Source organism: Theropithecus gelada, chromosome 9, assembly GCF_003255815.1.
Source record: "Theropithecus gelada isolate Dixy chromosome 9, Tgel_1.0, whole genome shotgun sequence".
Taxonomy (NCBI): Eukaryota; Metazoa; Chordata; class Mammalia; order Primates; family Cercopithecidae; genus Theropithecus; species Theropithecus gelada.
Window position 1 is genome coordinate 110304674 of NC_037677.1, and position 72089 is coordinate 110376762.

The window sequence follows — 72089 nt, forward strand, 5'->3', positions numbered from 1 at the left end:
GAACTGGAATGCGTAAGTGTGTGTGTATGTGTTTTGTGGGGTCAGGGTGAACTGGAATCCGTGCGTGTGTGTGTGTGTGTGTATGTGTGTGCTGTGGGGTTGGGGTGAACTAGAATCCGGGGGTGAACTAGAATCCGTGGAAGTGCTCGGTCTCTCCCGTGTTTGACTGACTCCCGGCCGCACACCCAGTCCCTGACACATGGGGGCGCACAACAAACATTTCCCGAAAGATTCGGGAGCAGCATCTCCACCAGCTAGCTGGGCTGCCAGGTGGGTACTTCCTTCAAAGCTGGGAGAGCGTCCTACGCCCACGCGCCCAGGAGGGCGTCCCTGCAAAGCAACGTCTAGGAGACCACAGCGGATGCCACAGCTGGCCCGAAGCGGATCAGCCTTGGGGGGTACGCATGCAGAAGCAGGCGCGGAGTCCCCCGGGGGGACGCGAGCAGTTCCAGCTGGGATCCAAGTTTCGCTAGGGAAGAGCCTCTGGCTATGGGAAAGCGGTCTCCGAGTTCATGCGAAGGCCCAGGTCGAGGTCTACACTGGGGGCAGGGAAGTGGAGGTGACCACATGAGCGCCCCATCATTGAGCGCCGCCGCGAAGTCTGCGCTCTTTGGGTCACTTGGAGCGCGGCCAGTTTGGCAGATTTGTTTTTTTCCCGGAACAGCCCGCGGTGGCTGGGCTGTTCCGGAAAACTGCAAACTTTGCTGTGCGCGCTCTCCCGTGCGCAGGCTCAACTTTGCAGAGCGAGTGGCCAACTTTGCAGAGCGCGCGCCAGCTTTGCAGAGGGCGCCCTCCAGGGATTATGCGTGCGGCCGCGCTTGTCGCTTTGGGCTCTTCTACCCCTGCCGAGCGCTGTGTCCCGAGGAAGGGGCGGCGCTAGCCCCGCCAGGCCCTACCCGGGGCGGCCCCTCCCTCCGCGGCGCCGGGGCTTTTAGTTTCGCTTTCGCTAAAGGTGCCTCAGACCCTTGCTGCGGAGCGACAGAGAGAGACTGTGCCAGTCCCAGCCGCCCTACCGCCGTGGGAACGGTAACTAGAGCCCCCGCCTCGGCCGGCGCCTCCCCAGCCCGCCGGCCGTGCGCGTCTTGCCTCCCTCCTTCCTGTCGGCTTCCTAGTCCCCACTCTGCCCCCAGCGTGGTCTAGGGGAGCCTGGTTGAGTGAGAGTGGCCCCGACGGCCTGCGCTGAAACTTTGGAAAGAGAGCCGTTTCTGCCCTCTCCATCGCTTGCCTTGTTCAGCTTGTCCTCCCTTCCCTCTCGAGATTTAGGAGAGGAGGGTTCGTGATCTGGCACAGCGACTAACAGCCAGGGCTCCTTTGCCTGGGTTCCGGTCCCCGCCCCTTGCCTGCCGGCGGCGGGACCTTAACCATCTCTCTGTTAAATGGGAACCACGGTGATCGCCGCTGACTGTTGCGGGGATGGACAGAGTTGATTATGGTACGCGGTTCGCAGCAGTGGCTCCGTCAAGACTGAGTACGCGGGGCCGGGCGCGGTGGCTCAAGCCTGTAATCCCAGCACTTTGGGAGGCCGAGATGGGCGGATCACGAGGTCAGGAGATCGAGACCATCCTGGCTAACACGGTGAAACCCCGTCTCTACTAAGAAATACAAAAAATAGCCGGGCGAGGTGGCGGGCGCCTGTAGTCCCAGCTACTCGGGAGGCTGAGGCCGGAGAATGGCGTGAACCCGGGAGGCGGAGCTTGCAGTGAGCTGAGATCCGGCCACTGCACTCTAGCCTGGGCTACAGAGCGAGACTCCGTCTCAAAAAAAAAAAAAAAAAAAAAGACTGAGTACGCTGGAGCTGAGCGTCCTTGCTGCGGGGCCCTTAGCGGGACCTTGAGGAGGTGGAAACAGGGCAGGAGACATTTAGACGTGTGGAGTGTTAGGCTCCAGGAGACAGCTTTGCGGTTTATGGAGCAGTAAAATTACTTGTGGGTGATTGTGGGTGTATCATTTCCAGATCTTTAACTTTTGAACTTCTGGGCCCTCGGGCTAGTTGACGTGGCCCTCCCTGTTGTCTCAATTTACAGGCTATTTCCTCCTTTTGGGTCTCGCCAGCCTGACCTTCACCCTTGGTATGGCCATTGCCTAGATTCACAGTCCACCTTCCCCCACCTGTAAACTGTGTGGCTTTGGGCAGGTTACTTAACATCTCTGAAGAAGCTGAAGTTTCTGCAATACTAAAGTAAAGGCCCTGGTCTAGCAATGCCGTGAGCTTCGGGTGACACAGCGGAGCGCTTGAGTGCCCAGTAGATCCTCCCTTTCCCCCTCCCAGCTGCTAGAGGCAAGAGAGAGGGGGAAGTTTTCAGGTCTTCTCTGTGTGCCCTTTAGGAAGATTGTTTTTATTTGGGCAGGAAGTGAGGCACAAATGTACGATGTCACTTTTCAAGGGAAGCAGCTGCAGTCCATTTCCCTCTTCATGAAAGTAAAAAGTTCAGACAATAGCTGGACAGTGACTTCCTGGCCAGCTGTGTACCAACATGTGGGCCCCTGGTCAACATATTTGGAAACAATCACTACAGGAATTTTTTTTCAGTCTCTACAAAATATTTTTAAAATATGGATGTGGTTTTGAAATAAAGGCGAAGGTTGACAGTTGTAAATCGTCTTAGTCTCGTGGACATTGGTGATAATGGAAATATTTCTTGACGATTTAGAATGTGCCACCCAGTGCCTAGCATTTTACGTGCATTGTTTCATTCATCCTCCCAACCACTTGTGACATAAGTACCATTGTTTTCCCATTTTGCAGATGAGGAAACTGAGACTTAGAGAGGTTGAGCACTTTTCCTGAGGTCCCATGGCTAATATGTGGAAGAACTGATTCAGCCCCAGATCTCAGGGTTCTCAACCACCCTCTTGGGTCTCCTTGGTTCTGTTGTTTGGACAGTAGTTTATTCAAGGGGCTGAAGGATTCGAAAATACATTTAAGTTAGGTTTATAAAGAAAAATGGATTTGGTGCCTGTCATGTACCTGACACTTTTCTGTGATCCAAAAAAAAAAAAAAAAAAAAAAGATTAAGATGAGGTCTCAGTCTGCAAACAGCGACAGTCTTGGTGACGAATAGTAAGAATAAGAGTTACAGTGACTAACCGAGATTTACTGTGTGCCTGGCATTGTTAGTGCTTTGAGTGTCTCATGTATTAATTCATTTAAAGAGAAGTTAGACATATTTCATTTAAAGAGAAGTTAGACATATTTAACAGTGGGATAAGCAGTCTCCCTCAAATAGCTGCTCTTTGCAGTCTGGACCCTAAAAAGGGGACAGATATGAGAAAATAATGCCAGGCGTACCCTCTCCGGGCAGCTTGGCAGAACTGAGATAGGTCTGGATTTTCTTGGTGCACTGTGATGATGAAAGGAGGAAATAAGGGGTCAAAACCAGGTCTTGGTTTGACTGAAATGAAGTGTCTGAGATCAGGCACCCCCACCTGGTTACCACCCTGGGCTATGATTGCCCTTTGGAGGTTCCAAAAATCAAGCCCAGTCTCATAGGAATAAGCAAGTAACTGTTTAGCTTTACAGATTTGAAAGAGCCAAGTCCCACCACTGCTGACTTGAATTGTTAGAAGAGAGCCTTTCTGTCACTGTAGACAGTGTTTAGCATCAACCTAGAAGGATGCTGTAGGTTTCAGACAGAAGACCTAATGGCCTACTGTTTGGAGGGTAAGTTCCAGAAAGTGTCCCATCATTGAGCCACAGAAATCAGCCTGAATTTTACATCTCAGTAGCTAAGTCCAAAGCCCTCTCTTAGTGTCTGAGAAGGATGAGGAGTTTATACCCATCCTTTGATGGAACATTTCAAATGTTTAATGAGTGCACGGTTCTCTCTGCCTGCATGGCTCCCACCTACCCTCCCTGCTTCCCGAACCTTTTCAGTTCTCAAGTGAGACATTTCCTCCCCTGAGAACTTTCCCTAATTTCTGTGAGGCTCTTGAGTTTGCCTGGTATGGTTACAGATTGTTCACCCTCAAGGCACACAACACAGTTGCATTTCAACCTAGACGCCATCCTTTTTTTCATGTCTGTTTATCAACATGGCAGGACAAGCTCAATTTGCTCACAAGTATGTCCCTAATTCCTCACTTCTAGTAAATATCCGTTGAATGAATGAAGAAGAGTCTCCAAAAGTCTCCAAAAATTCAGGTTCTTTGCCCATTTTTAAAATTGGGTTATTTGCTTTTTTGCTGTTCTGTTGTGAGTTCCTTGTGTATTTTGGACATTAACCCCTTTTCAGATATATGGTTTGTAAATATTTTCTCCCATTCCATAGGTTGCTTAGGGCTATCAAAACAAAGGCTTGGCTTTCTTAGGAGCCATTTTGCTTAGGGCCTTCCCCTTTTTCAAAACCACTTTATTAAGGTATAGTTGAAATATAAAAAGCTAGGCATATTTAATGCATGCATACATAACAAATTTGGGGATAAGCAGAGATACACCCATGAAATCATCACCACCTCAACAAAGCCACCACCTCCTAAAGTTTCCTCCCACACCCTTTAATACTATTATTATTTTATTTTTTTTATTATTATTATTTTCCGAGATGGAGTCTCGCTCTGTCACCAGGCTGGAGTGTAGTGGTGCAATCTTGGCTAACTGCAACCTCCGCCTCCTGGGCTCAAGCGATTCCCCTGCCTCAGCCTCCCAAATAGCTGGGACTACAGGTGTGCGCCACCATGCCCAGCTAATTTTTGTATTTTTAATAGAGACGGGGTTTCACCATGTTGGCCAGGATGGTCTCGATCTCTTGACCTCGTGATCCGCCTGCCTTGGCCTCCCAAAGTGCTGGGATTACAGGCGTGAGCCACTGCGCCTGGCCAATACTAGTATTTTTTGTGTGGTAAGAACAATCACCGTAAGATCTACCCTTTTAGCAAATTGTAAGTATACCATATAGTATTGTTAGCTATAGGCACTATGCTGTATAGTAGATCTCTAGAATTTATTCATCTTGCACAACTGAAACTTTGTACCCTTTAACTATCACTTCCCCATTTCCTCCTCGCTGCCCCCACCCCCGACTTCTGGCAACCTCCATTCTGTTCTCCATTTGAATGAGTTTGACTCTGTTAGATTCCACATAGATGTGAGATCATACAGTAATTGTCTTTTTGTGTCTGGCTTATCTCACTTAGCATAATGCTCTTCAAGTCCATCCATCTTGTCACAGATGGAGGATTTCCTTCCTTTTTGTGGCAGAATAATATTCCATTGTGTGTGTATACCACATATTCTTTTATCTGTTCATTCATTGATGGACATTTAGATTGTTTCCATAATGCTACAGTGAATGTGGGAGTGCAGGTATCTTTTTGAGATCCTGATTTCAGTTTCTCTGGATATATAGCCAGAAGTGAGATTATTGGATCATATGCAATTTCTAGTTTTAATTTTTTGAGAAATCTCTAGACTGTTTTCCATGATGGCTGTACCAATTTATATTCCCACCAACAGTATAGAAGAGTTCCCTTTTTTCACATCCTTGCTAACACTTACCTTTATACACGCACACATATATACATACACATACACATTATATATGCATATGTGTATGTGTATACCATACACATATTGTGTATTGTATACCATATATATATTTAAATATATATATACATATTTAAAACAGCTATCCTAACAGTTGTGAGATGATATCTTATTGTGGTTTTGCTTTGCATTTCCCTGATGATTAGGGACACTGAGCACCTTTTCATATACCTGTTGCCTATTTGTATGTCTTTAGAGAAATGTCTATTCAGGTTCTTTGCCCATTTTTAAAATTGGGTTGTCTTCTTTTTTTTTTTTTTTTGCTATTGTGTTATGTGAGTTCCTTGTGTGTTTTGGATATTAACCCCTTTTCAGATATATGGTTTGTAAATATTTTCTCCCATTCCATAGTTTGCTTTTTCATTTTTTTTTTGTTGTTGTTGTTGTTATTTCCTTGCTGTACAGAGCTTTTTAGTTTGGTGTAATCCCACTTGTTTATTTTTGCCTTTGTTGCCTGTGCATTAGCATCATATGCAAAAACTCATTGTCAAGACCAATGTCAAAGACCTTTCTCCCTGTTTTCTTCTAGGAGTTTTAAGGTCTTAGGTCTTATGTTTAATCCATTTTGAGTTGATTTTTTTTGTATGGTGTAAGATAAGAGTCTAGTTTTATTCTTTTGCATGGTGATATCCTGTTTTCCCAACACCGTTTATTGAAGAGACTATCCTTTCCATATTGAATATTTTTGGCACCCTTGTCAAAAAATTAGTTGACTGTAATGTGTGGGTTTATTTCCAGACTATTCTGTTCCATTGGTCCATGTATCTGCTTTATGCCAGTGTCATACGGTTTTGATTACTATAGCTTTGTAATGTCATTTGAAGTGAGGAAATGTGATGCCTCTAGCTTTCTTTTTGCTCAAGTTTGCTTTGGCTATTTGGGGTCTTTTGTAGCTACATATGAATTTTAGAATTTTTTTATATGTCTGTGAAAATGCCATTGGAATTTAGATAGGGATGGCACTGAATCTGTTCAGTGATCAATTTGAGCAGCATGGACATTTTAACGTATTAATTCTTCCAATCCATGAACATGGAATATCTTTCCATTTATTTATGTCTAATTCCTTTCATCAGTGTTTTCTAGTTTTGTTGTTCTGGCTCAAAGAAGACCCGTGTGTTGCCTAATTTGCACATATTTGTGAATTCTCTAATTTCTCTCCTGTTACTGATTTCTACTTTCATACCATTGTGGTCAGAAAAGATACATGATATGACTTTAATCCTCCTAAAATAATTAAGACTTGTTTTGTAGCCTAGCATATGATCCATCTTGGAGAATGTTGTGTACACTTGAGAAGAATGTCTATTTTGCTGCTGTTGGATGATATGCTGTATATATGTCTGTTAGGTCCATTTGGAGTAGTGTTGTTCAGGTCCACTGTTTCCTGATTGATTTTCTGTCTGGATGTTGCAAGTGAACTTTTGAAGTCCCTTACTATTATTTATTGCTATTTCTTTCTGTAGTTCTATTAATACTTGTTTCATATATTTAGGTGTGCTAATGTTGGTTCATATATATTTACAGTTTTTGTATCTTTGATAAATTGGTATCTATAATATAATGACTTTCTTTATCTCGACAGTCTTTTACTTATAGTCTATTTTGTTTGATGTAAGTATAGCCTCGCCTGCTCTCTTTTGGTTACCATTCATATGGAATATCTTTTTCTATCCCTTCACATTTAGCCTATGTGTGTCCTTAAATCTAAAGTGAGTCTTTTGTAAATATCATGTAGTTGGATCTTATTTTTTTACTCTATTTAGGCACTGTATGTATTTTGATTGGATAATTTAATCCATTTATATTTAAAGAAATTATTGATAAGGGCTCACTGTTGCCATTTTGTGATTGTTTTCTGTTTTATAGCTCATCTGTTTCTCTCTTCCTCTCTTGCTTCTCTCCTTTGTGATTTGATCATTTTTTGTAGTGATATGCTTTGTTTCTTTTCTGTATATATTTTGTATATCTACTACAGGTTTTTGCTTTGTTTTCACCATGAGGCTTACACAAAACATCTTATAACGGTATATTCTAAGTTGATAACAACTTAGTCCATTTGGGATTCTATTACAATATACCCTAAACTGGGTTGCTTATAAACAACAGAAATATATTTCTCGTAGTTCTAGAGTCTGGAATGTTCAAGATCAAAGTACTAACAGCATTAGTGTATAGCAAAGTTTCATTTCCTTGTTCATTTATTATATCTTATCACATGGTAGATAGGGCAAGGTAGAGCTCTTTTTATAAAGGTACTAATCCCATTTATGGAGCTTTACCCTTTGGACCTAATCATACCTCAAATGTCCCCCTCCTAATACTATGACATTGGTGAATAGATTTCAGTGTATAAATTTTGGAGGGGTACGTAAACATTCAGACCATAGCAACAACTTAACTTCATGCACATTCAGAAACTCTACAGTTTTATTCTCTCCTTCCACGTTTTATGTTATTGGTCACAGTTTACATCTCTTTATATTGTATATCCATTAACAACTATATATCTATAGTTATTGAAGCTAGAGTTGTTTTTAATACTTTAGTCTTTTAACTTTAGTAGAGTTCAAAGTGATTTATGCACAATTAATACAAGTGCTCCCCAACCTATCATGGATTTACATCCCTATAAACCCAATGTAAGTTGAAAATATCATAAGCCAAAAATGCATTTAATACAACTCATCTATTGAATTGCAGAGCTTAGCCTAGCCTGTCTTAAACATGCTCATATCACGTTAGCCTACAGCTGGGCATGAGAATCTAATACAAAGCTTATTTCATAATAAAGTGTTGGATATCTCATATAATTTATCAATACTGTACTAAAAGTAAAAACAGAATGGGTGTATGGTTACTTGAAGTATGGTTTCTACATGATGTGTTTTGCTTTTGCAGCATTGGAAAGACAAAAGATCTTAAGTAAAACCATTTTAAGTCAAAGACCACTTGTAAATTATTTGCATATTCTGGATTTGACTATACACTTACCTTTACCAGTGAGTTTAAAGAGTGTCCTTTCATTTCAACCTGAAGTATTCCTTTTAGCATTTCTTGTAAGGCAGGTCTAGTAGTGATGAACACCCTCATTTTCATGTGTCTCAGAAAAGTATTTATCTTTTCTTCTGAAGGACAGCTTTGCTGGATATAATATTGGTGGTTGGCAGTTTCTTTCTTTTAGCACTTTGATTATATTATCCCACTCTTTTCAGGCCTGCAAGGTTTCTGGTGAGAAATCCGCAGATGGTCTTACGGATATTTCTTTGTATGTAATGAATTGCTTTTCCGTGTGTGTGTGTGCGTGCGCATGTGTGTGTATACATATATATATGTACATATCAATAGCTTTTGGAGTACAAGTAGATTTTGGTTACATGGATTAATTGTGTAGTGGTGAAGTCTGAGATTTTAGTGGACCTGTAACCCAAGTAATGTACATTGCAACCAATATGTAGTTTTTTAAAATCCCACATCGTCCTCCCACTCTCCCCTCTTCTGAGTCTCCAGTATCCATTATACCAATCCGAATGCCTTTGCATGCTCACAGCTTAGCTTCCACTTATAAGTGAAAATATAGGTATTTGGTTTTCCATTCCTGACTTACTTCACTTAGAATAATGGCCTCCAGCTCCATCTAGGTTACTACAAAGACATTATTGTAATGTCTCCATCTTCCTTCTTTCCTTCCTTCCTTCCTTCCTTCCTTCCTTCCTTCCTTCCTTCCTTCCTTCCTTCCTTCCTTCCTTTCCTTCCTTTCCTTCTTTCCTTTTTTCCTTCTTTTCTTTTCACAGCTTAGCCTAGCCTTTTCACAGACTCTCACTCTGTCACCCAGGCTAGAGTGCAGTGGCACAATCACAGCTCACTACAACCTCCACCTCCTGGGTGGAGCAATTCTCCTGCCTCAGCTTCCCGAGTAGCTGGGACTACAGCCGCATGCTACTATACCTAGCTAATTTTTCTATTTTTAGTAGGGACGGGGTTTCACCATGTTGTCCAGGATGGTCTCAGTCTTGACCTATGATCCACCCACCTTGGCCTCCCAAAGTGCTGGGATTACGGGTGTAAGCCACTGTGCCTGACCCTACATCTTCAGTTCTGATTTAGCTTATTTGAATCTTCTCTCTTTTATTGGTAAATCTAGCTAATGGTCCCCTGAGTTTATCTTTTCAAAGAAGCAACTTTTTGTTTCATTGATCTTTTGTATTTTTTTGTTTCAATTTCATGTATTCTGCCTTGATCTTTGTTATTTTCTTCTGCTAGCTTTGGGTTTGGTTTGTTCTTGCTTCTGGAGTTCCAGGAGGTGTGACTTTAGGTTGTGAATTTGTGATCTTTCAGACTTTCTGATGTAGATATTTAGCACTACAACCTTTCCTCTTAGCACTGCTTCTGTTGTATCACAAAGGTTTTTGATAACTTGTGTCACTATTATTCGTTTTGAAGACTTTTCAAATTTCCATCTTGATTTTATTGTTAACCCCAAAATCATTCAGGAGCAGACTGTTTAATTTCCTTGTTTTTATATAGTTTTAAGGGTTTCTTTTGGAGTTGATTTCTAGTTTGATTCTGGTGTGGTCTGAGAAGATACTTGATATAATTTTCATTTTTAAAAATTAATTGAGACTTATTTTGTGGCCTATCACATGGTCTATCTTAGAGAATGTTCCATGTGCTGATGGGAAGAATGTGTATTCTGCAGTTCTTGGGTAGAATGTTCTGTGAATATCTGTTAGGTCCATTTGTTCTGGAGTGTAGTTTAAATGCAGTGTTTCTGTGTTGACTTTCTGCCTCAATGATCTGTCTAGCGCTGTCAGTGGAGTATTGAAGTTCTCCAATATGATTATGTTGCTGTCTATCTCTTTTCTTAGGTCTAGTGGTAATTGTTTTATGAATCTAGGAGCTTCAGAGTTATGTGCATATATATTTAGGGTTGTAATATCTTCCTGTTGGGTCAATCCTTTTATAATACTTTCTTTGTCTTTTTTTTTTTTTTAACTGTTTTGCTTTAAAATTTGTTTTATCTGATATAAGAATAGCAACTTCTGCTTGCCTTTGGTTTCCATTTCTGTGGAGTATCTTTTTCCACCCCTTTACCTTGATTCTATAAGAATAATTTGTATTAGCTGAGCTTCTTGAAGAGGGCAGACATTTGGTTTGTGATTTTTTAAATCCATTCTGCCAATCTTTATCTTTTCAGTGGAGCATCAGGCCATGTGCATTCAACATTAATATTGAGATGTGACCGATTCATCATGTTGTTACCTGGATACTTTATTTTCTTCATTATGTTATTGGTTTATAAGCCCTGTGAGTTTTATGTTTTTGAGAGGTTCTATTCTGTTGCATACTGACCTTTTGTTTCAGGGTTTAGAATTCCTTTTAGCATTTCTTGTCGGGCTGATCTGGTAGTGGCAAATTCCTTCAGCATGTGATTGTCTGAGAAAGACTATATCTCCTTCATTTATGAAACTGAGTTTTGCTGTATGCAACATTTTTGGCTCAGAGTTACTCTGTTTAAGGAGGCGAAAAATAGGGCCCCAGTCCTTTCTGGCTTATAAGGTTTCTGCTGAGAAGTCTACTGTTAGTCTGATAGCTTTTCCTTTGTAGGTTGTCTGATGCTTTTGTCTTACTGCTCTTAGAATTCTTTCCTTCATGTTTAGTAGTAGCCTGATGACTGTATGCCTTGGAGATGTCCATTTTGCCATGAATCTCCCAGAAGGGCTTTGACCTTCTTATATTTGGATGTCTAAATATCTGGCAAGGCCAGGGAAGTCTTCCTCAATTATTTCCTCAAATAATTTTTTCAGAATTTTTACTTTTTCTTCTCCCTCAGGAACACCAATGATTATTATCTTTGGCCATTTTACATAATCTCATATTTCTTAGAGACTTTGTTCATTTCTTTTAGTTATTTTTTCTTTATTTTTGTCTGACTGAGTTTATTCAAAAGCCTTGTCTTGAGCTCTAAAGTTCTTACTTCTACTTGGTCTAGTCTGTTGTTAAAACTTTCCACTGTGCTTTGTAAGTCCCTAAATGTGTCTTTCTTTCTAGAAATTCTGATTGTTTTTTGTTGTTTTTTTTTTCTCTAAAGTATCTATCTCTTTAGAAAAATTTTCATTCGTATCCTGAATTTTTAAAAAACTTTCTTTATGTTGGTTTTCACCTTTTTCTTGTATCTCCTTGGGTAACTTAATAATCAACCATTTGTATTCTTTATTTGGTATTTCCAAGATTTCATCTTAGTTTGGATCCTTTGCTGGAGAGCTAATATGATCTTTTGGGGGTGTTATAGAACCCTATTTTGTCATATTGCCAGAATTATTTTTCTGGTTCCTTCTCATTTGGATAGACCATTTCTTCTAATTATTTTTTAATTTATTTTTGATTCAACTGTTGCTTTTTAATTTCCTTTCTTCTGCCTTATGGATGTGACTTCAATGATTATAGCTTGTTGTAACCTAATTTGGCTCTGGGTGCTTTTGGGGGTGAAGACTGTGTATGAGTTCCTTGGTTATAGAGAGTCTTTGTGTGATGGTTTTCTCAGATGTAGTAGCAATGTGCTTGGTGTGTGAGCAGGTTTACTGTCTCTTATGGGGTTAGGATGGCAAAAGTCTCTTGAAGGTTAGCTCATCCCCAGTGGTGTACACTTATTCATTCATTGATTCATTCATTGATTCATTCATTCATTCATTCATTCCTCCAGTATTTTATTTACTGAGTTGAACAGTTCAGGCTTCAGGTCAGCATGGCAGTTGTCCATGGGTAAAAACTAGGTGTAGCTAAAACAGGTAGATAAATACAACACCTAATGTGGGCAGAGGTCCCAGCCTTGACATAGGCAGCTGGAGAAGCTGGAGTGAAAAGCACTGAGGTCTTTTCAGAGGGAAGGAAGGGGCTACCTCAGCTCCCCTGCCAGGCCAGCAGGAGAAAAATCTGCTTCCCATTCACACTCCTGACCCAGTGTTCCGTCTGTTCAAACCAGACAGACACCACTTTCCATCTGCAGAAATGCTGATATTCCATGTAGAGAGGGATTATGACTACCCCTCATGCAGGCCTGAACCCTGAGGGCACTTGTCCTATGGGGATGCAGTCACCCTGAAGTGTTCCAGAAAGGCTTTCTACAGATGCACCCATGCCACGCTCCTGTAGGAGAAGCCCAAGCTGTAGCTGCAGTGGTGGGTGAGGAGGAGAAGTCTCCTTCTCCAAGACCTGTCACAAGCACCAGGGCTGCTTGACTGTTGTAGTAATGCCACAGACTTTCCCTGCTGAGTTCAGCATTGCACCTGTGCCTCTGCTGAAAGAAACTTCCCGCAAGCAGAAAGCTATGGGACTCGAGCTTTGCCATCTGGATTCTTTTGTCCCGTGGGTTACTCCCTTGATTTGGTACACTACCCCTTCCCCTAGGAGTAGGAACCCTGAGGGCCAGACTGTTGTGAATGCTGCTGCTCCTCTGGGTCTAGCCACCCAGTGGGGCTGCCACACTCCAGGAAAGTGCTGGGGAATGTCTGCAAGGGGTCCAGTGATGCGACCTGCCCTCAGATTTCCAGCAGTGGGTACCAGCACCTGTTCTGATGGGGGTGGCAGGGGAGTGACGTAGACTCTGAGATTCCTTATACATAGCCTTAGTGTGTTGGCTTTCTCAAACACTAGCTATAGTAGGAATGAACTGATCATGTGGACAGACTCACAACCTCCTGATTAGCTGGGGGTATTGCAGGCAGTGGTGACAGATGGGGTCATGCACAAGTTTTCTCCTTCCTGGGTGCTATGCTATATTCTGCCAGCGGATGCTGTAATGGACTGTGTTTGTTGGCCTCCAGGCAGGAGGTGGCACTTGGAAAAGAACACCAGCTGCGGTGGTAGCCGTGGGATTTGTGCTTCTTATGTTACCCAGGTGAGGTACTCTGGTGTCTCAGACAATGGGCGAGGCCATAGAGCTTCCCAAAGTTTCTGTTCTTTGTGTTAAGCTATGGAGTAGGGGGTAAAGAGGCAAAGCCAGGTGGGGGCTGGGTCACGCAAGTGCGTGCTGTGGCTCTCCACGTAGGGGCTCAAGCAGAGGCCCCAGTGGGGATAAAAGGGCAGTCCTCCTGCCGCAGGGGTAATGTTCCAGGGAGGAGCGCAGCTGCCTGTGCTGCACAGAAAGTCCACATGGGGAGTGCGGAGTAGCAGGTGACAGTAAGCCCTGCCCAGTTCCCATGCACTTGGCAAGATAGGTCTCACACCCGTAGTGTTCCACTAGTAGCAGCTAGCTAGGTTCCAGGCATTCGCTCTCGGAACTCAAAACTGCCCCAGGCCATAAGCCTTCCCAGTTGAGACATACCATGGCTTTCAGGCCACACCTCTTCTGGTCTGCCTAAGAAGCAAAGGTACCCAGCTCTTGTGCTTGTGAGTATAACCCACTGCCCACTCACCCCTCGGTCTGGCCAAGGGGGTTCATCGTCACACGAGATTATATCACAAATGTCAATTAGGAACCTCTCTCAACCTGTGACAGACTACTGAGTTAGCTGGAAGACATCCACAAGGTCACCTGTGAGGTAGGACCTGGAATGACTTCCCTCTATCCCTGCTGGGGACCGAGAGCACACGCAACGTACATCCCAATGCTATTCCTTCTCGTGTGTTCCCCAGTGCTCACTAAGTCAGCTTCAGTGCTGGGTGGGGTTAAGACCTTTCCCTATGGCCTGGATTGCCAAGTTCTCCAGTGGGAGTGTATGTCCCAGAGACAATTTATCCCCCTCACACTCCAGGGACTTAGAATTTTCCACCTGGTATAGGCTGCAGCCCACCACTTCTTTCAAAGGCTCTGTGGTTTCTTTCAGCTTTCCTATTAAGTTCCTGTGTTGCTTCTAGGAAAAAAGTACACAGCATGAATCTCTACACACTATTTTGTTTTCCCAAGTGAGAGAGGCATGCTAACAATGCCTCCAATCTGCCATCTTGGGGAAAAAATCAGTTGCTTTTCTTTTGCTGCTTTGAAAATTTTCTCCTTATCTTTTTTGACTCTTACCAGTGTTTGTAATGTGTCTCAGTGTAGACCTGTTTATGCTCGATCTGTTTGGGGTTCTTTGGGCTTCATGAATCTAGATGTTCACTTGCCTCTCCAGATTTTCTGTCATAATTTCTTTAAATAAACTTTCTACCCTTCTCTCCTTGCTCCTTCTGAGATACCCATACTGCATATATTCGTTCATTTGATGGTCCCATAAGATCCGTAGGCTTTCTTCACTCTTTTTCATTCCTTTTCTTTTTGTTCCTCTGACTGGTTAATTTCAAATGATCTGTTTTCAAGTTCACCTGACTCTTTCTTCTGCTTGATCAAGTCTGCTGTTGAAGCTCTCAATTGAATTTTTTATTTCAGACCTTGTATTCTTCAGCTCCATAATTTCTGTTTCATTCGTCTGTATGGTTTTTATCTCTTTGTTGAACTTCTCATTTTGTTTATCTGTTGTTTTTCTGATTTCATTTAATTGTCTCTCTGCTCTCTTGTTCCTCACTGGGCTTTTTTAAGATGATTATTTTGGATTCTTTGTCAGGTAATTCATTTTTGGGGGGTCAGCTACTGGAGCTTTATTTTGTTCCTTTGGTGGTGTCATATTTCCTTGATTATTTGTGTTCTTTGAAGCCTTGCATTGTGTGTTCACACTTGAAGAAGCAGTCACCTCTTCCCATCTTTATTGACTGGCTTTAGGAGAGAAAGACCTTTGCCGGTGAGCTCAGCTAGAGATTCTGGGGATCTCTCACACCTTTTCTAGGGATATACCTGCTCCACACCTCTTGATCCCTCTTTGGGATTATATGCATTTTCTCAATCCTGCAAAGACAGACCTCATGCTAAAAGCCTCCTGTTTATTCCTTAGGGTAGTACCCTGAAATGTTCAAAGTTGCATGTCTTCTCTCAATCCATCAAAGTTGAGTTGGCTGCTAGTATCCATACCTGCTGTTGAGATCCATGCATCATCTGTGGTTGTATGCAGACTGTTGTGCACTGAGGTACACATCAGCTGGCTGAAGGGGTCCATAGGCCAGTCGTCCAGCAGGGTTTATGGGAGGGTCTTAGGGTAGAATCCATGAGCTGGGTAGCAGAATCTACAGCTGACTGTTGATAACCGTACACTCTTTGCACTCCTGCTTCTTCTCCTTGCTCCTACCTGCCCCAGATGATTCAGCCATGCTATTCCCCTCAGTGTTCTGAGTGGGATGAGACAGAAGTGGGTCTCCTAGACAACATCCTGTTAGGCTGGGAAAGGTGGGTGCGCACTTCACTTTCACCTCCCCCATGGGAGAATTGTGAGCTGGAGGGACCTCTCCTGGCACTGAGCTCTGCCACCTTAGGGGAGAAGTGATGTGGGTAAAGTGAACTGCTCTTATTATACTCTTTGATGCATCCAATCTTAGATTTTTTGCTTCACCAGTGTGCTGAAACCTCTCAGTGGACTCCTGTGGCCTCACAAAAGTATTCTTGTCCAAAGGTGTAGTTGCCAAAATCAGTATTTCTATAGAAGAATGAAAACTGGAACCTCCTATTCTGCTATCACACTGACGTTTCTTCTTTCTTTTAAAAATAGTGGTTATATTGTTTTGTCATCATATACCCGAAACTCAGCCTTTAAGATTAACTTTTGGAAAAGGGCCAACTTGGTTAACACCACATGTCAAAGTTAGTATCTTTGTCTGGTGGATTTTTTAAAAAAACTTTGACTTATTAGTTTTGAAAGTATGTGTTGTGTGTATTGTGTTAATAACAATCTATGTTGAAAAGTAAGCCTACATAAAGGAGACAAAAGAAGCTATCCAGTGTTTTCTGCATGTGTGGCCTTACGATTATCTCCTCTGTGGGTTATCTCCATTTTGAGAAACTTTGGGTTCTAATCTGGAAAATCTGCCTCCCAACCAGATACACATTGGTGGTGATGAAGGGAGGCTCACGATGTGTTGAGAAACAAGGTGACCATCTGACTTCTCCTGGTCATTGTAGAGACCTGGCAGTAGGACTTTCCCTTCTTCTTAGCTCCCTCCCTTCTTCCCAGTTCACCCTCAGATAAGCTGGAAGGTGAAACCGTAATGCCATTCAGAGTGCAAGGCCACTAGGTCGTCACTTTGCCTCCTTGGACACCTCCTTCTGAACTGCATTCCTTCTTCTCTCCACCTCCAAAAGTCATTACTTGTTGTGCTTAGTGGCACAAAATATTCTGTAAAATAGATGCCTTTTTTCCAACTTAATGATAGCATCCCTCGGTGAGCCCTAACTGGAATACAGAACTGCACCTGACAGCCGTGGCCTGCTCAGTGAAGTTGCTTAGCGATTGTATCAGAGGCATTTGAACCAGAGCAACTCCATATGGAATAGGGGCTGGGTAAAATAAGACTGAGATCTACTGGGCTGCATTCCCAGGAGGTTAAGGCATTCTTAGTCACAGGATGAGGTAGGAGGTTAGCACAAGATAGAGGTCATAAAGACCTTGTTGATAAAACAGGCTTTGCAGTAAAGAAGCCAGCCAAAACCCAGCAAAACTAAGATGGTGACAAGAGTGACCCCTGGTCACCCTCACTGCTCATTATACACTAATTATAATGCATTAGTATGCTAAAAGACACTCCCCCCAGCACCATGACAGTTTACAAATGCCATAGCAACGTCTGGAAGTTACCCTATATGGTCTAAAAAGGGGAACTTTCTCAGTTCCTGGAATTTTGCACCCCTTCCTTGGAAAACTTGTGAACAGTCCACCCATTGTTTAGCATATAATCAAGAAATAACTATGAGTATCCCTAGTCCAGCAGCCCAAGCTGCTGCTCTGCCTATGGAGTAGCCATGCTTTTATTCTTTTACTTTAATTAATTAATAAGCTTGCTTTCACTTTACTCTATCGACTTGCCCTTAATTCTTTCTTGCACGAGGTCCAGACCCTCTCTTGGGGTCTGGATCAGGACCCTTTTCCAGTAACAGTTGGGACCAGGTAGAAATTGGAGTCTGGAGAAGTTTCCCTTTATTCCTGAAAGTTGATCTGTGATCCTTTCATGTGGAAGGAAACGGGACTTGATTTAGAAGAAATGATTCTAATACTGGCCAGGCGTGGTGGCTCACACCTGTAATCCCAGCACTTTGGGAGGCCAGAGTTTGAGACCAGCCTGGCCAACAGCCTGGCCCTATCTCTACTACAAATACAAAAAAAATTAGCCAGACGTGGTGGTGGGCGCCTATAATCCCAGCCACTCAGGAGGCTGAGGCAGGATAATCACTTGAACGGCGGGGGGCGGAGGCTGTAGTGAGCAGAGATCACGCCATTGCTCTCCAGCCTGGGCAACAAGAGTGAAACTCCATCTCAAAGACAAAAAAAAAAAAATGATTCTAATACTGGCTCTGCCTTGGGCCAGCCACATCACTTTTAGCTAATTATTTTCCCTTGGGGTGTGTGTTTCATCCAGCCTTCTGTTCAGTTAAATATTTTAGTAAGCACCTTCTGTGTTCCAGCTACCTCTGCCATGATGAACTTATATTGTCTTATGGGAGCCAAACAGCAGAGTGCAAATAGCAAGCCACATACAAAGGCTCTGTAGTAAATGAAGGCAGAGGGTGGGGGTGGGAAAGGGCCAGGTGGTAAATATTTTTGGCTTTGTGGCCATCACTCAACTCTGTTGTGGAGAGGAAACAGCCACAGGCAATACATAAATGAATGGACATGGCTGTTTTCCAGTACAACTTTATTTACTGAAACAAGTGTTGGGCCATAGTGTGCTGACTCCCAGACTAGATCAGAAAGGTCCTTAAAATCCAAGGACGTGGCTTTAGATTTGAACTTGTAGTTAATGGGGATCTCTTGAAGATTCTCAAGCTGGAATGTAATTTGATGGAAATCTATTTTGTGTAGAACCATGTAAAAGCATGTGACGGAAAGAGAGCCTAATGCCCCAGGTTGTCGCTGCTTTTGAACTGTGTAGGAGCACTTCGTGACCTGCTAGGAATTTAGGGGGAAATTGTCATTGTTGTAAACGTTGACAGACCTTCCACTGTTTCTTGTATGCAGTGAACATAAAACAAAATTGTGGATGCTGGATTAGAAGCTCCCTGAGGGCAAGGACTTTGTTTTCTTTGTTGCCATATGTAGTCTCTGGGATGTAAGCATACTCACATATTTGAATGCATTAATGGGGCAGTAACCCTGAATCTTAAATATGCAAAACTGCTCACCCCTAGGCATAATGGAAAAGCATGTCACCTAATGAGTGTCATTTAAAAATATCACAGTATCAGTGATGCCACTGACCTCATGGCTTGTTTTTTTTTCTTTCCAGATGGCAGATGATCAGGGCTGTGTTGAAGAGCAGGGGGTTGGGAATTCAGCAAATGAAGATTCAGTGGATGCTAAGCCAGACCGGTCCTCATTTGTACCATTCCTCTTGAGGTAGGTTTGCTTAATCGGGGACCCTGGACCACATCAGCCTGCCGTGCCTCTGCCATCTCCACCCACCTATGGGGAGGGGGACATTCAGGGAAGGAGGTTCATGCTGAGCATGGGAGGTTTGCACAGGTTCTTGCTAGCCACATACAAAGGCTATGCAGCTGTATGCAGCAACACTAGGGTCCTTCATGCGGCTGTATGCAGCAACACTAGGGTCCTCATGTGCACCCTCTTGTCTGTGGGCCAAGCCCAGGAATGGATAAAACCAAGCATTGGGAGTCTCCTTCTCAGCGGCCGAGTGTCTGGTAGCAGTTCCCAGGAATCAAGGGCTGTTCTCATTAGAGGCGATTTGCAGGCACCTTCAGAACAGAGCTTGGGCTGCTGCTGCCAATGGGACCAAATTTGACAAAAAACACAGAATCCAGGGGCTGAGGGACAGGTTTTAGGGTGACTCACACCTACCCTGTGCCTCCTGCTGCATTCCACTGATGGAAGGGGGATTGCATCCTGTTCATTAGTTCCCGCCTTCCCCTTTCTTGAGTTCACTTTTAAAATTCTAAATTTTGTGTTTAATAATATAATAGCTTCATTGATTAAACTCTTGTATGCCTGCTTTGTATTATTGCATTTAGTCTACATAATTGCACATTTAGTTTTATTGTTATCACCATTTATCAGGTAGGGAAACTGAGGTGCTGTGAGGTTTAATAGCTTGCCTTTTTGCTGACAGTAAATGATAAAGCTGAGAAACTAAACAATGCCAGCACCACTCACTTAAAGGTTCTGCTGCTTGCTTCCCTTTTAAAAGTAGGGCTAGCTTGGCGCAGTGGCTTACACCTGTAATCTCAGCACTGTGGGAGGCCAAGGAGAGAGGATTGCTTGAGCCCAGGAGTTTGAGACTAGACTGGACAACATAGTGAGAGCCCCATCTCTACAAAAAAAGATAAGAAAATTAGCTGGGTGTGGTGGCACATGCTGGTAGTCTGGCTATTCGGGAAGCTGAGGCAGGAGAATCACTTGAGCCCAGGAGATCAAGGCTGCATGGGACCATGACTGCACCACTGTACTCCAGCCTGGGCAACAGAGTGAGACTGTCTCAAAAAACAAGTTTTTTTTTTTTTTTTAATAAAAAATAAAAGTAGGACTGCAAGGACTTGGAGGAACCCCAGACCCTCCCTTAACCTTGATCGTGGATGGACAGTGAGTGGAGCTTCCTGAGAGACAGAAGGCAGCATGAGTCAGGCGCATCACACTTCTTTGGATTCCCTAAGCGACTTCTTACCGGGAAAGATAGCGAGGGGGATAAAGGCCGAGGTGAGGGAGTGCTCCCAGGCAGTGCTCAGGAGGGGAAGAGCTGGTGGGGGGTGGGCAGCCAGGCTCCCAACACCTCAGAGCAGACCTTGGGTCATATCATCCAACCTAGGACTTGGAAAAGTGGGAGAACCCCAACACTGTGGACCCAGATTCTGTTGTTTGCCAAATAGAGTCAAGAATATCCAATGAAATGACCAGAAAATACAGTTCTGACTCCTGGAACTTTCCAAAACCCTGAGAAATTGGTACAGGCCAACTTACTCCCCAGGGAAAGCCCCTTAAAGCCATGGGACTTTGCTTATATGTGCTCAAAATAATGTAAAGCTGTGTGTTCCCTTGTGTATTTTAAGGTAACATACACATTTTTGTCAAGATAGTTGCAAAAGATGTAATAATATTTCACTCTTCCCCACCCTTTTTGAGTATTTGACTTCAGCAAGTTGTCTACAAGTGAAAGAGAAACAGGAATCATTTAATAATCATTTTGTAAGTCTTAGTAAAGCCTTTTGATGTACTTCCCAGAAATTATTAAAATAAATGGTGCGTCATAAATACTGACATTTCAAAGTCATTTGTTTAAATGTATCCAGCGGAATCTACGTCCATAGTGACTTTATAACCACCTTTATCCATTAAAAAAAATACATGAACAGCTCTCCTGTAACAGCTAGAACTTTTATATTTCTTTTTTCCCCTCAAACTTGGTTTTTTCATTCTCTTTTCCTCCACATTTTCTTCTGATGTAATAGATTTAATTGCTTAAAAGTCTTGTTGATCACAGCACATCATATAGCTATGTAACATATACACGTATGCATATGTGTATCCATATACATTTTAAGACAGTTTTCCAGATATCATGAGTATTAAAAGAAAGTTCTTCTAGACTAAGTTACTGTTTCAGCTTTAATGAATTCACAGTTGATCTAAAAAATAAATGTTAATATATCATTAATATATTGTCATTCATCAAAATAATTAAATAGAAATTACATGGAAGTTTCAACTTATAATGGAATGAAGGGGCTTTTAATAAGTTAGTTTCTAAAGAAATGGACAAATAATACTTATTGCTGGAATAAGAAAGAAATTGATATTACCTTTTTCCTATTTTTCGTTTTTAGTGATAAGAAGCACTGAGAAATCATGAATAAATACATGAGATGGTAGGAGGTTTGTTATAGTCATGTCACTTAATTCTTTGAATTCTCTGAATTCCTTCTGAGTTCTGGACCAAAAAATGACAACTTGATTAGGTCTGTCCTTAATTATGTTGGAAGTAAAGAATTGGCAATTACCTAACTTACAAAAGAAATTGTTATTCAGCCTTAAAGGTATTTAATTTTTTTAGTTTCTGGGAAGTACACCAAAAAACTTGTACCTAAACTTTTCAAACAGTTGTAAATTAAATTTGCTCCTCTTTTATTTAGAGGCAGTCTGTTTAACTCAAAATGTTCCAGAAAAGATAATTAAGCATTAATAAACATTTGTCAGTATCCTTTTTTTGATAAAATGCTTTTAAACCATATGCTATTTAAAATATATTTTTGTCAAGACGTTGGAGCTGCTGATGTAGCTCATTCATGTATGAAAATTGTCTGCTCTATAATCTAGTTGACAAAGCCAGTCCCTGTCAAACCAGTTAGCCGTACCACACTTGTTTGCTGTCATTAAATGTCTGATACCATTTTTCAGTTCAATAAATATGTTTTTTTTTTTGGTTTTTTTTTTTTAGTAGAGACGGGGTTTCACCGTGTTAGCCAGGATGGTCTCGATCTCCTGACCTCGTGATCCGCCCGTCTTGGCCTCCCAAAGTGCTGGGATTACAGGCTTGAGCCACCGCGCCCGGCCTCAATAAATATGTTATTAGGCATCCTTGTGACAGTCATCTCGTTTCTGAATTCTAAATTCTTTTTTTTTTTTTTTTTTGAGACAGAGTCTTGCTCTGTCGCCCAGGCTGGAATGCAGTGGCCAATCTCAGCTCACTGCAAGCTCCGCCTCCCGGGTTCACGCCATTCTCCTGCCTCAGCCTCCCGAGTAGCTGGGACTACAGGCGCCTGCCACCACGCCCGGCTAATTTTTTGTATTTTTAGTAGAGACGGGGTTTCACCCTCTTAGCCAGGATGGTCTTGATCTCCTGACCTCATGATCCACCTGCCTCGGCCTCCCAAAGTGCTGGGATTACAGGTGTGAGCCACTGCGCCCGGTCCTGAATTCTGAATTCTTATTCTTGGATAGGTGAATGGATGGATGGAGGGAAGGGAAGAAGGATGCAAGGAAGAATGAAAGGGTACCAAGCCCAGCCCCATGTTGACCTCCTGGAATCAGTGTTTGTTTTGTTGTCATAGGACTGATAGGGTTTGGCTCTGTGTCCCCACCTAAATCTCATCTCAAATTGTAATCACCGTAATCCCTGTGTGTTGAGGGAGAGACCTGGTAGGAGGTGACTGGATTATGGGGGTGGTTTCCCCTGTGCTGTTCTGGTGATGGTGAGTTCTCACGAGATCTGATGGTTTTACAAGTGTTTGACGGTTCCTCCTACACACACTCTGTCTCTCCTGCTGCCATGTAAGACGTGTCTGCTTCCCCTGCCACCATGCTTCGCCTTCCACCATGATTCCCCAGCCATGTGGAACTGTGAGTCAATTAAACCTCTTTTCTTTATAAATTACCTAGTCTCGGGTAGCATCTTCATAGCAGTTTGAGAACAGACTAATACATAGGAGTCCAGCTCAACAATAAAAAATCTTTGGAAATACTAAGGGGATGAAAAAGGCAAAGGCATTAAACAAGAACCATCATCACTTCCATTTCATTCTATTATATATTTTTTAATACAATTTTCAGTGTATACAAGCATACTTTGTTTTATTGTGCTTTGCAGATACTGTTTTTTTTGTTTGTTTTTTGTTTTTTGTTTTTTTGAGACAGAGTCTCACTCTGTTGGCCAGGCTGGAGTGCAGTGGTGTGATTTGGCTCACTGCAGCCTCCACCTCCCAGGTACAAACGATTGTCCTGCCTCAGCCTCCCAAGTAGCCAGACTATAGGTATACACCACCATGCCTGGCTAATTTTTATATGTATTTTAGTAAGGACAGGATTTTGCCATGTTTCCCAGGCTGGTCTTGAACTCCTGACCTTAAGTGATCCACCCCCCCTTGGCCTCCCAAAGTCCTGGGATTACAGGCATGAGCCACCACACCTGGCCCAGATATTGCATTTTTAATAAATAGAAGGTTTGTGGCAACCCTGCAAACCTATTGCCTCCATTTTTCCAACAGCATATGCTCACTTTGTGTTTCTGTGTTACATTTTGGTAATTCTCACAACATTTTCAGTTTTTTAATTAGTGTTATATCTGTTACTATGGTCTGTGATGAGTAATCTTTTTTGTTGTTGTTGTTCAAACCCAGGATAATCTCTGTAAATGTGATCAGTGATCTTTGATGTTACTATTGTAATTGCTTTGGGGTGTCACAAACCACACCTGTATAAGACAGCGGACTTAAATGATAAATATTAAGTGTGTTCTTACTGCTCCACCCACTGGCCATTCCTGTCTCTCTCCTTCTCCTTGGGCCTCCGTATCCCCTGAGACATTATTGAAATTGGGCCAATTAATAACCCCACAATGGCCTCTAAGTGTCAAGTGAAAGGAAGAACAATATGTCTGTCACTTTAAATCAAAAGCTAGAAGTGATTCAACTTAGTGAAGGCATGTCGAAGCCAAGACAGGCCGAAAGCTAGGCCTCCTGTGCCCAACAGCCAAATTGTGAATGCAAAGGGAAAGTTCTTGAAGGAAATTAAAAGTGCTACTGCAGTGAACACATGGATAATAACATTATGCTTATTATTGCTGACTTGGAGAAAGTTTGAGTGGTCTGGATAGAAGATCAAACCAGCCCCAACTTTTTCTTAAACGAAAGCCCAAGCCAGAACCAGGCCCCAACTCTGCAATTCTTTGAAGGCTGAGAGAGGTGAGAAGGCTGCAAAAGAAAAGTCTGAAGCTAGCAATGGTTGATCCATGAGGTTTAAGGAAAGAAGCCTTCTCCATAAAGTAAAAGTTCAACATGAAGCAGCAAGTGCTGATGTAGACGCTATAGCAAGTTATCCAGAAGATCTAGCTAAGATCATTGGTGAGAGTGGCTACGCTAGACAGCAGATTCTCAATGTAGACAAAACAGCCTTCTATAGGAAGAAGATGCCATCTAAGATTGTCCTAGCTAGAGAAGAGAAGTCAATGCCTGGCTTCAGTGCTTTATAAGGACGCTTGACTCTCTTGTTAGGCAGACTGGTGACTTTTAAGTTGAAGCCAATGCTCATCGACCAGTCTGGAAATCTTAGAGCCCTTAAGAATTATGCTAAATCTACTGTTTCTGTGCCCTATAAATGGAAGAACAAAGCCTGGATGACACCTGTTTATAGCATGGTTTACTGGATATTTTAAGCACACTGTTGAGACCTGCTGCTCAAATTAAAATAAGATTCCTTTCATTGACATTGCACCTGGTCACCCAAGAGCTCTGGTGAAGATGCAGAAGGAGATTAATGTTTTTATGCCTGCTAAAACATCCGTTCTGCAGCTCATAGATCAAGGAGTAATTTCAACTTCCAAGTCTTATTACTTAAGAAATAATGTCTTACTATTTGAGAAATATTATTTCAGAAATACATTTTATAAGGCTATAGTTGCCATAAATAATGTTGGGAATAACATTATAGTGTTACCTTTGATGGATCTGGGCAGTTAATTGAAAACCTTCTGGAAAGGATGCACCATTCTAGATGCCAGTAAGAACATTTGTGATTTATGGGAGGATGTCAGAACATTAATAGGAGTTTGGAAGAAGTTGATTCCAATCCTCATGGATGACTTTGATGGGTTCAAGACTTCCTTCAGTGGAGGAGGTAACTGCAGATGTGCCTGTTGTAGTGGAAATAGCAAGAGAACTAGAATTAGAAGTAGACCTGAAGATGTGGCTGAATTGCTGCAGTCTCATGATAAAACTTGAACAGATAAGGAGTTTCTTCTTATGAATAAGCAAAGTAAGTAGTTTCTTGAGATGGAATCTACTGCTGGTGAATGTGCTGATATATTTTTGAAATGTACATTTAGAATATTACATAAACTTAGTTGGTAAAGCAGCCACAGAGTTTGAGAGGATTGACTTGAATTTTGTGTGTGCTTTAACTCTTTTTTATTTTCTTTTAATTTTTTTTTTAACACTTTTGTTGAGGGCTGACTTTCAACAGATTGCAGTGAGGGAGCTGCTCTGCTGCGTACGAAACCCCAACCCGGAAGCAGGTCATCTTTGAATGGTTTAGTGCCAGGTTCCTCACGAATGTGCATTGCGTGATGGGTGAGGGAACAATCACCTTTCTGTTGGCTTGAATTTTGAATGAAGTTGTGCTGTGAATAACGTGCTGTCAAACAGAATGGCATGCTACAGAGAAATTGTTCATAAAAGGAAGAATCATTTGATGCAGTGAACTTCATTGCTGTCTTATTTTAAGAAATTGTCACAGCCACCCTAATTTTCAGCAACCACCACCAGATTAGTCATCAGGCATCAGTGCTGAGGCAAGACCCTCCCCACCAGCCCAGCGATTACAACCCACTGAAGGCTCAAATGATTGTTAGCATTTTTTAGCAATAAAGTATGTTTTAATTAAGACATGTATTTTTTGACATAATGCTGTTGCATACACTCAGACTGGTGTATCGTGTGAACATAACTTTTCTACCCACTGGGAAACCAAAAAAGTCAGGCGACTCCATTTATTGCAATACTTGCTTTCCTGTGGTGGTCTGAAGCCGAGCTGGCAGTATATCTGAGTTGTGCCTGTATTTGAATTTGGAACAGCCCAATGTAGTCCCACATACCCCCATTACTAATGACATTCTTCACCTTTACCAGACCCACGTATAACTAAGAAGCCCTACCACAGTGCCTGATTCAAGGAGACTCACAGATACATCTTATTTGTCTCTTTGTGGATGACCCAGAGCTTTCATCACCCCGTGAGGTTCAGGGTGGGTGAGAACGTCTGCCCTTCTTTTACACGGTGGGAGGTGGGAGAGTGGGCAAGGGAAAAGTGGTATCTCTGACAGACCAGTTTTAGAAAAAAAATATAAGTGTCAGCTGAGGACCTGACCATTTATTCTTCCCTTAAGACTGTGCACCTCTGGGAAAGTTTTTGAGTACCTTGCTGGAAGTCTTCTGCCTGAAAGACCTTTTATTTTGCAAAAATAGATGTGGTCTGTGGTATGTCCCCCCCACCCCTCAGCTTTAAGTCGTTTGGAAAGATAAATAAGCCTGGAGGGTCGACATTCTGGTCCACTCTACCTTTTTCATACCACGACTGATGTTGATGTCATTAAAATAAACAGTATCCTGAGGTCCTCCCTGCAGTTTGGTCCTCCCTGCAGTTTCAGGAGCGCCATGTGACCCACTGACAGATGTGGGGTACGATGCATGGGAGTGCCACTGGCTCCTCTGGATGTTCCTTGCAGCTCATGGTGCCTCCCGCACCCCCACAACCTTCCCTCCCTCCCATCCCATTCCATCCCATCCCATCCCACCCCATTCCAGCTTCCTTCTCTAAGGAGCTCAGGATCACTGTTAGGCAGTGGAGGAGGCAGTGGCATCTCTGACCTGTCTCTAATCAAGGACCAGATTGCCCACCTGCCCACCCCTGGAGACATGAAGGATCCTGGGTTGCAGAAAGAAATATCCGCTTCCCCAGAAAGCCGGGGTGGGACTCACAGGTCTCAAATATTAATAGTTTCAAGCCCCTAGACTTGTCTTGGCCTTTTTTTGCCTCGCAGCCACTAGATGGCAGGACAGCATTGTTTTACCTCCAGTCTGTAGGCACTAAAAAATCCAGCCTGTTCTTTAAAAAAAATATTTAAGGTTTTTATAATTTTCTGATTATTGAAGAACATGTGGAAAACACGGAGAAGCACAAAAAATTCAAAATATTTTAAAATTAGTAAAGCATTCAGGTTTTTAGTTATTTAGAGGAAATCATTATGAGGCCAGTCCGTATTCATTTATGAACCATAGTTTATAGAACAGGGTCTAGGGTCCTCCTTGCACTTGAAGAGGGTTCTCTTTTGATGTAAATATAACCCTATAGTCCTTGCCCCGGATATAAAGTCAAAGTTGTAACCAAATGCCTAGACGCAGCTACAGAAAATAATAATGAATTGCTGAATTGTAGGACACAGCCTTGGAGCTGTGGCAGGTTGGGGAGGGAAGGATAAGGAAGGACTGGAGGAGGAGCTGAAACGTGAGTTGTCAGGAAAAGCAGGGGGGTATCAGGGGACCGGTGGAACCTCAGGGCCAGGGTGGAGATGATTCAGGCAAGGCCACCGACATGGCTTCTGCCTCGGAAAGTGGGCAGAATCTGCTGGACAGGGTGAGTTTGGTCTTCATAGCATAGGCCACAAGGAGCCATTGTAGGTCCAAGGCCAAGCCCTGGCCAGCAGCAGCCTAGAAGATGTTCTCTCCTAGGAACCTGAGAAATCGGAGGCTCCCTTCTGAACTCTGCTCAAGGTCAGAATTTAGGAAAAGGAAAACACGGGGAAGACAGGTTTCACGCAGTCTCAGATTTCCCCTGGGCCTCCATGGAGTCTCGTGTGTCTCTGCCGAGGAGTTTGTTTACCCTTCTGGTTTCCCAGTGGAAGAGCGCAGAAGAAAAGATCTATTCTCAACATTTGCTAAACTTCCTATTTTCCAGGCACTGGCTCGGATCACATGGGTTTTACCCTTGGCATCATCTGTGTTTTCCAGCCTTTGCCCCCTGGAGGGTGGCTAATAAATGCCACTTGGTTGTAATTCTCTCTCCTGGAGGCATCTTGGGCTTCTCTTCACCAGTGAGTGTTATATGTAAACACATCCCTATAAAAAAATATGTTATTTGTATAATTATAAGGAAGATCCAAGTGGCAGGCTTTTTCATTTGGAGAGGGGTTAAAAAACTGTTTTAGAAGACACAATGCTTTGGAATCAGAGACAAGCACAAAGAAGGCAGACCTTAATTCATTCCAAAGAATATGTTTCAAGTTAAGCAAAAATTGTGCCATGATGCCCATTGATTGAAAGGGGCCAGATCTGGGCCCACAAAAAAATATATGAACATTGAAATTTATGCAGGGCATTTACTTTTCAATAAAGGAAGGATTCAAATTCAGCTGACAGAAAATTAGAGACCTGTCTCCCAAATTTGTACATAGAGAATGATAAAGATTTAATGCTGTATTTGAAGCAGTGATGACACTATGTAAAATAATAGAAGTAGCAAAGTTGAGTGAGACAACCGGGGTTCAGATCCTGGCCCTTCTTCCCACTTACTGTTTGAGAGACTGTAGCAAGTCACGTGACCTTCCTGTGCCTCAGCTTCTTTATCTGCAAAATAGAGATATTAATTTCTGCCCACAGGATTGTTATAAGAATCAGAGTAACTGTCAGCTTCCTGAATTTCCTGAATGTGCCTACTGAGGAAGAAATCATAGGATCATGATTCTAACACTGGGAGAACCCCTTAAAATGTAACTTCCCTAATTCCCTTCATTATGATCAAGGAAAGGAAGACCAGAGAGGTGAAGCGTAGCCACCCAGCAGGACCAGGACCGAGACACAGGCGTAACTTGTGGTCCAGGGCTTCCCCCCCAGCATCAGGCGGCACCCACGACTGTGGTGGCACCAGGCTGTTCATCTACATTAATCCACCCACAGAGTGGTTTTTTCCTTCCACCCAAGTGGGTCAGCAAATTTTCTTCATGTACACAGCCTCCTCTCTGCTTCACTTTGGCGGAGGGATGGTATAGGGATAGCTGTCCCAGCAGGGCGAGCAATGGACTTTCCAGTGGCAGAGGAATGGCATAGGGACATCTGTCCCAGCAGGGTGAGCAGTGGGCTTTCCAGTGAAGAGGGCCAAGTGCACATTTCAGGAGCAGCAAGCGCAGGACACCAAAACGTAGGTGGAGGTCTAAGAACGGCGAAGCTGTAGCTTCTGCATCTGTGGGATACCTCCAGTTCTTTTCAGTTATTGCTCTTCTAGAGGGAAAAAATTAACTCTAAAGTGAAAAGGTAAGGTAAATCATCAGCTTTTCACAGTAATAGAAACCTAGAACACTATTAGCAGAGAAAAATTAAACCTAGTAATAGAAAGTACTATGAAAACATAACCAGTTGCTTCTCACATGAACATGTGATCACAGATAGGAAATGTGAGCATGGCATTGCATGTTTAACCCCTGAGCTGCTGGCTTGCTTTCTCTCAAGGATCTATGATGGTGGGAATTTTGTTTGTTTTGTTTTGAGACGGAGTCTCACTCTGTTGCCCAGGCTGGAGTGCAGTGATGTGATCTCGCCTCCCTGCAACCTCCACCTCCCAGGTTCAAGCAATTCTTGTGCTTCAGCCTCCCGAGTAGCTGGGACTACAGGCACATGCCACCACTCCTGGCTAATTTTTTTTTGTATTTTTAGTAGAGACAGGGTTTCACTATGTTGGCCAAGCTTGTCTCAAACTCCTGACCTTAGGTGATCTGCCTGCCTCGGCCTCCCAAAGTGCTGGGATTACGGGCATAAGCCACCCTGCATGCCAGTGGTCAGTTTTAAGGGGAAAAGATGGGTGGAGTGATTAAGTAAGGACTGAAGTATGTTAGCTGTTCTAATGCTGGACCCTGTAGCCGTAATACAGACCTATTGTATCTTCCACTCAGTCTATTAGGCTATTTAAAGACAATTCAGCCTTTTTCCTCCCCCTACCCCGGATGATTTGTTTTAAAGTCATTTATCAATTTTTATTGTCAGGGACCCTACTTTTTTTTTTTTTTTTTAGGGGAAGGAGGGAAATGTGGAGGTTGATATGTTTTGGTGAGGGGAATGTATTCTTCTCCTTAGCCTCTTTTAAACTGAGTTTGCTTCCCCATGTCTGTATTTTTGCAACTGAATTGCAGAGAAAAAATGTATAGAGCGAATTTTCTCTCTTGTTCACAGACCTGAGGATGGCAGATGATCGAGAGGCTTGTGCAGAGTAGCAGGTGTCATAAGCTCATTCTATCAGCTTCACACCCTTTGTAGACTGTGGTCCTGAACCAAGAAATTGAGAAAAGCATTGCGGAGACGTTCACTTTATAAGTGTTTTGTTTTTATGTGTTCGCATTTTCCTTGTTACGTTTGGAGGGTTGAGATGGGGAAATACAGCAACTCCTGGATCGTTTACTTTATGCAAGATCATTGAAAAATGTTTGTATGCCTCGTTTGAAAATGAAGAGCTTTGGTATGCTTCCATGGTCTCCTATTATTTTTATTATTCACTTGAGTGCCTTTAAAGGAAAAACATAACCTAATGAACCTGAACTCTTTACTTCACCACCCACTTCCTGTTTTTGTTGATTAACTTACATACAGTTTGACATGTTTTGCTGTCATGTGAGTGCTGTTTTGCGGCCTGTCATAGATTTGGCACTTCAGTGGGTTGACCGTGAGTGACGCTCATCCACTTTAACTTTCTGATGGTTTGTTCTGTTGATACTCTGTCTCTTGCTCAGCTATTCCCCTGTTGTTTCCGATTTTTCACTCTTAAAGATTGTGCTCCTGGCTGCATGTTTATGGAAATTGGTTTGTGTTTTTCCTTTGGACCCCATGTGCATAGACAGTTGCTTGTTTCCACAGGGAGCCATCCCAGGGTTGGGGGGTGCTACAATGGGGAGCCGGGGCATTTCTGCCGGTCAGCAGAGAAGGGAGAGGCCAGTGTGACTTTCCCAGCCCGAGTTTGAATGGTCCTATGGAAAACTCCAGCGTGCAGTTCACTGCTGATTCAGTCACAGGCCTTCAGGGCCAGGCGGCCTGTGCCAGTCTTATCCCCTGCTGAGCTCCGAGCATGTTGAGTTTTTATTATTACAGAGAAGAAGGAAACTCACTTCCTGTCGTCTCAGGGCACAGCCTAGTTCTGATGCAAAGGGAACTGTTTTCGGATGGAGACACTAGGTACTACCTTCACTCTTTCTTTTCTTCTCTGTCTTGCTCTGTGCCTTGGTATGTTAGGACCGTGGGGATGCCCTCTGTTGAGATGTTGAGACCATGAATGAATCATCCCAAAAATATTTAGACAAAGCGGCTACGAAAACCAGAGCTCTAGTTCCGAATGAAACAGCTCTGGGGAAATGTGAGCCTGGTGGTGTGTTTACTTTCATGCTGATGAATGTCTGCAGGCAGATAGAGCTACTGGGAATCCTATTCATGGTGATGCTTTAGAAAATTAATCGCAGTGGGCTTCTTGCATGCTTATATTCCTTTCCAAATATAGAAAGGCATAATTCACATTTTGAGTAGCCTGGGGGATCCATAAGAGGATAAAACCTGTATTTATCCACTCTAGTGATGGGGAAAATTATACTTGCACCCGGAGTGGATTGTAAAAATCCGTTGTACTCTTTCTAAGGTTTTTCACTTCTTTGTAAAGTAGGCAGAATATTTTTATCCTATAATGTTTTCTGATACAAGTTGCTGTAGGCTCTTCAAGGAGGCCTTTTTATCTAAATAATCATGAGAGCTTGGTTATAATTTTTTGACTCTTGAGTTTGTTGTAGTGAAAATGACTGAGTTGAGCTCACACTGTGAAATTAGAAGTTGCAAGAAATGGCTGTCTACCGAAGAAGTTAGGACAGTCTGGTTCCTTGCTGATAGTTGATGCTGGCATTATTTGTGTTCCTAGCAGAGATTTATGCTTATCTGAACACATCTGGAAACAAAGATAATGGTACTTGCCCATATTGGCAAGAAAACTCAACATGAAGAAAGAGTTGGGATGGTTAGGAAGCACTGGATTCAACCTGCTCTGTTAATTAACTTTCCTTTGCATTTTAGTGCACACTGAAGTGCACTGAATAAGTCATTCTACCATGATATTGTAGTGTGTTGTGATCTTGCTTGTCTGGTCCTGAGCATAGTGATTTAGTAGCCAGGTTTCTTTTTTTAAATCTGCAGTGAATTGTGGAACACAGAAGCTTTTAAGCGGATTTAGAACTTTCAATTCACTGCTCTGGTTTATCTTGGACTTTGCACTTAATGGCAGCTTCTAAAACAAGAATCAGATGTTTCTTCGCAAAGTAATCTTAGTAAAAGTCTTCAGAATGTAAAAAGGGCCAAAGTAAAGGTAGTTGCATCAGCAATTAGCAAAGAGAGGAAAAAGAGGAGGATGGATAGAATGGGCAGTGATAAACTCTGGAGGAAAAGATACCCTGGTCAGTTTCATTTGCCTTATCTTTCTTTGCCTCTCGTCTGCACTTTGCAGAATCAGTGGGATAATGATTGTTAATTCAATTTGTAAAGTGTAAGCCTATAAAAATACTCATACTTCTTCGTGGTGACTAAAAAATATCTGAAGTGGTTCCTCCACCGTTTGTATCATTCATCAGCTTCCGAAGAAAGACTTATTCCCATTATCTGGACTTGAAAGAATCTCAGCAGCCTTTTCCTCCTGCCTCCCCTTTTGGCAGGGTACAACAGTTCTCACATGCTTCAGCATCTTCTGCTGTGAGGTCCTAGGAACCCGGAGAAACAAGAACAGCCACTTTTAGAAAATCATGTCTTTGGGGATGATCGCCAGCCGAGGAAGTTTCTAATCTGAACCTTTGAAAGCATTTTATTTTCTTTCTTATTACCTCCCCAGCTCCCACCCCTGGGAGAACCTGCTGGGCTGAGCTATGGACCGTTGTCTTCTTTGTGCCATTGGCTAATTAATTAGCACAGTCTCTTGGGAGCCCTTGAGGCCCTTTCTGCTGTCCAGTAGCAGTTGTTTATCTGATGATCTGCTCGGTTCCAGCAGCTGATTTCCAAACAGACAGTAACTCTGTTTGCTGCTAGGACTGGGATTACAAAGCATGCCTCCTCTGACTGTGCTGAGAGTGAATTACTGCTCACACCCAGGCTGCCCCGGGGACTCTACACAGTTTGTTACAAAGGAAGGAGACTCTAAGGATGACACTGCCTGCTGGGGCATTTCCTGGAAGGATTTTGGTGGTGGCATTAAAGGAATTTCAGTTTAACATTCAGCTCAGCGGTCACTGCTAGGAGACCTTGCAGGTTTCATGGAGAGTTGTAAATTGCCCCGGTGGCTCTAAATACACCTCAGTGCTGCAGAGGGGCACCTTCCAGAGTCTGTGCTTCCTGAGGTATGTCAGGTTCCATCTTCTGTCCAGGAACCAAGGAGCCAAAAGGCTGTGCACAGCTGGAGAGGTGTTTGATACAGTGGAATGAGCTGGTGCTCTCCGCCCCACACGGGAGTGCACATCGGCACCGTGCAGGAATGTGTGGCCAACATCTTCCATCAACTTCTCCGCTTCCTCGGGCTCTGGAAGTAGGCGAGGGGCTTGAAACAAGATCAGAGACAGCAATGAAAGGTCAGAGCCAAGAGGGCCCATGCAGTGGACAGAGAGGCTTTTGTCTTGACCCTCAAGCTTCAGAGGGTCCGAGATGCTCAGACCCTCTGCTGCTGCCATTGTTCTGCACGTTACTTTTGTTCTGTGCTTAACGCTGCTTACTGGAGATCGTCCCAGGAAAATGCCCACGCCTGACCTGAGACTCATTCTGTAGGTCTAGAGCAAAGCACAGGAATCCGAATTTTAACAAAGATGAGAAACTCTGGAATAGGAGACTTGGTGTTACACCTCGGAATGAATCTAGGCTCTATTCCTCTCTAGCTTTGTAATTTTGGACAAGCTGATTTCATCTCTCTGTGAAATGGAGTTAATACCTCATAGAAGATTAAATGAGATAATATATGTAAAGCGGTAAATGATGAAAAAGTGACATTATGTATTTATTCTTGTTATTGCTGACACAGAGGAGTAAGAAATTTAGAAGACTAGGCAGAGGGATAAAGTCACAGTGAAAAATGGAAAAATGGGGCGTCTAGGGAGCCCTCTTAATTAGCACAAAAAATTATGAATCCAGTGATCTTCAGAATAAGCCAGATCTTGAAATCCATTTGTAGCAAGCAAGTGACTTTTAACTATTAAATGGTAAATATTAGTTTAGCGTTTTGAATAACTTATTTGCGTGTAATAAAAAAGTTACACATTCAGAGTTCTTTCCACTCTTGCTTGCTGTCTGCTCCCAGCTCCCTGTAACACAGATAACCACTCGGAAAGACAGACATAATAATGAACCAGCGTCATTGTCGGAAGTAAATACCCAAGATTCGTTGTCTGACGGCCACGGAAAACTAGGACACAGACACACAAATACTGAGGTTCAGAGTGGAAGTTTAATAAGCAAAAGAAAGAGAAGAGCTCTCTGCTGCAGAGAGAGGGGTCCAAGAGAAATGGGTTGCTGGTTCCACAGTAGAATGCAAGGAGTTTCATAGATGAGCTTGAGGAGGTGATGGCTGATTTACATAGGGCGCAAAAGATTAGTTGGACCAGGTGTGCCTTTTGCATAGGGCGTGAAAAAGCTGGCCGCCCCACCCTCATCTTTTATTATGCAGCTGCTTCTCCACCTGGCCAGTGCCATGTTACCTGTTTCCTTACTGTACACATGGTGACAAAGAAAAGGGAAGATGGAGCCTCCCTGTTAAACATACCTGGCCCTTAAGTAGCCCTTTTCTGTTGGCACAGCTGCTGGCGTTCACCCGTGCAAGCTTCTAGCTTGCTTATCTGTGTCTGCAGCTCGATTTTGGGGGCTGCTTTTTGTTAAAAGGGAAATTCTGTGGAGGACTCTTATACTCTTACTATCTGCCTAAGTAATTTCTATCTCCTGTATCAATAACAGTAATAATCATGATGTTTATTTACCACTTACAACAGGACATACACTGTTCTAAATGCTTTGTGAATATTAACTTATTTACAAGCTCTGAGCTAGATGCTGTTATTTTGTCCTTTTAACAAATGAGGAAGCACAAGCACAGAGAGGTTAAGTAACTTGCCCACAGTCACACAGCTATGTGGTAGAACAGGGATTCAACTCCACGCAGTCCAGCCCCTGAATCCATGGATTTATCTACTGCACCATCCTTCCAGTGTCTCTTTATGCAGATACGAGCAAATCTAAACATATTTTCTGTTCCTCTCAGTTTTTTTCAAAAGGTAGCACACTGCTGCCATTGTTCTGCACTTTGTTCTGCACTTAACACGAGTTGTTGGAAATTGTCCCGCATCAGAACGTAAAGAGCTTCCTCATTCTTGTTTACAGTACTATGTGATTTTGATTAAAGAACCCTCCCTTTATGATCCAACCTGGTTATTGTGGGAGCGCGTGACTAATTGAATAAGCTTATGTCTGCCAGATAGCTCTTGTAATTGAGGTGTGCTATGAAGGTTCAACATTGGAAATGGGAGAGTCGGGGGAAATGAGGGAAGAAAACTTATTACTCCAAAAATGTTTCCACATAGTATTAGGTCTCCCACCTGAAAGAAATACTCGAGCAAAAGAGTTGTCCTGCATTCCTGCAGAATCAGCAGGAAGCGGCTGCCCTGAATCAACTCCCTCTCAGAAATCTGTTCTCTTCCTATATGTGAACTTTGAGCCTAATGAGACTGTACCTAATGAGTGTCTCTGCAGCAGCCTTGCAACAAGAACTGGTAAAATGGAAGTACGGGTACCAGTGTGCCCCTCCCTCACCTGCCCCTGACATGTCCTGCTGGTCACCAGGCAGGATGGCAGCTCCATTTAGCTGATCTCCACCTAAACTAGAGGTGGCCCAGGGCCTCTGACTGTGGTGTGTCTTCAGCAGGAAACGCTCTTCACTCATTCACAAAACACTGTTGGGCACCTGCTATGTGTTGGGCACTGTTGTAGAAGCTGGGGAACTGCAGTGAAGTAGTCCAGGTCCTGCCCTCATAGAGTTTATACTCTAGCAGGAGACAATATAGCTCTAATTTGAGATCAGGTGACGAATTTAAAAGTTAAAGCAGGGGCCGGTGCGGTGGTTCACGCCTGTAATCCCAGCACTTTGGGAGGCCGAGGCGGGCAGATTACCTGAGGTTAGGAGTTTGAGACCAACCTACCCAACATGGTGAAACCCCATCTCTACTAAAAATACAAAAAAATTACCCGGGCATGGTGGTGTGCGCCTGTAATCCCGGCTACTCCGGAGGCTGAGGCAGGAGTGGGAAGGAAAAAGTGGATATAATAAGGGTAGTAACTCATGTAGGCCCTGCGGGCTGTGGTCAGGACCCTGGAGTTCCTTTCCCACATGTGAGAAAACCACTGGATGGCTCTGGGCAAGGAACTAATCTGACTGGATTTATCTTTTTTTTTTTTTTTTAAAGTACAGGGTCTCTGTTGCCGAGGCTGGAATGCAGTGGTGCGATCTCGGCTCACTGCAGCCTCTGCCTCCCAGGCTCAAATGATCCTCCCACCTCAGCCTCCCAAGCAGCTGGGACCATAGGCGTGCACCACCATGCCTGGCTTTATTTATTTATTTGCATTTTTTGTGGAGACCAAGTTTCTCCATGTCACCCAGGTTGTTCGAACTTCTGGCCTCGTGATCTGCCCACGCTGGCCTTGGAAAGTGCTGGGATTACAGGTATGAGCCACCACACCTGGCCTTACCATTTTTAAAAGCTCATTTTGGAGAGAAGCCAGTTAGGAGGCAATGGTGGACATCAGGTCAGAAGATGATGTAGCTTGAGCCTTCCAGGGTCCTGGCCCGAGGGAGCAAGCAGCATGATGCCCAGTGAACTAGGGTGGTTGCATACAGAAACAAGAGACCAAGGGACAGTGGCCAGCTCCACTGGGCAGGAACCATCGTGGGTGCCCTGGGTCCTGCCATGCCCTGTGATCCTCCGCAAGCAGGTCTGAGCTGTGCAGGGGAGAGCTGCACCAGAGCTGGGGCCAACAGGCCAGCAGGGACACCCTGAAGGCTTCTGAAACCCTGGAACAGAGTTTCACAGGGAGCCCTGGGAGGGCTTTAAGTGGTGATGGTGGGATCTGGTTTCTCTTTTTTTTTTTTTCTAGACAGAGTCTTGCTCTGTCACCCAGGCTGGAGTGCAAAGGCATGATCTCGGCTCACTGCAACCTCCGCCTCCCGGGTTCAAGTGATTCTTCTGCCTCAGCCTCCCTAGTAGCTTGGGATTACAGGCACACGCCACCACGCCCAGCTAATTTTCGTATTTTGTAGAGACAGAGTTTCACCACGTTGGCCAGGCTCGTCTTGAACTCCCGACCTCAGGTGATCTGCCCGCCTTAGCCTCCCAAAGTGCTGGGAATACAGACATAGCCACCGTGCCCCGCTTGATTTCTCTTTTTAAAGGAACACTCAGGCTCACAGGAATCTTGGGTGAACATTACCCCCTCTCCTCCTCCATCCCCACATTTCTCTTATCTATTGGCTTTGTTCTGCCCAATCTTTGCCAGTCTGCCCTCTTGGCTCCTCAGGCCACATGGTAAAACATGGCAGCCACCAACTCTCATTTTAATCACCTTGACAGAGACTGACCCATTTTCTCAATTTCAGTTCTCAAATTCCCAGGGAAGAGGGCTGATTGGCCCAGCCTGGGGATCAAGTGTCCCCTGGACCAATCAGTGGTGGCTGCAGGGTCAAGTGGGCCAGATGGCGAATCACTTTCTACCAATATGGTGGCTCTCATTGTAGCCTCAAAGGGAGAATGGGGGTGAAAGGGATATAATCCCCGGGAAAGAAGGTACCCCAAAACAACACAGCTCTTAGGTGGAAACCTAATCTCTTAGACTCTCATTCTTGCCGAATATATCTATAAGCAGTGGACTTTTCGTCCCTCTCCCCCTTTTTTTCTGATGCTTTCCTCCGGATGCCTTCTAGACAATCATTTGCACCTTTTCTTTGTCTCCAGTTACATGCTTTAATCTAATCATCAGGGTTTGCTTCTTCAAAGTTAAGCTGTGGACGGAGTTTTCCCAAAGCCAGCTCTTCTTAGGAAGATGAATTCAATGGGGTTGAATTGATAGTCACTCACAAACACACATCTGTGGTCTGGGAAGATGTGGGTTTAACAAAAAGCTATTCTGGTTAGAAGGAAAAATTAATATTGACTGACTCAAATCCAGAAAGAGGAAGCAGATACCAAGTTCATTTTGAAAAATAAGAGTTCATTTTAGGGGCAGACTAGCTAAGTTCTTTTGCTTAGAAGGAGAAATTAATATTGGCAGACTCAAATCCAGAAGGAGGAAGCAGATATTAAGTTCATTTTGAAAAATAGAAGTTCAATTTAGGGGCAGGCTAGGTATCACCCTTTTGAGATATTTACCAGGACCGAGGACCGTATTTCATATTCAATTTTAAGGTACTTTTCATAACCATGGACAGTGTTTTCTTAAAGTGTTTATCTTTCTTCCTCTGTTGTGTTCTTTTTATGTAACCAGTTAATTTTCCAAATTTTATTCTGATAGAACCAGAGTCCTTTTATTTTTCACATAACATATCTAATTCTGTTTTTCTCATAAAGGATGCTTGCTAGTTTTGTTTTGCTCATCACTGAGGATGAGCTAATGACAGCTTTAAAAAAAATCCCAGCTTGTTTTTACTTTGATATCATCATTGAGATCCATACCACAGAAGAAGTAGGACTTTATCTCTGAAAGGATTTTAGTGCATAAACTGTGACTTCCAGCCTGCTAGACTTCATGCTACTCTTAGGATCTTTGAATAGCCTTAAATTAGCTGCAGGACCCAGGAAGTTTGCTCTGAAATTCAGCTGACATGTTAAGAACCTACTTTAGGTCAGACACAGTGACTCACACCTGTAATCCCAATACTTTGGGAGGACAAGGCGGGTGGATCGCCTGAGGTCAGGAGTTCAAGACCAGCCTGGGCAACATGGTGAAACCATGTCTACTAAAAATACAAAAATTAGCTGGGCGTGGTAGTGCACGCCTGTAGTCACAGCTACTCAGGAGGCTGAGCATGAGAATCGCTTGAACCTGGGAGGAGGAGGTGGCAGTGAGCTGAGATCGTGCCACTGCACTCCAGCCTGAGTGACAGAAAGAGACTCCATCTCAAAAATAAATAAATAAATAAATAAAAACTCTACCTATTCAGTGTTCTTTTCTTTTATCCCATTCTGGTGTTTTCTGAAGGGTTGTGGAGAGCACTGGTTGAAGCCCACCCTGAAACTACCTTGGTAGAGGGGTTAACTGGGCCAGGAGACCTAATTTCAGAAAGGTCACAGATTATATTCCACCCTCCACAAAAGTAACCTGGAAGATGAGAGTCCTGTCCTGAATTTTAGTATCAAAAACAGTGTTTGTTCAAAGAAAAAATAGTCTAGTAGAGAAAGTACACCCTTTGGGGTCAGATCACTAGGAATCACATACCAACTCTGAACTTGAATTTTCTTATCTACACAAAGGCAGCATGGCTGTGAGAACATGCAGTGATTTTATAAAGCTCCTGGCCCATAGGTGGCAGGTACTAATAAGAAATAGCTACGTAAATATACTTCTTTTGGACTTATGTACTATTTTTGCATTGGCTGCCTCTGCTTTTGAGGTCTTACTCAAGACATCTTTGCCCAGACCAATGGCCTGGAGAGTTTCCCCAACATTTTCTTCCAGTAGTTTCATAGTTTCAGGTCTTTAAATCTTTCATCCATTTTGATTTAATTTTTGTATATGGCAATAGTTAGGGGTCCAGTTTCATTCTTTTGCATATGGTTATCTAGTTTTCCCAGCACCATTTATTGAAGACATTTTCCTTACCCCAATGTATGTTCTTAGCCCCTTTGTTGAAAATGAGTTTACTGTAAATGCATAGATTAATTTCTGGATTTTCTCTTTTTTTTTCCCATTAATCTGTGTGTCTGTTTTTATGCAAGTCCAATGCTGTTTTCGTTAGTATAGCTTTGTAGTATAATCTGAAGTCAGGTAATGTGATTTCTCCAGTTTTGTTCCTTTTGCTCAGGATGGCTTTGGCTATTCTAGGTCTTTTGCGGTTTCATATAAATTTTAGAATTTTTTTCTTCTATCTGTTGAAGAATGTCATTGGTATTTTGATAGGGATTGCATGGAATCTGTAGATTGCTTTGAGCAGTATGGAGATTTTATAACAATTTTAATTCTTTGAATCCGTGGCCAACTGCCTGGATTTGGACTTGCTGTGCCCCCTCACAACCGTGAGCTAGTTACTTCCCTACCCCAAGTCTCCGCAGCTCATCCTTAAAGGGGGTTACGATGATATCTGCCTCCCTCTTTGAGTTGCTATCAGAATTCAGTGAGGACATGCAGATGAGAGTTTTAACAATATCCAGGCCCCTAGTAAGCACTGACAATTGTTAATTATTATTGTTACTTGTAAAATGGGCATGATTATCCCCCCTCTACCTACCTCTGAGGCGCCTATCAAAGACCAGAGATTTTGTGTGTTTGAAAAGCTGTGCACACATATTTTAAAAAGTACAGAGAACGCTGTCAATAGCAGTCATTAACAGGGTGGCAATAAGGAAATCCTATTGCTGCCTGAATAACGTGTCCTTGAACAGTGCAGAAACTCCCTTTGCTGATATATCTCCAAGGGGCAGGAGGTGGGGAGACATCACAGGAAGTACCTGCTGCCATTGCACCTCCCATCTAATTTTGTGATGATCATGAAATGCTTCACCTACTGCGTGCAACTGACTGCATTACATGAGAGGAAGTTGGTGCTCTGCAAAGGGTAAAAACTCACTGGATCAGGTCACATGGGCGGGTGGACGCAGAGCTCCGACTAGCCCCAAGTCCAGCGCTCTTTTGTGTTGCTTCTTTGTGGAAGGAAACGTGAAGAAAACCCAGCATCACCCTGTAAACCAGACAGAACACAAAACAGCGGAGGAGCCCAGAGAAGGCAAAACAGATTCAGGACCATTTCTCTTTTAAAAGTAAAATGGCCACATGGAAGAAATTTGACTTTCCGAAAGTGGAGGATAAAGTCATGTTCAAGGGGAAAAACAACAATACAGCATCTGCAGCTTAGACATACAGAGCTCCTCTGTAATTTGGAGTAAGATAGGAGTGGGGGCAGAGAGGGGGAAGGCCGTGTCCTTTCAGAGATTCTGAGAAACTCCAACCATAGAAGTCCATGACAACTCAAGTGCAGTACCCTTGACCCCATGTTTGTCAGGTAACAAGCTGGGTTTTGACTTTTATTTTGCTGCTTCTAACTCTGGCTAGGCTCCATGGGAGAAGGGCAGGCAGATCATTCTAGCAAATACTCTGGGGGACAGGGTTGCGGACTTGGACCTGCCCATCACTAGCTGGGTGACCTGGGACAACCCTGTCTCCCTGTGGACCTCAGTTTCCATATCTGTCAAATGAAGTGGATATGATTCTATTCATTCATTTATATAACAGATATTTACTGAGCAAGTTATATGCTGGGCATCGTTCTCCCTATTGGGGATTCAGTGATTTTTGGAACAGAGAAATGTCTTCCTCCTGGAGCTCACATTGGCATGGATGGCTGGCAAGATGGCTTCCCACCCTCATTGGAAATGTGTCCCTCTGCCCGCTCCGTAGTGCCTCATGCCCCACCACAGTGCCTACCTGCCAGACTTTTGGCAAACTGGACCACCAGTTGTCTGGAGATTGGAAAGAGCCTACTTTTTTGTTGTGATCCTTCTGTGCCTTTTTCCCCCTTTTAATGTAAATGTTATTAAAACATAACATCCACATAGAACGTGCACATACTGATAAATTTTCACCAACAGAAACACACATGTAACCAGCACCCGTACCAAGAAACAAAATATGACTCACCCTCAAGAAAGACCCCGTGTCCGTCTGGTCTCTGATCTCCACCGTGGGGAAAACCATCTCCAGATTTCTGATCCTAGCTGTTAGTTTTGTTCTTTTTACTTTGTATATACCCTTTTGTATGTCAGTTCTTTCACTCAGTGTTACATTTGTGAGGTTTATTCACGTTGCTTCACATTGCGGTGGTTTGTTCCTTCTCGTGTAGTATTTCATTAGATGAACATTCCACAATGTGTACATTTGACTGCGAATGGACGTACCGATTATTTTCTGTTGGAGGCCATCACTGAATGGTATTGCTGTGATATGTGTGGACCCGTCTTGGTGAATGTGTTTACTTTTCCCAGGGGAGTTGCTCTGGCATAGGTTATGTATACATTCTATTTCAGTAAATTCTGCCGGTTTTCCACGATGGGTGTACAAAGTAGGTTCCCACCAAGCAATGTTTGTTAATCCAAGGGGCTGAACATTTTGCGTCTTTTACGCTGTAGCCATTCTGGTCAGCTTGTACTGGTATCACATTGTGATAATTTGCATTTCTCTGGCATCTAATAAAATTTGCCAGGGGACCCTGTTCCACTTAAACATGACAATTAAACAGAGCCGTCTGTCCATGCCAGGTCTTTTCTTCAAGGATATTGCAGTTTTCTTAGGCATCCCCCCTTTCACGCCAGTAGTAAAATGAAGAGGCGTTACTATACACACTTCCACAGCCCCTGACTATGGAACTTTATATTTCCCCAGTAAGAAGAAGAAAAATGTCTCAGAGCGATCCATCAAGACCACCCGGGACCGAGTGCCTACATATCAGTACAACATGAATTTTGAGAAGATGGGCAAATGCATCATAATAAACAACAAGAACTTTGATAAAGTGACAGGTAGGTATGTGGGCGTGGGTTGATCTTTCTGGTTCCCTTTCATCTTCTCCTATTTGTGTCAGACATTTATGGGATAAATGCTGCAACCCCCTACTGTGGCAGACAGCCCCTCTGAAGGCGGGGTTGCTGTATCCAGGGGAAAGGGTTATGTGGAAATGGAGAACGTTCAGTCTGAAGTCCCACCACATGTATTAGCTGATGCAGGGCTTTGACCAAAGGGCTGAGAATCCAGGAGAGCCTTGGCTTTGATGGGAGCTGAGTGTTACCAGGAGGCTCACCTGTTGTGGCAGCCTGCACTGTTAGCCTCCCCTTTGAGTTTGCTTCAGTTCATTTAAATTGTGGCCTTGGAAGGCATTGTATATACTTGGAGTGTTTTCTGCTGCAGCTGGCGCCGGTACATTTAGCGCCTGGCCCACTGGTACCCGCATGTGGTATTCAGCCAGGGGATGCTCACCTGTGGACTCGTTACTTGATTCCCACAGGTATGGGTGTTCGAAACGGAACAGACAAAGATGCCGAGGCGCTCTTCAAGTGCTTCCGAAGTCTGGGTTTTGATGTGACAGTCCATAATGACTGCTCTTGTGCAAAGATGCAAGATCTGCTTAAAAAAGGTAAGCGCTGCCAGAAGTGGTGACTCACATCTGCAATCCCAGAACTTTGGGAAGCCAAGGTGGGAGGATCCCTTGAACCCAGGAGTTCAAGACTAGCCTGGGCAAAATGGCAACACCCTATCTCGAAAATGGTTGTTTGTTTGTTTGTTTTTTAATTAGCCAGGCATGATGGCATGCACCTGTAGTCCCAGCTACTTGGGAGGCTGAGGTGGAAGGATTGCTTGGGCCTAGGAGGTCAAGGGTGCAGTGAGCCATGATCACACCATTGCTCTCCAGCCTAGGTGACAGAGTGAGACCCTGTCTCAAGAAAAGAAAAGTTGAGCCCTTACCGCCCCTCCATCTGTCTTCTTCCTGCACCCAGGGGAGGCGATCCTCCCACCGTGGCCAGGCCCATCTCAGGAGGATGCCTGTGCAGGACAGAGGAATTTCAGTGTGAGAAACCTCCCTCCCTCTTGACCAGTCCATACCTGTCCTGGGGTAGGCAGGTTTCTTTCAGGAGCCTTCAGTCTCTTTGTAAAAAGATGAAATCAGCTGAAAGTCCAGCAAGAGAAATAGATTCTTATGTACAGAATGGTCACAATTTCAAAAGACTCATTCCTGGGAAGTAACAAATCCATGTCATCCTTCCCAGAATGAAGTGTAAGTGTAAACTTTTCCCTTGTGGCGGATAGAGAATAATAATTCCCATATACTTTAGAACTATGTTATTTTTTATATAGCATGTTCACTAAGTTATTTCATTAGATCTTTAACAGAAGCCCTGCAATGTTGGGCAACAGAATATTATGCTCATTTTATCAATGTAGGGACGGGCCACGTGCGGTGTCTCACCTGTAATTCCAGCAGTTTGGGAGGCTGAGATGGGTAGATCACCTGAGGTCAGGAGTTCGAGACCAGCCTGGCCAACATGGTGAAACCCCATCTCTACTTAAAAATACAATAATTAGCCGAGTGTGGCCTTGGAAGGCATTGTATATACTTGTAATCACAGCTACTTGGGAGGTTGAGGCATGAGAATCACTTGAACCCAGGAACCCGGGAGGCAGAGGTTGCAGTGAGCCAAGATGGCACCACTGCACTGCAGCCTGGGTGATGGAGCAAGACTCTGTCTCAAAAAATAATAATAATAAAATAAAAAATAAAAGGGGCGGAGCTTCAGAGAGGATGAACGATACACTGAACGGTGCAGTTAGTAGGGGCAGAACTGAAACCCACACTCTGGTCTTCTGACTCCAGGCCAAACGCGTTTCCTATTATACCGCCGTCTCTAATGGATGCCACCTAGCGTATTCTGGCATTTAGGGCAAGTGTTTGAAAGTAACATCCTATCAATTCATTAGACACAGACCCACAGGAAGTGTATAGGAACACAGTCTAAATCACTGCTGTTTTTGTTAACGTTGCAGCTAAAACAAAAAAAGTCCCCACCATCTTTTTTCTTTTAAACTAGGTGTTTTTCCTAATTTCCTCCAACTTGACTCTTACAAGCTTACCTTTTGTACCCTAGTAGGTCATGTCCTAGACCAGACTAGAAGTCAGGAGTCTGAGATCTGGGTCTGGCCCAGGTTCTAACAGGCAACCCAGGCAAGGCAACCACATCGTCCTGATTTTTTTTTTTTTTTTTTTTTTTTGCTTTCCTGAAAGGCAGATTATGATACCAGCTCCTGCTGTTTCTTAGGGATGGAGTGAGGAAGCTTATGAGCCAAGAGGAATTTTGTGAGCATGCTTCGAGAAGTATAATGGCCCAGATAGGCATATGAACTTGTCCCAGTTGTAGTTTCTGTTTGTTTTTTGTTTTGTTTTGTTTTGTGTGAGACAGAGTCTCGCTCTGTCGCCCAGGCTGGAGTGCAGTGGTGCAATCTCGGCTCACTGAAACCTCCACCTCCCGGATTCAAGCAGTTCTCCAGCCTCAGCCTCCCAAGTAGCTTGGATTATAGGTGCATGCCACCATGCCCAGCCAGCTAATTTTTTTTTTTTTTTCAGTAGAGACAGGGTTTCACCATGCTGGCCAGGCTGGTCTCGAACTCCTGACCTCGTGATCCGCCTGCCTTGGCCTCCCAAAGTGCTGGGATTACAGGCGTGAGCCACTGCGCCCGGCCGTTTCTGTTCTTTTGAAAGGTGATTCATTCTGCCCAAGCCCAGGGCATGTCACAATCAGAGAATTCTTGTTTATTGTCCTATGAAAGTAGTAAAGCATTTATTTTTTCTGACTTTACATGCAGTCAGTTCCAGTGAAGACAAAACTTCCATTTTCTAACTGTCCTAATTTGTGTAATCTTAAAATAAGCTAAGAACTCCAACTTTCATCACCATTGCCTTATACCTCTACTATCAAAACTAATACAAGAATCACTGTGCAGATGATGCAAAGTGTCTTGGTAATTCGAATGGGAGAGGCCACTCTTGCTCTGCCTGGAACTGGTGAGGTAGCTGGATTTCACAGTGTCCTGGGCTTGAAAAACGGCCCCAAGGCTCCAACGTGTCGTACCACCTTTGGAAAAGGTTATGAAACCTCTCCGAGATGCCATTTTTTTAAATCTGTGAAATAAAGATAAAAGAGGCCTACTTCCAGTCCTGTAGGAATTAAAAATAACTCATGTAAAGTTCCTAGATCAGTGTCTGCACGTAGTATTTGCTCAAGAAATTCTAAATATTATTCCTCCCCCTCATTAATCATAGAGAAGAAGAAAGGATATGTATATTAGCTAGTTATGGGCTGGTGCAAAAGTAATTGTGGTTTTTGGCGTGAAAAGTAATGGTTAGTTACCCTCTAGCTGGTTCGTTAGTATCACAGAGCCTTTGGTGAGTTCTAGCTGGGCCAGCTGGCTACATGGTTTATGATTCCTCTCCTCAGTATCCTAAATGGACAGCCAATCTAGCATTTTTATTTATTTTTCTTTAATTTTCTTTAGTTGTGGTAAAATATACAATATAACATAAAATTTACCATTGTAACCATTATTAACTGTATAGATCAGAACGACATTCACATGGTTGTGTCACCATCACCACCATCCATCTCCAGGCTTTCTTTCATCTTCCATAACTGAAACTTTATCTCTGTTAAACACTAACTGGCTATTTCCCCTTTCCTGCAGCCCCTGGCAACCACCGTTCTATATTCTCTCTGTGATCTTGACTACTCAAGGTACCTCCTGAAAGTGGAATCATACAGTGCTTGCCCTTTAGTGACTGGCTTATTGCGCTTAGTATAATATTTTATTCTCTTTAACAAATACTTGCATGATGCTTATTATGTTTCAATGTATAGATAAGGAAACCAAGGCACAAAATGATTCAGTAACACTCCTGATGTCACAAAACTAGCCAACAGCAGGGCCACACCCATCAGCCCCCATACATTGTACCTATCCTTCTCTCTTAACTTCTTAGATAAGTCTGATCCTTTGAAAGGAACCCAGTCCCCAGCTCCTCCCCTCTCCTCCCTTGTACCCCTCTAATAGTCAGAGGCAGCTGCCAGGCTGCCTCTGGAAATGCTGCATCTGAGGCCCCCCAGAACTTACACCTTAACTCTTCAATGTTCGTATTGTTTGCTTGCAGCTTCTGAAGAGGACCATACAAATGCCGCCTGCTTCGCCTGCATCCTCTTAAGCCACGGAGAAGAAAATTTAATTTATGGGAAAGATGGTGTCACACCAATAAAGGATTTGACAGCCCATTTTCGGGGGGATAGATGCAAAACCCTTTTAGAGAAACCCAAACTCTTCTTCATTCAGGTAACCTCTTTTCAATGCCACTACACTTGAAAATGGGAAAAGATTATAGAGTGACAGGGATGGCATCATTTTTACAAATCCAAATGCTGTTTCCATATTCAAATTAGGATTTAATTTTTCTAACTCTGAATGGTTAGCATATGTGTTTCCACTGGATCACAAATTATGAAAGTTTCTTTTTTTTTTCTTTGAGATGGAATCTCGCTGTGTCACCCAGGCTGGAGTGTAGTGGCGTGATCTTAGCAGACTGCAACCTCCACCTCCCAGGTTCAGGCGATTCTCCTGCCTCAGCCTCCTGAGTAGCTGAGATTACAGGCACGCACCACCATGCCTGGCTAATTTTTGTATTTTCAGAAGAGATGGGGTTTCGCCATGTTGACCAGGCTGGTCTCAAACTCCTGGCCTCAAGTGATCCACCCACCTCAGGCTTCCAAAGTGCTGGGATTACAGGTGTAAGCCTCCATACCCAGCCACAAATTATGAAGGTTTCTTTAAGACATTGCAATACTTTTATTTGCTTTGCTTAGTAATTTGACACACATTCATTCATTTATCTGTTCATCACATTATCATTGAGCTCCTAAGTATGCCAGACACAGTTCTAGGTATTGGGACACAGCAGTGAACAGGACATACATTTCTGCCCCCAACTGCATGGAATGATGTCTACTTTGATACTTAGGCTTGCCGAGGGACGGAGCTCGATGATGGCATCCAGGCTGACTCAGGGCCCATCAATGACACAGATGCTAATCCTCGATATAAGATCCCAGTGGAAGCTGACTTCCTCTTCGCCTATTCCACGGTTCCAGGTATCACGTCCATTGTCTGCCAAGCATACTTTAGTCCATTCCGTCATCAAAACACAGACTTGGGGGCAGTATTCGTTTCCTCTTGCTGCAGTAATGCATTACTACAAACACCGTGGCTTAGAATACACAAATGTATTATCTTGCCGTTCTGGAGGTCAGAACTCCAAAACAGGTTGTCAGGGCTCCATTCCTTCTGGAGGCTCAAGGGAAAATCCATTTCCCAGCCTTTAATGTGGCGTGTTAGAACCGCCTGCATTCCTTGGCTGTGGCCCCTTCGTTCATCTTCAAAGCCAGCACTTTTCATCTCTCTGAGCCTTCTGTCGTTAACAGTGCTCGCTTTCTGACCACAGCTGAGAAAGGATGCCTGTGATTAGATGGGACCCACCTGGATACTCCAGGCTCATCTCCCCATGTCAGTCCGATACCCTTAACCACATCTGCAAAGTCCTTTTTTCCACATAAGGTTTCATGTTCATAGGTTTCAAGGTTAGGGCATGGACATCTTTGGGCACCATTATTCTGCCTACCACAGAAATGCATTCACTTTTCTCTCCAGGAAAGCTGATTTATTTATTCATAAATAAATAAATGAATGATTTATTCATTCATAAATAAATAAATGAATGATTTATTCATTAATAAATGAATGATTCATAAATAAATGATTTATTCATTTATTATTAGTAGTGTTTCGGAAATTATAAGGACACACATTTCTATAGTACTTTACAATACAGAGTGTCTTGCATGTATTTTTTCTCATATACAATAATACTATAAGTATTTAGGAAAAGTGTTATTCCTGTCCTGATTTTACAGATAAAATAAAATAATTTTTAGTTTGGATGAACCTAAGTGATATGCCTAAGGTCAGGTAGAGATTTCAGTGCACAGTAGAGCTGTGGCTCAGCCAAGGTTCCTTCACACTGCAGCCTGTACACAGGTTCCAGAAAATGCCAGCAATGGGCACGCCTCCTCACTATTTACTGAGCACCACATTTCACTGAGTCTGTTCAATGAAAGTCCTTCCTTTGTTTTGGGTACAAACCAGCACTAAGTTAGAATTTTCCCAGCTGTAATAGTAGTTGTGTCAAGTATTTGGCACAAGGGTACTGGTTACAGTAAATAGGTTGATGTGTTTGGAAAACCAGCTCTGGCAGGATCTACAGATGGGATTTTGTGAGAGCGATAACTTCACAAGTTTTTAAGGATGGCATAAGATAGAAAATAATTTGGTCTTTCTGCTCCTCAGAGGGAGGAGGTGTAATGGGGGCTATGTCTGTGTAAACAAACCCAGTGGTAGAGTTGTAGGTGCTCTGAGCAAGGAGGCAGATGAGAAAAGCTATGTTAAAAAGGAGCTGCTGGGCCGGGCGCTGTGGCTCACGCCTGTTATCCCAGCACTTTGGGAGGCCAAGACAGGTGGATCACAAGGTCAGGAGATTGAGACCATCCTGGCTAACATGGCGAAACCCCATCTCTACTAAAAATACAAAAAAAAAAAAATAGTGGGGCATGGTGGCGGGCACCTGTAATCCCAGCTACCCGGGAGGCTGAGGCAGGAGGATGGCGTGAACCCGGGAGGCGGAGCTTGCAGTGAGCCGAGATCGTGCCATTGCACTCCAGCCTGGGCGACAGAGTGAGCCTCTGTGTCAAAAAAAAAAAAAAAAAAAAAAAAGAAGCTGCTGTAACTGAGCCTAAAATTTCAGACGACATGGGTAAGACAAGGGCTTATCGACGGAGTACTGAGGGGCCGGATAGCCCAGTGCATTTGGTAAACTCGGGGCTGGATCGCAGGGTGTATCAGTCTTCTTGGGCTGCTATAGCAAAATACCTTAGACCAGGTGGCTTAAACAACAGACATTTATTTCTCTAAGTTAGGGAGGCTGGGAAGTCCTAGATCAAGGTGTCAGCTAAGTCACTTTCTGGTGAGGGCTCCCTTTCTAGCTCATAAATGGTCACCTTCTTGCTATAGCCTCATATGGCAGAGATTGAGAGCAAGAATGAGTGAGGTCTCTCGTGTCTCTTCTTATAAGGACACCAATCCCCTTGGATCAGAGCCCTACCCTAGTGACCTCATTGGACCTTAATTACCTCCATAAAGACCCTGCCTCTAAACACAGTCACATTATGGGGTGCAGCTTCGATAAATGAATTTTGGGAAGACATAGTTCATTCCATAGCATTGGATGTGACAGGGCATGGCCAGGATCAAACCAGGACAGATAGGCAAGTGGCCCTGTCATGGTGGGCCCTGTGTGCTGTGTCAAGCAGCCTGAACTTGACCCAGATAAAGTGGTGCAAGCAAACTGTTTTAGGTTAGGGAGTTATAGGATGAGATTTGTCCTCCCAGGGCATCAGGCTGTCCTGGCCCTGCCCCTCAGACAGTTGGGCATTCAGCTTCCTCGTGCCTCTAGATTTCTTCAGCAAGGTCCAACTCTACTCCCATGTACCCCAGCAGCAGGAACACATCTCAGAATTCTTCAAGGTTCCATGCAAATTCCTTCTCTAGTAGATTTGGATTAGAAAGTAGCACTGACCCCCAAAGGGTAGTGAGGAGTTCCAGAGTTGTGGAATAGACCTCCAGCATTTCCTTTGGAAGTCTGCATGTGCGGATCTGTTTCACACCCACGTATCTGATATTTATCAGGTGGGTACCTCCATCAGGCTAACACAGGAGAGTACCCTGGCTCCATCCACCAAGGCTGGCCCTTAGTGATGTTGTCTGTCATAGGATTTCCGTACTGAAATACCCAAAGCATTTTCTAGCATCTTCATGCCAACCCTCTAAATCTCAGATGTTTGCTCTCTGAGCACACCAGCATAATTCTCATTAATGACTTGTGTGCAGAGTAGAGTGAAATCATTTCTGAAAAGCAGGTGTAAAAGCCCCATAGAGTCAGTCTCATTGGTGAGTGGAGCAGCTGTCAGAATTAGCTGATTTGATTATCTCCTTTCTTTCCTGTTGAAGGCTATTACTCGTGGAGGAGCCCAGGAAGAGGCTCCTGGTTTGTGCAAGCCCTCTGCTCCATCCTGGAGGAGCACGGGAAAGACCTGGAGATCATGCAGATCCTCACCAGGGTGAATGACAGAGTCGCCAGGCACTTTGAGTCTCAGTCTGATGACCCATGCTTCCATGAGAAGAAGCAGATCCCCTGTGTGGTCTCTATGCTCACCAAGGAACTCTACTTCAATCATTAGCCGTATCAGGGGTACATTCTAGCTGAGAAGCAATGGATCACTCATTAATGAATCAGAATTTTTTTTTTTTTTTGATGCTCTTGAAGTATTCAGAAATTCTCCAGAATTTTCATTTCGGGAAAATGTATTGATTCAACAGGGAAGAAACTTTCTGGTGCTGTCTTTTGTTCTCTGAATTTTCAGACTTTTTAAATAATGTTATTCATTTGGTAACTGTGTAACTTTCTCTTAAGATTAATTTTCTCTTTGTATGTCTTTTACCTATTAGACTTAATACATGCAACAAAAGTGACCTCTGGAGAAAGCTTGTGGCTGTGTCCTCTGTAATTGGTGGTAACAGTGGTAGGCAGAGTCATGTTTGCACTTGGCAAAGAGAATCCCAGTATTTGACAAAACACAGCCAAGGGGATATTTACTGACCTTTATTGCAGAATGTGGGTATTGAGTGTGATTTGAATGATTTTTCACTGGCTTAGGGCAGATTTTCGTGCAAAAATTTCCAGATAAGAGGAGAAAAAGCTAAATGATTCTGATATGTATCCATCAGGATCCCGTCTGGAAAACAGAAACCATTCTAGGTGTTTCAACAGAGGGAATTTAGTACAGGAAATTGACTTACATAGATGATAAAAGAGAAGCCAAATAGCAAGAAGCTGTTAACACACCCAGGGCTGTGACGATAATGGGAAGAGGTTTGGTTTCCTGAGTCTAGTAGTAGGATCATCCAGAGGAGCTGGAACCATGGTGGGGGCTGCCTAGTGGGAGGTAGGACCACTAATGGATTGTGGAAAGTGGAGCCATGACAAGGACAAAGCCACTGCCTGAGATGGATTGAACTGAGTCAGATACAGAGAATACCTTGGTTCCACCTCTCCTGCCCTCACATCTTCCACCAGCCCCTTACCGCCCAGGCCTACCTGGAAGCCACCTTACCAAGGGCCTTGGAAGAGCAAGGGACAGTGAGGCAGGAGAAGAACAAGAAATGGATGTAAGCCTGGCCCATAATGTGAACATAAGTAATCACTAATGCTCAACAATTCATCCATTCAATCATTTATTCATTGGGTTGTCAGATAGTCTATGTATGTGTAAAACAATCTGTTTTGGCTTTATGTGCAAAATCTGTTATAGCTTTAAAATATATCTGGAACTTTTTAGATAATTCCAAGCCTTATTTTGAGTAAATATTTGTTAATTTTAGTTCTATAAGTGAGGAAGAATTTATGGCAAAGATTTTTGGCACTTTATTTTCAAGGTGGTGTTATCTTTTGAAATCTTGATAAATGACTGTTTTTTTCTGCCTAATAGTAACTGGTTAACAAACAAATGTTCATATGTATTGATTAAAAATGTGGTTGCTTAATTCCTAACCTGTCCGGTTTGCTTTCCTTTTGAAGTCATTTATGACAATGGAGAAATGAGAAAACAGGATAAGAATTGACCCTATTGGCTGGACGCAGTGGCTCACGCCTGTAATCCCAGCACTTTAGGAGGCCGAGGTGGGTGGATCATTTGAGGTCAGGAGTTCGAGACCAGCCTGGCCCACATGATGAAACCCCACTTCTACTAAAAATACAAAAAAATTAGCTGGGAATGGTGGTGGGCACCTGTATGTAGTCCCAGCTACTCAGGAGGCTGAGGCAGGATAATCGCTTGAACCCAGGAAATGGAGGTTGCAGTGAGCCAAGGTCGAGCCACTGCACTCCAGCCTAGGTGACAGAGTGAGACTCTGTCTCAAAAAAAAAAAAAAAAAAAGAAGAAGAGTTGACCCTATTGACTTGACCTCAATACATAATATAATGTTTTTGAAGTTAGTACACTAATAAGTAAGTAATTACTTGGGAAGCCAGGACTCTTCACATAAAGGGTTAATCAACTTAGAAAGATGTTTGTGATGGGCTGCCATTTATTAATTTTCTCAGTAAAATCAGATAACATAAAAGTATCTTCTTTCAAATAAGAAAACTAATTTTGGGTGCATTTATTAGACTTGTCCCTGGTTTCCTGCCATCTAAAATATTCCAAATGTTCAAAATTGGAGATCATAACAAGCATCCACACTGCTATTCCCAGAATTCTCAGGCTGTTCTTTGGAAAATAAGCTATCTAATAAAGGTCTCTATCACAGAAATCAAAGGGCCTAAGCGCATTGCAATTTGAAGTAACACCATACAATCTAGTTATTTGCCTTGTAACCTTCATTAAAGGGAAAGAAATGCTCCCAAGTATCAGGATTAATTTTTCCTGAATTTTCTGGGAAGTTATAGCTTACAGATAATGAATATTACCTTTCATCCCTTAGACTTTTAATAAAGTCTTAGTCCTTGAATACTTCCATGGGCAGACACTTATTTATTGAGATCAGAAATCTGAGTTCAACTTGGAAATGTGTTCAGTCATACCACCTTCATTCTAAACTTTCCAGACTTTTTATATTCCAAAATTCTGATGACAAGTTACCCTAAAGGAGAGCTCAGTCCTGATGAATATACAATCCCAATTCTCATCGTTGTTCAGAACCCCAGTTCCTCCTCGCAGGAGTATCACACAGGGCGCTGCCCCTGTCCTATGGGAAGACAGTGCAGACTACAGCATTCCCACTGGCTTTATGAGCTCAAAGCTGGATTTCTGTTTGGATTTTCATTTTCCTCAAGGTGCCATTAGGTTATTTAAGTTTTTAGTTATCGGGTCAGGCACGGTGGCTCATGCCTGTAATCCTAGCTCTTGGGAGGCTGAGGCGGGCAGACCACTTGAGGTCAGGAGTTTGAGACCCGCCTAGCCAACATGGTCAAACCCCATCTCTACTAAAAATACAAAAATTAGCCAGGCACAGTGGTGGACACCTGTAGTCCCAGTTACTCCGGAGACTGAGGCAGAAGAATAGCTTAAATCTGGGAGGCGGAGTTTGCAGTGAGCTGAGATCTTGTCACTGTACTCCAGCAACAGAGCAAGACTCCATCTCAAAAAAAAGAAAAAAGAAATATTTTTTTTTAGATGTTTTAACTATTAATACATTCACAGACAGCTTTGGGCTCTGCCCTGGCCTTTTTGTCTGAGCAAATTCCCACAAGCTGTCATCAGCCCAATGTGTTTATGAATTGCTACGAATCGGTCTGAAAGTCCTGCGGTCACTGAATTTACATGATTTAAAACCTCGAGGGAACCAAGGCCTCTCTGTGAGAAAGAAAACGACATCCACCAAAATGCCCTAGACACTGGCTGACAAATCCCTTATTTTGCCCAGTCGTGCAAATCTGAAGTCACCTGAAATCTTTCATTACCAGCTACTCTGGTGAGCAAGGATTGATTGCCTTTGACTTCCGGGAAGCACAGCATTTTTGCCAGCTTTTCCTCTTTCAGGCCCTTTTCCGGAAAACATCTGGCCAGGTAAGAGGCTGTGTTGGTCATCAGTTTATGGCAACAATTCTTCTGTGTTAATTAGCCACTGGACAAATAGCAGCAGCCTAGGTATCCTGAAGAGTTCTTCGAAGACATGCAGATCAGAAAGCTACTTTACACTGTGTGCCTTGTAAATGTTTTCGTGTCTTGCAACACTGAGCGAGTGCCTGGACTGGCCACATCAGCATCCCCTGGGAGCTTGTCAGAAATGCAGACTCTCAACCCCGCCCCAGACCTACTCAACGTGAATCTGTGTTTTAACCAGATTCCCAAGTGGTCCATGTGTACATTACAGTTTAGGAAGCTCTATTTTGAGGGCAAGGACCACATGTATGTGTGTGTGTATATATATATATTTTGGTCTCCCCTCTGCACCGAACATGGAGGTGATAGTACATGCCTACAAAGAATTAATAAAACAATATTTTGGGGCTTTCATGGAAGACAGATTTTCAAGCTCTCGTAATCTCTTTTAAAACTCCACGATACCCTTAAAGTATATAGTACACTTTTTACTTTCTTTACCCATCTCCCTGTTAAATAAGCCTTTGCTGCATAAAAGGATTATATGATCTCAAAGTGTCTGTGAATGTGAATTGCAGCCTTTAAAATGTTTTCATAAACATAATGGGATTAAAGGAGCCATTTCTTGCATGTTTTTGTTGGTGGCAGAACTGCTGAGCATTGAGGCTTCAGAGCTTGTCTTTTCCACCCGTCCTGTCCCTAGAGCCCAGTGGACACTAGAGCCAGTGTGCCCTCAGGCCATAGGTCACCTTTTTGTTAGACCTCAGGGCTTTGTTTTGGATCAGGTGGCAAATAATTCTTTTTGATTCATAAATCATTAACACAAACACACCAAGGGCGTATGTGGAAAGCCCAGCCACTACCACAGTACTGATGTGGACGCGGAAACTCCATTAGCTTGTAGGTTCATGCAGGAACGGCTCTCTAAAAGTACGCAACAAACATCAGAAAACACAAAAGTCAAATACGACGAGTTTGCTTCGGGGTAAGTTTTGGTTTTTATGGCACTATGAATATTTATGGCACTACAGTTTTCTAACAAATTTGTTGTAATCATTTAAAGCCAAAGTGTGTCAAAGAATTTAAATTTGGAAGGCACATGGGGTTATGGCTGCAAATAAACAAGGCTGCGCATTTCTCGAGCTTTAAGGGTCTGGCCCAAGTAAATAGTGTAAGATTTAGTAAAGAGGAAAGTGTAAATGGTAAGATAGGTTTGGTCTCCGTTGCTAGTTCTAGCTTCAGCTATTTAAAGCAGATCTCAATTAGTACAGCATCAAACTTTTTAGCAGAGGTGCTTTTAACCATTCATGTTTAAAAATTAGGCTCTGAGTCTGATCCAAGTTCTAATCCTAACTGTCATTTAACCATTTAATACTCACATAACCTTAGGCCGTCCTTCAGTTTCCTCATCTACATATGAGGATGGTAATGTGAAGATTAATGAGATAATGTGTAGGAAGTGCTTAGTGTAATGCCTGGCACAAAGTTGTAACCAAAAGAGGGTCTGGCTGCCCACCACTTATAGAAAGAAGCCAAAACAACAAGAACAAGGTGTGATCAAAAGAGAGTGAATTTTATTATCCATTGCCAGCAAGGGGAAAAGGTCAGAATCCTTTCAGAAAACTGCCACCTTTTCAATTTCTGGAGAAAGGGCAACGGTTTAAGATTAGAGGCTTGGAATACAGAGAGGTAGGAGGGGCTAGGAGGTGCCAGGTGGCATGCTTCACTCCGATGGCTTATCTTGAATTTTTATTCCAACTGGCAAAGGGGCCAGTGCCATCTTGGGCCCAACCAGGTTACAAATTAATTGCAGTCAATCGTGCAGTTAATGTCTCGCTGCAAGTGAACTCCATCCTTGAAGTCATCTTCTACTCGGGAGAGAATTCCAGAGATGCCTCATCCATATCAGGATTCGGCCCCTGAAGCTTCTAAGGAAATACATGACAAGATAAGTGGGCATGGTGTGAGCTTAACAAGAATCTAGGTAAATAAATGTGCATAGGCATGGGAGCATAAGGTGGGAAAGGAAAGAAAAAAAAGGTTCTGAAAACAGTATTTGAAGCTAAGCCACTCGGTTACAAAATAATGGATGAGTAGTGGATATCAAAGATGATGGTGATGAATAATGATGATGACGATGACATGAGGCTCATGGAGGGGCAAGAATGGAAGATGCCCTCCTGGATGCCTCCACTTGCTCTTTCTACCTCCAGGTCTCTTCCTTGGTCGTGCTCTTCAGTCTATGTTTTCAACCTGAGGTCTCCCAGAAGTGAAGGGATTAATTAGATCAGCGATTGCTTTATTCAGCAAACATTCAAAGAGTCCTACTAGATGCCAGATGTTATATTAGGATGAGGGTAAAAAGATGACCAAGAAAGGATGCTTATCTCAAAGGAGGTGAACAAATCCCTCCAGGGCTTAGTGGCTGTAACAGAGTCATGTGCACATTACCCAGGAATACAGAGGGGGTGCCTCCTGCCTGGGGAGTCCAAGAGGGGTTCCAAAGGAAATATTTTCATCATCTTCCATTCCAGCCTCCCAAAAAGGCTGAAGGGATGGTGGTGGAGAGGAAATTAAGGTTAGCAGGCAGAAGACGGCCTGAGAATTCCTGGAAGATCTGTTTAGGAAGGAAATCACTATGCCCCACCGCATCCTCATTGCAAATCAATAGGTCTGGGGTGGAGACCAGGAATCTGCATGTTTAACGAACCTTCCTAGATATTCTGAGGCAGGTGGTCCTCAGACAACATGCTTTATTCTGATACCAAAAGATCCGCAGGAGTGGCAGCAAAGCCCAAATTAAACAGCTGAAAAAGATCACCCAGGGGCCAGCAGTGCATTGGCTGTTCGCAGACCCAGCTAGCCATCCTATCCCCAGATCGAATAGCAAAGGATTCAGGGCATAAATGAGTTCAGTACTGGAGCGTTCTTATCCAGAAACTTCCAGAGGCTGCACAGAAACACCAAACCCATGTTGACAGGCTGGTGTGAGGAAGGCTGTGAAGTGTGAGGGAGGGGTGGATCAGCAGACAGCTTTCAGTGCATGGGTCCGGGTGCACTGGCTTCTCCAGCTGGTGTCAGCAGGCGCACCTCTTTCTCTTCCCCTCGATTGCATCACTTAGGCAATCATTTCTAGACAAGATGGGCCACTCGTGTATTCCCTCTCCTCCAGGGCCTCATAGGTGCCACAATACAAAATGCTCTCCTTAACAAAATTTTGAAGTTGACATTTTTAAAGGAACTTTTCTCTACAGCACCTTTTGTAATTAACTAGATTAATGTTAAGTAGTGAAGGGAACACAGAATTCTCAAGTGAACGTGTATGTGTGGTTTTTTTTTTTTTTTAATATATTAGGGTATAGAATACATTCTCAAACGCCCAGGAAAATCAGCTTTTGCAAATTATCTTTTCTGAAGCTTCCAGCTGCCTTAAGTGCTGACAGTTTTTAAGCACTGAGATGAAAGAGACAAATTCTTTTTCTTTTGTGTTGCTAATTACAATTTTGCTTGGCATAATGTAACCTGCTTTCCTCTTGAGACATTTGCCAGCATACATTAATTGCACAAATATTTACAGAGGGCTAAAGCACAGGAGAAGCTTATACCAAACAAGATACTGAACACTTGGAAAAAAGCCTCTTTGACACATATTTGTGGCCAGTTACCCAGAATCAGCATAAACTATTTGCCCCTTAGCCTCAGCAAATGTGTTTAAAGAACATGTCCCTGGGTTGATTTAGTGTTGACTTTGCTGGCAATGACTGCTGAAATCTTTCTTCCAGAACCTTGTGGTGACAACTTTTTTTTTTTCAGGGTTAAAAATAAGGTTTCCAAGAATATGTATGCATCTTATGGGTTGCTATATTGTCAACACTTTTAATCTCTCAAGTCACCCACATGGAATGGAAAAACGTTTATCCAATGATTGTTCCACACCCCAGGAGTTGCAGAAAGCCAAATTGAGCAAGTCTGGAAAACTTGAATAGCTAAGCCACAAGGCCCTCAGTACCATCTTCTTGTTTTCCTAGCATGCTAATTAAGAAAAAAAAGTTCCTGGTGTCAGACAGTCCCAGGTTCAAATCCCAACTTTGGCACTTCCAAGCTGTATGACCTCAGGAGTCTCTTAATCTCTCCAAACCATTCCTCTTTCATCCTCAGATTGAATTAGTCCTATGTGAGTACCCAGGAAATAATGCCTATCTCCACAGGTCTTGTGCCCACCTCACAGGGATGTTGGGCAGAGCCAAGGAAATAACACACAGAAATGGCTTTGCAAATTCCCCAAAAATCTAAAATCAAATAAGGAGACATTTCCTTTGTTTTGTGTTGTTATGAAAACCGAGTCATCAAGCAAAAGGCAAGTAAATGTTGGGTTGTGTTTTTTAAACCAGCTTGATCTTATCGATAATTGAGGCTACAGAAAGGAGATAAGGATGGGGGGAACAAAAGGACATGCAAATAATGCTGACATACAGAAGAGGTTCTTTTTGAGCATGACGGCTACCCATGCAATGGAGAGGAAGAATGTCTTCCAAAAGCGATGTAGTCAAGCTGCTGGAGGTCATAGGCAGGAAAGAGAAGGGCATAAAATGCTGGCCTGAGCTTCAGAAGAGGAGTGAGCGCTGAGTGTAGAGTTGCCATGTGAAATAGAAGAGGCCCCGTTAAATTGGAATTTCAGTTAGAAAAACCATTTTTTAATATATATATATCCCAACTACTGCACAAAATATACTAAAAACTTAATTGTTGTTTATCTAAAATTTCAGTTTAAATGGGTGTCCTGTGTGAGTGGGTTTTTTTGTTTGTTTTTTGTTTTGAGACGGAGTTATTTTTTGTTGTGTTTCTTTGTTTATTCTCCTCAGTTTGGCAGCCCTAGCCTAACTCTGTAGACCACTGCTGTAGCTCCATTGCCTCATCTCAGTCCTGAATGCCCACCTCACAGTGATGTTGGGAGGAGCCAGGAAAATAACACACAAAAATGGCTTTGCAAACTCCCAAAAAAATCTAAAATCAAGTAAGGAGACATTTCCTTTGGTGGGTGTTCTTATGAAAACTGAGTCATCAAGCAAAAGGCAAGTCTTTGTGAGTTTAAGAAGTATGGAAAATTTCAAGGAGTCTATGGAGTTGATTTTTTTTTTTTTTTTTTTTTTTTGATAAAGTCTCACTCTGTAGCCCAGGCTGGAGCACAATGGAGTGATTTCGGCTCACTGCAACCTCCGCCTCCCGGATTCAAGCGATTCTCCTGCCTCAGCCTCCTGAGTAGCTGGGATTACAGGCATGGGCCACCATGCCTGGCTAATTTTTGTAGTTTTAGTAGAGACGGGATTTTGCCATGTTGGCCAGGCTGGTCTTGAACTCCTGACCACAGGCGATCCGCCTGCCTCAGCCTCCCAAGTGCTGAGATTACAGGCATGAGCCACCACACCCGACCAGTAGAGTTGATTTTTAAGAGAAGTTCTAAAGACTCTAAAGAGAGGGACTACATGGGATGACTGTCAACACCAGCAACACCTTAGAGTCACCTGGGGAGGTTTCTAATCTCAATGCCCAGGCAGCACCCCAGACCAACTAAATCAGGATCTCTCAGGCTGGCACCCAGCCATCAGTGTTGTTAAACCTTTCCAGGAGATTCCCATTTGCCGCCAAGCTTCTCACCAGTGGTAGAATAGTCCCAAAGGGGTGAGTTGAACAGTTCAGAAACTTTAGAGCGTAAGGAGAGTCCTAAGGGATAGCTACACCCTTTATGAGACTGGTTATAAGAGGGGGAAGAGGAAAGAGAAAACAAAACAAAAAGCAGGAGAGAATTTGCAAAAATAAATAAATAAATAGATAGATATATTCTATCAGGTTTTTCAAAAATGTATGTTTTAAAACACTAAAATAAGTACCAAGGGCAAAAGAGCATGATCATTTTAAAAAACAGGAAATTTGGGTATGTGCTAGAAATAGTTGATTAAGTAAGAATGCCAGGTAAGAGTTTGCTATAATCAACCAGCACCTAACAGTGTCCCACATACCCAACAGGGACAATGGTGCCTCTCATTTGAGAGCACAAAAAGATCCTTTTGTGATTGAAAGGGGCTGTGTTGGAGGATTTGTATTTTCAATGAAATTACACAGTTGGTTCACAATTTCTCTTCCAGCTTGACAGGACTTGTGGGAGCTGAAGACCAATTTCTCTTTCAGGCATAAAGATATGAGAGATGTGGGTGGCTCTGTCAAAATGCACAAATCCGTGTTCTAGGTAAACCACAGCTACGTGGGAAGTCACCACTTACCCTTAACTGTCCGTGACATCCAAAAGGAAGTAATCATATAAATAACCATATGTGTGTGTGCGTGTGTGTGTGTGTTTCAATTAACAAATATTTATTGAACTCTGTGCCAAGCACTGTTGTTGGCACTGAACAAAACAATCTTAGTCCTCATAGGATTTACCTTTTAGTAGGGAAGACAGACAGTTCTAGAGACAGTGATAGAGAGGGGAGGGTTATAAAGAAAGATAAAGCAGGAGAAGGAGCTCAGAAACAGTGACGTGGGAGAGAGACGTCCATGTCAGACAGAGTGGCTGGGAAAGGCCTCTTTGGGGAGAGTATAGCTGGGCAGACACCAGAGTGGAGTGAGGTAGTGGACCATATGGCTGTATGAAAGAGCAGGGTTCTCGGTGGAGCAAGCAGCACATGCAAAGGCCCTGGGGCAGCTACCACCTGGGCCTCTTTGAAAAGCATCAAGAAAGCCAGGGTTTGCTGGTGGGAATGTAAACTAGTACAGCTGCTACAAAAACAGTGTGGACATTCCTTAAAGAACGAAAAGTAGTACTACCATTTGATCCAGCAATCCCACTACTGGTTATCTACCCAGAGGAAGAGAAGTTATTATTCGAAAAAGATACTTGCACACACATGTTTATAGCAGCACAATTCACACTTGCAAAATCATGGTAACCAATCCAAATCCCCATCAATCAATGAGTAGATAAAGAAACTGTGAGATATATATATGTATATATGATGGAATACTACTCAGCCATAAAAAGGAATGAATGAACAGCATTTGCAGTGACCTGGATGAGATTGGAGACTCTTATTCTAAGTGAAGTAACTCAGGAGTGGAAAATCAAACATCATATGTTCTCACTGATATGTGGGAGCTAAGCTATGAGGACGCAAAGGCATAAGAATGATACAATGGACTTTGGGGACTTGGGAAGAAGAGTGGGAGGGGGATGAGGGCTAAAAGGCAACATACATGGTGCAGTGTGCACCGCTCAGGTGATGGATGCACAAGGATCTCACAAATCACCACTAAGGAACTTATGTAACCAAATACCACCTGTACCCCAATACCTTATGGAAAAATAAAATAATAACTTTTTTAAAAAGCCAGTATTGCAGAGCAGGGTGCTGAAAGCAGGGGCAAAAGGCAGGCAGGGCCAGATCAGTCAGGCTTTCAGCCGTGGCAAGCACATTGGATTCCTTCTAATGAAACAGGAAACCATTGCAGGGATTGGAGCAGAGGAGGGACAGGATCTGATGTACGACTGTGAAAGACACTCTGGAGAATGGATTAGCAGGAGAATGAGTGGAGCAGGGAGCCAGGTGGGAGGCTGCTGCAGTCATGACCTAGGTAGAAATGATGGCAGGTGGAATGGGTCGTGAGAAGACATCCGATTTGGGCATGGCCTTTTTAAAAAATATATATATATTTAATATATACAACTCAGTGAGTTTGGGGATAAGTATACACCTACTGAGCAAGAGCCAGTAGGATTTGCTGATAAATTTGAGGTGGGAATGTGAGGAAAGGCTAGAAATCATTAGCCGGGTATGGTGGCACAAGCCTGTTGTCCCAGCTACTCGGAAGGCTGAGGCATGAGAATCACCTGAACCCAGGAGGCGGAGGTTGCAGTGAGCCAAGATCACGCTACTGCACTCCAGCCTGGGCGACAGAGTGAGACTCCATCTCAAAACTAAACAAAAACAGGCTGGAAATCCAGGGTGACCTCAAGGTTTTTGGCTTAAGCAGGTGGATGACAGCGGGCTGTTTCCTGAGATTGGGAACAACTTTGATGCAAGAGGTAAGGATGATGAAAATCAAAATTTCTGTTTTATGCAAGCTGTTTAAGATACCTGCTAGATATCTGTGGTAGACTCTTCCATTAACCCACCCAATATCCATCCACTGTCTCTGTATTAGTTTCCAATTGCTACTGTAACAGATTATCACAAATTTAGGGACTTAAAACAATACAAATTGATTCTCTTTGAGTTATGGAGGTCAGAAGTTTAAAACCAAGATGTCAGCATGGCTGGGTACAGTGGCTCACACCTGTAATCCCAGTATTTTGGGAGGCCGAAGCAGGAGGATAGCTTGAACTCAGGAGTTCAAGACCAGCCTGGGCAACATAGTGAAACCTTTTGTATTTCTTAAAAAAATACAAAAAGTAGCCAGGCATGGTGGCATGAGCCTGTAGTCCCAATTACTCAGGAGGCTCAGGTGGGAAGATGGCTTGAGCCCGAGAGGTTCAGGCTGCAGTGAGCCAAGATCACACCACAGCACTCCAGCCTGGGCAATAGAGTGAGACCCTGTCTCAAAAAAAAAAAAAAAAAAAAAAAAGGCCGGGCACGGTGACTCATACCTGTAATCCCAGCACTTTGGGAGGCCGAAGTGGGTGGATCGTCTGAGCTCAGAAGTTCAAGACCAGCCCGGCCAACATGATGAAACCTGTCACTACTAAAAGTACAAAAATTAGCTGGGCGTGGTGGCGGGTGCCTGTAATCTCAGCTACTCAGGAGGCTGAGGCATGAGAATTGCTTGAACCTGGGAGGCAGAGGTTGCAGTGAGCTGAGATCACACCACTGCACTCCAGCTTGGGTGACAAAGCGAGACTTGTCTCAAAAAAAAAAAAAAAAAACCAAGATGTCCACAGGGCTGGTTCTTTCTGTAGGCTCTAGAGAAGAATACATTTTCCTTTCCTTTTCCACTTGCTAGAACCTGCCCACATTCCTTGGCTCCTAGCTCCTTCCTCTACCTTCAGAGCCATCAGAGTAGCATTTTTCCCCCGCTCTGGCCTTACCCCTCCCTCTTGTAAGGACCCTTGTGACTATGCTGGGCCTGCCTTGAGGTTACAGGCATCCCCATTCTACCTGAATCAGTTTCATCTTCCCATCCCCAGATTCTTAACTACATTTGCAAAGTCCCCTTTCCCATGTAAGGCAACTGAGTTCAGAATAGCAATGTACTCAACTAAAATCACATTTTACACGCCTATTTGCAAGTAAAGATGACAACAGCACCTTCCCAAGAAGACTGTAGTAGATGCTGGTGGTGGCTGCCCATATCTCCTCATGCTAATCATGTCAGTGCACTGGCCTTTTCTCAACTGCCAGAATCCATGTGTTTTTGCCCCAAGGATTCCTCTGGTCCCTGTGAGCCCACTTTGCTACATGTATGACAGGCTAGAAATGCCAATAAATTAATGTCCCTTGACGACTGGCAGGGTTGGTATATAAATACCCCAGCTCCCTCCCCACTGGATGGAATAACTCTGAGGCAGGTGTTTTCCACCCGCTCCGAGTGTTTCCCAGTGCGATTCAGCTCCTGTTACCCTCAGGCATAACTTACCTGACATGAAAGCTTTCATCAGCTGGCTTCCCTACCTGGTTGTAAAACAGTGAAAATAATGTCCATGATGCCTTTCTGACAAGGTTTTTGCATGAGCAGAAGACGCTGTCCAAATGCTTTGTAAATGCTAAACTGGAAAATCAATTACAGTGGTGTTATTATGAAACTATTAAGTCTGTTAGGTACCTGAAGATCATCTGGTCAACCCCCATACCCATAAGAAGAAGAAAGGGGACAGACCTGAGGTCTTCAGTGAGTTGAAGCAGAGCAGAAGCATAAAACTCAGTGTCCTAATTCTTAGTCTGCTGGGCTTTAACTCCATCATGATGTTTGTTATCAGATTCTCTCTTAAATGATTTTGACCTTCCTGAAACCTCTATTTACTCATATGAAACATGGAAAGAATTACCTGACACCCACATTGTCACTACATAAAGTACTTGAAGAGTCTTCAAACTCTAAGGGGAGCCCAGCCCCTCTCTTTACAGGTGGGACTCATGTACAAGTTCAGTTGTAAAGTATAGACACAAGGCCCTTCATTTATTGGACAAGCACTTATAATGTGTTTTCTGTATGCCAAACACTGTTCTCAGTTCTTTACAAATATCAGTTCATTAAATCCTCATAACATCTCTATCAAGTATACTATCATCATTCTCATTTTACAGACAAGGAAACTGAGGCATAGAGAGGTTGAGTAGCTTCTCCAAATTATGGAACATAGCAATGGACCCAGGAAGTCTGACTCCATGCTAGTAAATACTACGCTATGTTGAGTCACCTTCCTTTTTCTTATATTTTCTCTGCCTCCAAACTCCCTCCCCTCATCTTCATCCTTGGGCCAATTAGGTAATGTCCAAATCATAATAGCTCTCATCCAAGATGTTTGACATTTCACAAAACAATTTAATGAAAACTGACTTAAACAGCTAGTACGTTTTTAGTTTCCCATAATGAGAAAGTGCAGAGGAAGGATGGAGTTCAAGCACAGTTTGGTCCAGAGTTTGCCAAGTCATCCTGACTGCTGCTCTGTATCTCTGTGACTTTCAGTTTTGCCCTTGTCCTGTGTCGTCTTCATTGCAAGGCTGGCTTCCTTCATGGAAGCAAAACACTCTCCCATCCCCATGGACCCTGCCCAGAGGAAGAGAGGGATCCTTTGACCCAGTTTCCCTCTGAGGCTCCCTCTGCCTCTGAACCATGACTGGGCAATTGCTGGGGTCAAGAGTGTGTCTGCTGTCCACAAGTTACATGGATACCCAGGGCAATTGAGACGTGGAGGAGTGGGGGGCATTAAATGGAAACTGTTGGCCACACCAGCCTGTAGGACCCAGCCAAGACACTGTCTTCTCCATGAGACCTCCCTCTGTCTCTTTCTCTTCCCTCTTTGGGAGAGTGGCTTTCTCCTCTGAATCCCCATGCTCTTGCTCTGCCTTGCCCTGACAGCACTGACCACTTAATATCCTCATATTATACTCCTTCTGGATTTTCTCCACTTGCCCTTCCAGAACCCCTCTCCACTCTCCTCCACTCTTTATTGCCCTGAGGGTCCTCAACAGATGGGTCATTTCTCCAGTTAACCTGTTCCAATCAGACTTTGGCTCCACGCCACTTACCAAATGGTTCTTGCCAAAGCCACAGTTGCCCTTACCCTACCAAATCCATCTCACCCTTCCTCTTGGCAGCATGTGAGGTGGCTGCCCCCCACCCACCCAAACCTTGTCTCTACTGCTAGACGCCACACACTCCTGGTTTTCCGCATGCTCCTCTGAATGCTTCTTGTTAATCTCCTTTGCTGACTTCTCCCTGTCCTACCCTAACCCAGCCCCCCTGCTCCCTCCATCATGCTGGGCCATGGTCTGGACAACTGACCATATACGTTGACTACGGCCACTACCCCTATAGTGTAGGTTTATCTCATGACTGCAGCTTTCATCAAAATTGGGTAACACTTCTCCCTCCTTTCATCCCTGCAAGCCTAGAGGAGGTGAAAGCTTCCCACTGTTGCTGTACCACCATCCCACCACCATTCCTTGCTGCTCCCTTAACCCTGCCTCCACCTCTGTAGACAGTCCCTGCAACAACTGTCTTCCATAAATCCTTTGAGCATGCTGTTTCCTGCTGGGACCCTGCCTAACATGTTATTTCTGTACAGATTTATCTGCCATATTAGTTTATAAGGTCCCTAAGAGCAAAGTCTATGTTTAATTCTTTTTTCACAATTCCCAACTGTGCCTGTTATGCAAGTGGTACCAATAAATGCTGAAAGGAAATTTTCTTTCTTATTAACTGCCTTCAACTTAAATAGAAGGTGAAAAGAATGAAAACGTTTTAAAAAGATATACATCTCCTGGAACAATAAACATTTAGAAGTTGAGTTCAGAAGAATAAAAAACTTTAGAAGAATAAAACACGATGCTAAGTGGGATGTGTAGTCTGATTTCATGGGCTTTACCTGATTCCTCAAATTCATGATTCATACAGAATCCATATGGAATATGCTCTTTCTTCTCCAGGTCCCAGAAATGAAATAGGGTTGCTCCTGTTATGATAGCAGTTGAAATGAAAAAAAAAAAAAAAAAATTGGGCTGCTCTGAGATGCAGAGCAGCAGGGAAGCTCCATCACTGACAGGAGTTCTAGGAATCATAGGGTTCCAGGGTTACACCACACCTTACAGATGTGATGGGCTGGTGGGAAAGAGGCCACTGCACAGGACCTTAATTTGGGATTTCCTTCCTACTCCACTTTTTCTTCAATTGCACTGCCACCCCTTCCTTACCAACACTGACTCTTTTGGCCCAGTGCCAACCAAGTTAGAACTACTAAGATTCAGGGCCACAATGGCAAAGAAATGAAAGAAAAAAGGAGAACTCATCACCCCTCCCTCTGCCCCAGTGGTGGTCTCACTGGCTGACTCCCAGTCCGAAATCTTTGGGCCATCCTCTGTCACCTGTGTACATTCCCTAATCCCCAGAAACTGGACCCAAGTGTTCTCTTTAAATAAGGAAGATTCTGACTTCAATCTTCTGTGGATCTCCAAGTCCTCTTTTGGCATCTACATCTGCTTTTGCTCTAACAGATGAATCCAAATACAAAAATGGACACAGGTATGTATGTGTATTGGGGGAAGCAGGTAGTGTTAATTACCTTTATTCTGCTTCTCATGTTTTTAAAATGTTTAGAGAACTTTAAAAGGACTTTGCTCCATCAACTGGACATCCATGTGGATGGCCAAACATATTAGCCCCTCAGTTCCTTGATCTCCTCATCACCAATGACCTTCTACGCTACACAGCTACCTGCGCCTTGCAATTTCTCTATTTTAAGATCAATCAAACATGTTCCTTCCAAGCACTACTTCCTATCCTTCAGTCAGCTTGTACCATCTGTCTTCGATGGCACATCTCACCAGGAATCGCCACCCAGGATTCTCCTCCCCAAGAATCTCCTCGTATCTCCTTTACCTTTTTATGTCCTTGGTTATTTCCTCCTTATGACCCTCTGATTCCATAAGTCAACATTTCAAGCATTCTTTAGCAAGTGTCTTAAACTCCCTTGCTCCTTTGTCCTTCCGTGGCATCTTCCTAGCAAAAATGCTAAGCTGAAAGGAACCCCAGGCCCTGGCTCCCCCATGCCTGCTCCTGAACAGCTGAAGGCCACTGGAGAAAATCACACATCAGGAACCTTGCCAAATTTATGGTCACCAACCTCAATGGACCCACAGTATTTGCAGCATTGAGAAATACTTACAAAGTAAGGAAACACAGTATATAAGGAAGGAACTCTGGGGACCCCAAAAAGTAAGGATTGCATGCTGGTAAAGAACTCAGCAAACAAAACAAAGAAATAGATCAGTATAGATGAGAACCAAGTGAGAGAGTAACCTGGAAGCAAAGAGAAGAGAAAATTTCAGCAAGGGTTGGCTCACGGCCATTGCCTCTTCTGAGCAAAGTTCTTTGTGTCAGGCCATTCCCTGGGTCAACAGCCAGCCAATAGAGAAGCAGTCGTAGGGTAAGGTGCTCACCCTGATCCCATAAGTGGTTATTCTTGTGCAAAGTTCAGCCCACTTTATCTCCTTTTGCAGGGGGTTGAGAGAGTGGCAGTTTCAGCTCGTAATGGACATTGATCTCAGCAGACATATTGAAAGAACGAGGAAGGGTCCAGAATCTTGAGGTCTTGGAGAGGATGAAGTGAAGAAACATAAAGCATAGAAGGAAGGGAGATTGCAGTTGGAAAGTGGAGCACCAGAGGCAAAGTTATCAAAGGTCATGCAAGAATGGGTAGTTCCAAGGTCCAGAGTGTAATCATAAGAGAGAGGTACAAAAGTGAAGTAGGAGGGATTACTAACGGAGTATTAAAGTTAGTTTTCTCTGGATCTCCCTGGTCAAATTATGAGCTCTCAAAAAACACTAATTTTTCCATTTCTCTATTATCTCTAACGCCTGGCACATAGTAGGCACACTGTAAATAAAGAATGGATAGGCATTTAAGCTAGCTACTGGAGATACACTGGTCAGAAGAAACAGACACAGTGCTAATGGATTATACAGTCTTCTGGAGGAAGAGACAGACATTAACCAAATAATCAGACAAATGCATCTAAAATTACAAATGGCAAAATGGGTACTGAAGTTAACACTGCACCATGATAATGTGTCATAAAGAATCTGGCCTTGTCTGGGGAGAGAAGGAGTCACTGAGAAGTGATGTCTGAGCGAGAACTGAAGGATGTGTAGTAGTTAGCCAGCAGAAGAAACAAGAGAAGAGTGAGCCGGAGAGAGGGAGCAGCACGTAGAAAGGTCAAGGTGCTCAGCATGCAGAGACCAGGAGTAAGAGTTCTTGGAAACGATCTTGAGAGGGAGGCAGGGGATGACGGAGGGAGAGAGGGATGATAATGTCTGCAACAGTTATGCTCCATCTTCGTGGCTAGCAGAACCCCAATTTTGTTCAGATAGCAAGGGAAATTATCACGATTGGTACAAGCCAATGAAATCTCATTTCCTCTTTGCCAATGACTGGTCTTCTTGAGGTAACAGCTGATCAATCCAATCAGATGTAAGAGAAAGTCTTATCCAGGACTTGTAGGAGAAATTTTTCTCCATGAAGTGAAAAGCACATAAGGAGAATGCTCATTTTCTCCCAACACTTCCCTGCTGCTTGAGATGGTGTGTTGTGGAAACATGATACTTACGACAGCCAACTTCTGGCCGTATGGAAAAGGCCAAGAAAATCGGAGACATAACCTTAGTTCTGACATCACTGAGTCATCAAAATAAGTCTGGAAATGCTTCACTCCAGACTTCTTGCATGATGTATGATAAATAAATTATAAGCCACTATTGTTGAGTGTTGGTTTTTTTTTCTTTTTGAACAGCTAAAATAGTCCTAACCATAGAGCAATTTCCAAAATCAGTCATGGAAGAGAATCACATAAAATGATACAAAATGCTTTATATCATCAGTTCCTTTCTCTTTACAAACATCAGATGATTCAGACCACAACCAAACAGATGATAGAAAATAGGTCTTAGTTTGATACCATTTTTAACATAATCTAAAAGATACCCTTGTTATTACTTTGTTCTGTGTACAGCTTTCTCCTTGCTTTCCTTGAATTCTTTGTTCCAGAGAAGAGGTATAGTAAGGATGCTTTGAAGTGATGTGATTGATGTCACTCCTTTACCAGTGTCACTGACAAGGACACATTTACTATCCACATGGACAATGAGCATGCGGCATGGAGTGAAAAGGCCTGCACGCTAATAAGCCCTTGACTTTGACTCAAAGGCATAATCATAATCAGAGATGAATGGGTACTTAGAGATTTTTGGGGAAGGATAGTAATGGGATTACAAGGCCCAAATATCTGGCAACCTATGCAATATCACACAGTCAGAGTAGGCCGAGAGCAAGGCCAACTGATCTCAGCCCAGGACTCACATAGTGTAGTGTATGAAAGAACACACACAGGCTTTGGAGTCAAGACAGACCAGTCTGATTTCTGTGGGTCACTTACTAGCTGCATGATCCTTAGCTAGTTATTTAATCTCTCTAAATTTAAATTCCCTCCTTTAAAATTAGGAATAATAAAATTTATTCTGCAACAAGGTAGAATTAAATGAGATATTCTATGTAAAACAAAAATCCCCTTTAAGTAGTAGGTATTGCCATGCCATATAAACTGTTCAGTTGTGTTTTGGTTAAGAGGCAGCAGAACTAAAGAGCATCTTCATGACAGAGAAGCTCAATTAACAAAGTCATCGAATAACTCATCTGATCTTTCAGATGAACAGGCGATTGCTTATTGCGACAGGTAATCCATACCTTGTTTACAGGTCATTGGAGACAACTTAAAAAACCTAGGCTTGTGTTTCATAGGGATGTTTGTTTCATAAGTTTAGTATTTGATGTCTGTGCCAGTTTTTGTTTGTTTTTCAGTTTTTATTTTATGGGTTCATCTACAGTACAAATAGCTTTATTAGGCTTCTTCCCCCAAAGAGTTTTGTAATACTATGGGAAAATAATACAAAAAAAGCCTAGAATAGGGTGGGTTTGAAGGGTGGGTAGGTGGATGGACAGACAGATGAACAGGTTGCTGACGGAAAGCCCATCTAACTGACTCATAGGTATCCTTTCCAAAGGAACACAAGTCTGACAGTAACTTTCCCTCTTCCCCTTTTTGGTTAGGTCTCTATATTATAACAATGGTCTGTCTGGACTTTATAGTTCCCAAGTAAGTGGAAATCAGTACAAGCTTTTTATGAACTACTTAGAGCTACAACTAGTATCTGATTAAAGATCTAATGTAAAGATACTATCTCCAGAATCGTCAAAAGTTGGCCTAAAAGAACATCCAGGAAATACTGTTAGGTCATTCTCTGTCTTGTTATAAAGAAATACCTGAGATTTGGTAATTTATAAAGAAAAGAGGTTTAACTGGCCCATGGCTCTGCCAGCTGTACAGGGAGCATAGTGCTGGCATCTCTCAGCTTCTGGGAAGGCCTCAAGGCGCTTTCTTTTACTCGTGGTAGAAGGTGAGGCAGAAGTAGGCATGTCACCTGGTGAGAGTGGGAGCAGTAGAGTTGGGGGAGATGCCACACACTTTTAAACAAAGACCTCGCTACAACTCACTCACTATCTCAGACACAGAACCAAGCCATGAGGGATCCATCCCCAGGACCCAATACCTCCAGCTAGACTCCGCCTCCATCACTGGGGATTACATCTCAACGTGAGATTTGGAGGGGACATCCGAACTATATCGAATTTAAGAAGTTGTTTTTCCTAAATCAAGCAAAACTGATCCTGTGCAGGAAGCAAATAATATATTAATAATTTCTGTATGCCTGAAGTCCAGCTAGGTTTGCTAAATGAAGGAGCCAATAACATCTGCCCTCCATAGGATGCAAAAGAGAAAAACAAAGAAATAACCTCTGTTGAATGCTAACTGTGGATAAAGCACTGTGCTAGATGCTTTTTATATGTGAAATTTTACTTAACTTACAAAAAAAAAAAAATCCCTGTGAAGTCAGTATTATCTGTCCCATTTTGCAGATGAGGAAACAGACTCAGAGAACTCCAGTTAACTTGCCAAGACCCCACAATGGATCCATGGCTGAGCTGATTCCAGGCCAGCTACCCTCGTGAGGATGAGGATTAAAATGATGTACTTTTACTTCTAAAGGTAGTAGAACAGGATAAAATCCATTGTCACTTCTTACTCTCCCCTAGAAATTTGTAATATACATGAAAATATATCTAAGACACTTTGGTGGCTGGATACCACTCAGCAGGTCTAAGCATGATGGTCTATTCAATTGCTGC

At 43.2% G+C, this 72089-nt stretch overlaps 1 protein-coding gene across 5 annotated transcripts; it reads left to right on the forward strand.

Annotated features, from left to right (window-relative positions):
• Window positions 1-217: 217 nt before the first annotated feature.
• CASP7 (caspase 7) lies at window positions 218-52590 on the forward strand. Of its 5 annotated transcripts, XM_025397176.1 has the most exons (8): window positions 718-1026; window positions 13366-13439; window positions 18842-18951; window positions 42726-42862; window positions 43345-43473; window positions 47035-47210; window positions 47893-48022; window positions 50991-52590. In XM_025397176.1, exons 3-8 carry the CDS (start codon window positions 18842-18844, stop codon window positions 51218-51220), a joined length of 912 nt encoding a protein of 303 aa, XP_025252961.1. In that variant the 5' UTR covers window positions 718-1026; window positions 13366-13439; the 3' UTR covers window positions 51221-52590. The 5 variants fall into 5 exon arrangements, with proteins under 5 accessions (XP_025252960.1, XP_025252961.1, XP_025252959.1 ...); XM_025397175.1 differs by lacking the exons at window positions 718-1026; window positions 13366-13439 and adding an exon at window positions 218-398; XM_025397174.1 differs by lacking the exon at window positions 13366-13439 and having other exon boundaries at window positions 724-1026.
• Window positions 52591-72089: the final 19499 nt, after the last annotated feature.

Bases quoted from the DNA above. Each gene is read 5' to 3' on its own strand.
- CASP7 (XM_025397175.1), top strand. From the start codon at position 18,842: ATGGCAGATGATCAGGGCTGTGTTGAAGAGCAGGGGGTTGGGAATTCA. The intron at 18,952-42,725 runs GTAGGTTTGCTT...ATATTTCCCCAG, and splicing joins TTTGTACCATTCCTCTTGAG to TAAGAAGAAGAAAAATGTCT. The intron at 48,023-50,990 runs GTATCACGTCCA...TTCCTGTTGAAG, and splicing joins CGCCTATTCCACGGTTCCAG to GCTATTACTCGTGGAGGAGC.